Genomic DNA, 72,089 nt, shown 5'->3' with positions numbered 1-72,089 from the left:
CGTCATTCATAAAAATGCTGATGTCTAATCAGCATCTTGTTTCTTTTTTTTAACAGCATCCTGACAACCAGGCGATTAATCTGCTGTCAGAAAAAATGTGCATCATTTAACATTGCCTTGCGTTGCCATGCTGAGATATGCCGCTGACGGGCTGTTAATGTACCTGGGAACAATTCCTCCTTTATCGGAGCATCTATAACTCATCTATGAACTGATGAGCCCCTGATTACACAATGAAGGACAACTGTCGTATATAAGTATTGTGATTTTTGCCCCCTTGTGGGGGTAGTGTTTCACTGGCTTGATGCTTCAACTGAGGGGCTATATCCGGCTTGCTAAACTGACACCAGAACGGAAGCGGAAAAAACAAGCAGTTCCTCAACTCACCACCTGGGGGTGGCTCCAAAAGTGAGCTCATTTTTACCCCTCCCCCCATGATGAAATGTTTACTGAATGGTATGGTCTCCATCTTTAGATGTCACATCCATGACTACTGTACAGAGGTGAGTAGTAATGTACTACATGACTTCAAAATTATGTTGAACCACAGACTTATGTATAATTAGGGGTGTGGTTTTCTTGAGTGACAGCTGCATTGCAGTTTCTGGGGTCAAGAACGAGCTGATTTATGAGTTATGTCGCAGCTGGATCTGGGCTGGCCAGGAGTGAAGCTTAGTTAGGCTACTCTGGTTTAGCAATGGCACTCCTGAGCAGCCGGCCACAGCTGCCTCCACTGCTGGCTGAGGGTCTTATATATATATATATATATATACACACACATACATACAATTAAGATTTTGGTACATATATACACACACACACACACACACACACACACACACACACACACACACACACACACACACACACACACACACACACACACACACACACACACACACACACACACACACACACACACACACAAATTTTGCACAAAAATTAAGGACATTCGGAAATTCAGTACATTATTTCTTTGTTGTTACAATGCTTCTTGGCAATATTTCTTCTCTGCCAATGCCAAATAACTCTCTTTAGGTGTTAGTTTGGTGGATTGGATAATTGAACAGAGTAATTGGACAATTGAACAGATATTGGCCAATAGCCCCCTCCCCACCCCTCCTGCTGGTCACCATCCTGGTAACACTGCTGTGGGACGACATCCCATTCTTCAACCAGCATTCGTTAAAAGTCAGCCAGTGTGGTTGTGTTGGTGACTCTGGCATGAACAGCACACCCAAGCTGATCCCACAAGTGTTCAGTGGGGTTGAGGTCAGGAATGCTGGCCGTTCTTCATCCTTTCCACTCCAAGATTCTGGAGGTGGTCTCTGATAAACCCGCTCTGTGTGCGTATGTGTGGGCGGGGGGTCATCTTGGAGGCTAGAGTTTGGTCCCAGACTGTGGAGATATGGGATCACCACTGGTTGCAGAATCACAGCTCAATGTCTCTCTGCATTGAGATTACCTCCAATGATGACAAGCCTCATTTTTCCACTGAGGAAAAAAAAAGGGGGAGTCTGAGGCGTTCCCAGGCCAGCCGAGAGACATAGTCTTTCCAGCGTGTCCTGGCTCTTCCCCGGGGTCTCCTCCCGGTGGGACATGCCTGGAACACCTCCCTAGGGAGGCGTCCAGGAGGCATCCGGTACAGATGCCCAAGCCACCTCAATTGACTCCTCTCAATGTGAAGGAGCAGTGGCTCGACTCCGAGCTCCTCCCGGGTGACCGAACTCCTCACCCTATCTCTAAGGGAGCGTCCAGCCACCCTGCGGAGGAAACTCATCTCGGCCGCTTGTATCCGCGATCTCGTCCTTTTGGTCACTACCCAAAGTTCATGACCATAGGTGAGGGTAACTTCGCCTTTCGACTCAGCTCCTTCTTCACCACGACGGTCCGGTACATCGACCGCATAACTGCGGACGCTGCACCGATCCATCTGTCAATCTCCCGCTCCATTGTTCCCTCACTCGTGAACAAGACCCCGAGATACTTGAACTCCTCCACCTGAGGCAGGACTTCTCCACCCACCCGGAGAAGGCACGCCACCCTTTCCCGGTGGAGAACCATGGCCTCGGTTTTGGAGGTGCTGATTCTCATCCCTGCCGCGTCGCACTTGGCCTCAAACCGCCCCAGCACATGCTGAAGGTCCCGGTCCGATGAAGCCAACAGGACAACGTCATCTGCAAAAAGCAAAGACGAAATCCTGTGGTTCCCAAACCGGATCCCCTCCGGCCCCTGGCTGCGCCTAGAAATCCTGTCCATAAAAATTATGAACAGGACCGGTGACAAAGGGCAGCCCTGCCGGAGTCCAACATGCACTGGGAACAAGTCTGACTTACTGCCGGCAATGCGAACCAGACTCCTACTCCGATCATACAGAGACCGGACAGCCCTTAGTAGAGGGCCCCGGACTCCATACACACTGAACACCCCCCACAGAAGGGCACGAGGGACACGGTCAAATGCCTTCTCCAGATCCACAAAACACATGTAGACTGGTTGGGCAAATTCCCATGAACCTTCGAGCACCCTGCGGAGGGTGTAGAGCTGGTCCAGTGTTCCGCGACCGGGACGAAAACCGCATTGTTCCTCCTGAATCCGAGGTTCAACTATCGGCCGTAATCTCCTCTCTAGAACCCTGGCGTAGACTTTCCCGGGGAGGCTGAGAAGTGTGATCCCCCTATAGTTGGAACACATTCTCCGGTCCCCCTTTTTAAACAGAGGGACCACCACCCCGGTTTGCCACCCCAGCGGTACTGTCCCCTTCCTCCATGCAATGTCGCAAAGCCGTGTCAACCAAGACAGCCCTACGACATCGAGAGACTTGAGGTACTCAGGGCGAATCTCATCCACCCCCGGTGCCCTGCCACTGAGGAGCTTACGAACCACCTCGGTGACCTCGGCTTGGGTGATGGATGAGCACGCCTCCGAGCCCCAACTCTCTGCTTCCTCAGTGGAAGGCATGTCAGTCGGGTTGAGGAGATCCTTGAAGTATTCCTTCCACCGTCCGACGATGTCCCCAGTCGAGGTCAACAGCTCCCCACCAGCACCATAAACGGTGCCGGCAGAGTACTGCTTCCCCCTTCTGAGGTGCCGAACGGTCTGCCAGAATTTCCTCGAGGCCGACCGAAAGTCTTCCTCCATGGCCTCCCCGAACTCCTCCTCGTGTCTTAACAACATGCTTTGTGATTGCTTGCTGATTGACAGACGAGTAAATGAATCACAAACCAGCTTTTCCTCAACACTCCGCCTCCCAGTCATTGTGACTATCGTGATTGGTTGGTTGTTTCGGAGCCGGAAGTGCTGGAGTTTTTTCGGCTACGGAAAAATATATTTTTGTGTTATGCGTTAAAAATTTGAATTGCGTCAATACGGCAAGGAATTAACGCTGCCTTAACTCGTTAATTTGGCCACCATTAATATATATATATATATATATATATATATATATATATATATATATATATATATATACACACACACATGCACAAAATTCTAAAATAAGAGTGAGTCACATAAAAACTTCTAGGTACTCCAAGGTGGTACAATTCTTGGTGCTTAACTAAACTGTGTTACTGTACAGGTGTTTCATCATTCTCAGCTCGCTTCATCTCTCTTCTGGTTGCTGTTCCTCTGGAGAGTTCTTCTTCTCACATACACTTTGTTAAATGTGTGAAAGCAGTCTTCCTTGTTCGTTCTGTTTCTCCTGAGACCAGTTTGACATCTTTGGTCCACGGCTTTTTCCCGGTGATCTTCAGAAATGATGAATAACCTGCCAGGTGTTGGGAGGAACATTGCTCTCTTCTTGTCGTCTCTCCTTCAGGCTGCTGAGGAATGTTGGAAATATCTGTGACAACAATTGTTTTAAAAACGAACACAAATCAAGAAGGATGAAGGGTTTTCCAAATAAAGATGCACAAGAGAAGACATTTGTACATGAAAACAGATGATTTCTCAGCGTGCTGCAACGCGGCAGACCGACTCTCGGCAGACCGTCTCTCCTCTGCTGATGTCAGACAATCAGCACGGTTACCGTCATCGAGGTTCTGCTGGCTGATGAGAACGTGTGCAGGAGAGCTCCAGAAAGGAGCTGAAGAACACAGTCAGGGCAAAAGAAATTCATCAAACCCAGATGCATGGGTTTTCACTCTATAATTTTGCTCAACCTTTGCCCCAGAATTTACTTAAACCTTTTTATGGCTGGCCCTTCTTAAACCATCCAAAACTGCATTTATCTGGGTCTGGTTGTCGACTGAATCTCCTGCGGAAGCTCCGGACTACGCACAAGCTTTATGAGCTTTCTAAGAGAAACCTGCTCCTGACCAGGTTTACTCCACAGAGTCAGTTACCACGGTAACAGTCCGAGTATCAGTTACCGCAGTTGCTGAACCCTCTTGCTCGGGGGGATGTAACCTTGCTTTGTGAAACAGAAAAATTGGAGTTTTCCTAAACTCAGGTTCAACAAAGTTGGAGTTTGAACATAACCTGCTTTGTGAAACGGACCACAGACTTTTTGTGTTGATGACTTTCTCTTTTGTGGTATTCCGTTCCCCAATGTTGGCCCCTCAAAACTAGCTGCCCTCAGGGGACTAAACTTCCTCGGAAAGAGAGTAAAAACCTGGATTTGCTCTCAACCAGGAGTCAGTCATTGAGCCTGAAGGCTGCTGCTTCAAGTGACAGATTAAAGACTTGATTAAAAGATTAAACACTTCGTCTGATATTAGATTGACGTATCATTGTGTGTATGAATTTAAATTCCATCTCAGATCTTTTCTAATTGTTGAAGCTCTTTATTCATCTGAAGAGGATTCTGATTCCAAACACTGACCGCAGCTCTGTACACAGTACAGTTTTTAATCCCTCTCCAGGCTCCTAAATCCGACCTGTGCATCGTCTTCACCTGCTCCGCCTGAACACATCATCGACCTCGGATGCACAGAAGCCTCTGAATCACGTCTGCCTTACCTGTTCCCCCGCCGGGATTTTATTAGAAGTTTTAAGCCGAAAAGCCAACAAATCCATCTCTGTCTTGTTAAATTATTCATGCACAAATGACAAGCTGGAGACAAACAGTGCAGGAGAGACGCTTTGTTCATTGTTACATGAGGGAAGAAAATAGAGCTGCAGACTAAAAACTGTAAGAGGACAGTTTGTACCAGACTCCCGTAAATCCATCAGAGGCATGAAATAATGAAAAAAACAGCAGATAAAACATCTGAGAGCTTCTTTGCAGATGTTCAGTAAATATCTGCACACAGACACGTTTGAATGTGCCACTCTAATCATGCCCACTTCCTGAGGTCTGACATTAAAGGCTGCAGTGTAAAAACATTTCTATTTCATTCTGAAGATATAACTATTTATGTTCCAGGTATGCAATTATTTAGAAGAATTTAAGTTCACATTATAGGAAATATAAGAAATACTTTAAATGTTACAAAAAGGAAACTGAAAGAAACCCCATCAAAGGTAACACTTTTAAAAAAATTTAATTCAGAAATAATAAAACTGAAGTCTTTGCATTTTTCCACTGGTTCCAGCATGCAGCAGCAGCACTTTGCTTTCATGTAATAATTGCTCGGGGTTCATGTTCTGGGTCTCTGGAAAGATCTTAGACACAACTTGTGTTGTAATAGAAGCCATAAAAATAAAATTGAATTGAAAAGAACTACAACAGAAAAATCTATAACACTTATTTGGCTGATAATACTGAAATGGTCAGTTAAAAAAAACAAAAAACTTTTAGAATGTATATCGATTCACTGTTTACAGAGGCTACTGCCTTCATGCAGGTAGCGCAAGTTCGAATCCCGGCCTGTCGCCTTTCCTGGTTGCCTTCCCATCTCTTTCTCCATGCAAATTTCCTATCCACTACCGCAATTCTTTTTAAGAAGACACCGAAACACTTTTATATTTATAATTATTATTATTGTCACCCCTATGAAGTCACTACGCTTTATTCTGTGTTTAAAGAAAACTGTTATCATACAGAAACTAAGCCGGGTGTCCAGACTCAGGATCCCTCGATGATCTTTGACAACTTTTATTGCAGTGGAAGCTAAAACTAGAATAATAATACTCTCACTTTCTCACTTTCATGCTCCCTAATCAAATCCCCCAATTTCTGCAATCAACATACATTCATCTTTACCGAGAGTAAAATTAACTAATCTGAGGCCATTCAAGTGTTTCTAAGGAAATTTGGGATTCTTCATCTTCTGACCATACCGATGAAAAGTTGCAATGAGACGTCCCTGACTGACACAAGGAGACATTCTTCTTTGTGGTCCAGCTCGGACCGCTCTTGCAAGAACACGTAGGGCAGGGGTCGGCAAGTACGTTTGGCCTCGGGCCAATTTTTTTCGGAGCAACTGAATGGTGGGCCAGAACATCACATCAATCAGGCCAAACATGTTTTTTTTTCTACTAAAAAAAACTTTTTTCCCCTTATCTATAGGCTACTAGTATTATTATACTATTATATCTTGTACAAAAAAGTAATTTAAGAAAGTCATTAGTTTAAATAAAGTAACTTGAATTTGCTACAGACTGTTATTAGTGTGTTATTACTGCTTTAGCTACTCTGTGGCTGCGTTATGAAACCGCTTATAAGTAACTTGGTGATAATAATATTATTTTCTGCCAAGCTACTAACAAATGCAGTCCTTTAAAATACACAAAACGACATTAAACACATGAAAAACCCATGATATGAACAGTAGCACAGTAGTCAGTACGTGCACACGGAGCAGCAGCTCTCTGTCTGCTGAAGCGAGTGAGAGGGTATGCAAATGAGGCGGATTTTCCGACGTATTTTTACACATATAATGGACGTTCTACCATTTAAACGACCGACAGCAACACTCAAGGTAAGTTATCAGTTGTATTTTTCACAGTTTAAACCACAACAAATCACTTGACACATTCGTCTTACCATTTCAACAGCTCCAGGAGTTCCCCGGGAGTCTGTGCCTACGTCACTCCTGAATATTTGTGTGCACCTCTAATTAAGGCCCCCCTATGCTACAGGTGACAGGGAACTATACAGAATTGTGTGCGTCCGGAATCATGAAGATTCTACTTTTATTTTATTTTATTTTATCTTTTCTAAATAAAGGCTTTGAATTCTCTATGAAATTGTCGTTTTTGTGATAGTAAATAATAGGGCCAGTTATTATTGGAGACGGGCCAATTTTGGCCCGCGGGCCGCCAGTTGCCGACCACTGACATAGGGGATTCCCCTAACGAGTCCCACACCACACGCACACCTGTTCCTGACTAGGGGAAGCTGGAAAGGTCGCTGTCCTTACTACATTAATGACGACAGCAACGGTAAAGAAACTGAAGAGGACCAGGTCAGAACGAAACAAGGAATAGACACGGAGAGAACCAGCATAGAACGCGTAATGTTGGATGGGTTGTTACACACTGATGAAACCTTCAAGAAACTGACTCTGATCTCCCTGCTGGACTGGTATCTGGCTCGTTAGTTCTGCGGTTTCCTGTTTTGACGTGGCAATAAAGTTGTCCTCTTAGTAGTTTCGTCTTTATTTGACCAAACATGCCAACCACGGGCTTGGACTGATGTCCCCATGGGACATACTCAAGAAGACGTATTTCCAAGCTGCGTAGGGTGTAGTGTGCCAAGAACTTTGCTTTGTGCAAAGTTTTGTCAAATAAATCTGGTGATCCTCGTGCATTAGCAGCGCTGCTGTAGAGATACAGTATCCATCTACTTATACTTGTATTCTGTTTCCATTGTTTTAGGGTTATTTCATTAGTTGTGTGCAGAGGGCGTTTTTGTATTGTAACTTTAGCATAGCAAAAGACAAAAAAAAAATAATCAGAGGATGTTGTTGTGGAAGAAAGTATCCAATACCTCTGCATAAATACATTTTAACCACTAGCTGACGCCAGTATCTGAGTATAGCGGTTTTTACACAGAGGGCCCACAGCGGCAGCTGCCGCCGGCTTTCCCATTCATTGTGTATGTGCTGACGCAAGGGTGCAGGGTCTGCCGCCGAGCTCGGCGGCGCGCCGATTTTGCGCGGCGGCAAAGGGCCCAAGAGGGCGCAACAGGGTGCAGGCTACCGCTGCGAATTGAAATTTTTTTAATTCCACTGTGCGCCCTGTGACGACATCTCGGCGGTGTCCAATAGGAGAGAAGGTGCTGGAGGGTGAAAAAATAGATCAGAGACGATCAAGATGGAAGAAAGAATGATCTTGGCTGTGAGTCTGTGTGAGGAGCTGTGGAATACAAGACTGCAGGACTATCGGGACATCAATAAAAAGGGACAAAAGTGGAGAGAAATCTCCCAGAATTTGGACATACCTGGTGTGTTTAAAAGTGGTAGAAATGTGATATTATTTTGCTCTTTTAACAATAAAATGTTAGTTTAAAATAAAATATAGCATTTTCATGCCTCATATCAGGATCAATTGAATCATTTATCAATATATGGTAAAGACCATGTGTCAATACTTTTGTAAACTGAAGCACATACTTTACTCCATATCTAAAAATCTAGATGACTGACATGAGCTAAAAAACAACATAGTGCAGAAAGGTTTTTTAATAAAATATGTTTTTAACTATTTACAGTGTACAGTACAAGAACTTGAGGGACAGATATATGACGGAGAGGAAGGGAGGCCAGGCGTTCAGTTGCAAAAGGGTCTAAACTAAACTAAAACTAAACTAAGCAGTGATGAAGCCTGAAGTTGGTTGATCCTGCTGAGGCTCCAACTCTCCCCAACAGGCTGGAACTGCTCCCTGTTCAGTCTGAAGTAGACCTGGTCATCATGGAGCTGTAGCTCCCGAACGAGACTGTATTCCCCCAGATCCTGTCTTCTCATGAGGATTTCATGGATCCGACGAAGAACTAAAGCCAGGGCTTTTCTTTGAAGCAGGGACAGATACATTTTTCAAACCAAGCTGTAGCTACTGTACGTCCAAACGAGTGGGAAAACGGCGCCAGACCGGTAAAACTTTTTTCCGGTCGCTAAGCAACTTGCAACAAATATGTACGCGATGCGCGGATGTGCACCCTGCTCTGCGCCGACTCTGCGCCCACTCGTCGTCGACCATGCGCCCACCTTGCGCCAACTCTGCGCCGAGTCTGCGCCCACCCCGGCGGTGTGTGCGGCGCAAACCGCGTTCTATGTGAAAGACTGAAATCAAATAACACTCAAGAGTAAAGACTTGGCATCGGCTTGACTTATCTTTGCATGCAAAAGGGTCTAACGTACTGCACATCTCTGAGGGTTTGATGAAGAATGACACAGTTGTAAAATAACATACAAGTTCCCATAACCATCCTTGCAGCTGTGTAAGACAGCTGTGTAAAACAGCTAAACTCAACTCCATCACAGGTGTATGTTTATTTGTACAGATATGGTGCATTGTCTTCAGCACCGGTTGCTGCCGTAAACTCAAACCCTTCTTCTTCATCTCTGTGAGTTTCATAGGCTCTGCTTTCTCTGTCAGTGATACTGGCAGATCGTTCGATCAACTTCGTTTAGGCATATTCGTGTAGGCATAATCCCCAGAGCATAAAAATCACAATGATAATCTGACATATGAATGTAATGGAAAACGTATTTCTCAGAATCACAGCAACTAAAACAATAAGAGCAATTGGGTGCATGTGTAGGCTATTTTTAAATTGTTTATTGGTTTTAATCAGTTATTTGTTTAATTTGTGTTGTGTGGAAGTGTTTTGTATGCTATGGTATCTATCCGTTTGTTTTTTAGCACTGACTGATGGCACTTTTAATTTCATTGTTATATAACAATGACTAATAAAGATCTAACCTAATCTAACTGGTCCAACTAGAAGCTTATAAGGACAGAACGATTTTACTACTGTTATTTCCAGCGCCAACAGGCTACCTGTGAGACTGTTGAGGAGATGATTCATGCAACTGGTACGCAATACACAAACTGAATCAGAGAACCATCCATCCATCCATCCATCCATCCATCCATCCATCCATCCATCCATCCATCCATCCATCCATCCATCCATCCATCCATCAACTTGCACAAACCTGCCTCTCCCCAGCCACCTCCTCCTCCTCCTCCAAGAGATAGAGTCCCTGCAGTGTGTCCCGGGCTTGCCTTGGGGCATTCTTCCAGTTGGACATGCCAGATATAACTCCCAGGGAGGCGTAGAGGAGGCATCCCAATCAGATAAACCAAGTGTCTCCTCTGGATGTGGAGGAGCAGTGACTCCTGACAGAGTCCTGACACCCTCCCGGGGAAACTCATTTCAGCTGCTCGTATCCTTCTTTCGGTCACAGCTCATGACCAGAGGAGAGGATTGGAAACTCAAGACATGGCAGACTATTCATTTACTGTTGGAAGGCGTTTTTATGGTCCCCTTTATTGGCCCTCACAGCGTAGGTTTTGTTGTCTTAATTGCAATCCAAAAGGACGGAGCAAAGGTGAAATAAAAAATGATGACTCAAAATGGTTGGAATTTCTTTGGAATCACAAGCCCATGGGGTTTTTTTGTTTTGTTCGTTTTTTAAAGGGAAATAATGGATTGTTCATCGCCCCATTCAGCAACATTAATTTTAAAACCAGCAGGAAGCCGGTGGGGGACCAACACCACCCACCTGCAGGCACACGGAGATGCTGGTGCTCAGCATAAATGGATGCCACCTCATGGAATTCCTGCGAGCCATCATCACTCAGGGTACCAGTGCCTCAGTGTTCCTGTGTACAAGTGTTATTTATATTTTTTAAATCAAAAACGCTTCCAATTTTGTATTAAACAATGTCTAAATAATAATTTCCCTTATTATGAATATGAATTAGGTAAGTTTATTTCTTATTTTCTATCATTTTTGGTTTAAGGGGGTGGTACAAAGGTCTCGGAAATTCATGTATCAAATCTGATTCATCTGGCATTATAGGGTTAACAAACCTCTGGCGAGCAGCCGTTTTCTGCATTTCCAACGCGGGAAAAAATAACTTCTGACGTTTGAAGATAAATAGCTGCTGGTCGCACCCAGGGCTCACACACCCGGGTGATGTCGGTGTCGGCTAATCACGGATGTAACTGCTCAACTGGACTAAAACTGGCCTGCACACTCTGAGCACGCTCAACAGTTCCAACCCCGGGTTCAACCCGGAAGTGACGGAAAAAAGGAGAAGAGCAACACCACCAAGCTGAAAGCAGATACTAGTGCCACCTATAAAGAGTAGGGCTGGGCGATATATGGAGATTTTAACGCGATATGGTACGAGACAATATCGTTTATATCGATTTAAAAAAAAAAAAAACATTTTTTTTTTTACATTTTTTTTTTAATGATTTTGATATAGCTTATTTTGTGACAAATTGACTTGAATGTTTTATTTGAGATTTGCACAAATGTTTTGTTATTTGCACAACTGTCAACCTCAGTGGAAAAGTCTGCCTGCTACTGTCTACATTGTATTAATTGCACAGTGTATTTTAATTGAATTGTTATGCAGGAAAGGGATATTTGTTTTATTTTATTCAAGAAGCATTTTTATTCTATATATGCAGGCAGTTTATTTTTATTTCATTTGTTTCATACATTTTGATATTGTGCAGACCTCTGTTAATAAAGGAACCTGTGGGACATTTGGCACGACGCTTTGTATTAAAACTGTTTTTTAAGGGTTTGCCTCAGAAACAAATGAAGCTAACAGAGATGCTAACAGAGATGCTATGCTATAATGCTTTGGGGGAAACCCCAATTATGGCACAGAAAAAATATCGATATATATCGAGTATCGCCATTCAGCTAAAAAATATCGAGATATGACTTTTGGTCCATATCACCCAGTCTAATAAATAGCCATGCTGAAATACACACACACACACACAATACACTCATGAGTCCAACAATACAAAAGCACTTAAACGCACTCCGTGTCACAAAAGCTGGTGTGTGTCAAAGTCATGAGTGTGTGTGTTTGTGTATGCTGCAACTTTGATTTACATGCACGTGTGTGTGTGTGTGTGTGTGTGTGTGTGTGTGTGTGTGTGTGTGTGTGTGCGTGTGTGTGTGCGTGTGTGTGTGTTTGTGTATGCTGCAACTTTGATTTACATGCACACGTGTGTGTGTGTGTGTGTGTGTGTGTGTGTGTGTGTGTGTGTGTGTGTGTGTGTGTGTGTGTGTGTGTGTGTGTGTGTGTGTGTGTGTGTGTGTGTGTGTGTGTTGCCACCACAGAGACATCCTCAGTGGAACAGAAAACAAAGACAGAAACTCTTAATGAGCTCTGCTGCTACTGAGACCCGAACTAGGCCATCCAACATGTCACGTGCATGGATGTGTGTTGCGTGCGTGTGTTTGCTGTGCCGACGCCCACACAGCCAGAGAGCGAGACCAGCAGTGGGATGTGAACAATGCCTTGTGCAAAACCTCGTGTGTTGTGTTAGATTCATGCAAACAGCTGATCCATTGCTGCGCTCCGGCAGTATAACTAAAATCACCATCTGTAGTCCATTTAAATACAAAAAAAACTATAGTAAGAAACGGTTGTAAGTCATCGCCTAACAAATGGTGAGCTATTTAATTAAAGTCAAGTCACTTTTTTTTTTTTTATTTCTTTGCGGACGCTTCGAAGTCATGGATGAAACTCTGTTCTTTTGACCCATTCTTCTTGCAAACACGTGTCCAGACATGCAACAGCTGTCGTCACATGCTTGGTGTCTAACCTTGTCTGCGAGGTCTCCAGGTCCGGACTGCGTGCAGGCTGGTTCAGCAGACATGTCTTTGTAAGGTGTGCAGAATCTTGCTATAGAACGTCTTGCTGAAAAGTGCTTGGTCACCCCTCGGAGGATGTGACCTTGAGCTACCCTTGAATCTGCCTGTCCTCTCCTGCACCGATGCTGCCATCCCAGAAGCCTCCGAGCCCAGAGATGTCCATCCAGCCATGTGACAAAATGATTCTCATTTCCACTGAAAGGTTTTAAGTGTCATTAGCATATGTATGTCTGTATCGCAGAGTTGACAAAGGTTTCCATGGTAACCCTCATTCACATGGATCCATCAGCTTCAAACTTGCTCCTTTTCCTTTACACGCAAAAATTCCTCCAGATTCCTTGTAAGGATTAATTAATTTCCTCGCAGCAGAAGGAGAAATTATTTCAGTTTTTCTTGGAAGAATGGTGTTTTTATTATTTCATTGATTTTTCTCACATAGTTGAAATCCTCTGTCCACCTCCTCCAAGGCTCAAGCTTTCAGATACACCGAAACATCGTTACAATCACAAACCTGCTTGCAGTGTTGTTTCTTTACTTCCCTAAGTTGCCCCGTCTCAACCTTTTATTTGGAACGTGTTGCAGGACTCATTAACAAAGGAAAAAGAGTTAAGCAAATAAAATGCTACGTTGTGGGTCCACACTGTCTGCAAAAGGAGAACAAGTACATGTTTTTTAGGCTTTTTAGGGATTTTCTTTAGTTTCATCAAAGATGGGAGTGACGTCAGAGTCAGATCTGCAGAAGCAGACATCTGAGGAGGTTATCCAGCACAAATAAAGAAGGAATCAGGAACAATTCTCCGCCTTGCTGCAAAGCTTAAAAATGTCTCCAGCTGCAGATTTTAATGTCCAACAGGGAAACAGCTCAACCTTCTTTAAGCTGAATTAGTCGTCAGGACCCAAGGTGAAACCGTCTCAAACTGCTTTATCTTCACCTTCTTGTAAAACCCAGACTCTAAAAAAGAAACAGGCCACTGTGTAAAATGTTAATAAAAACAGAATGAATGCAGAATAATTCTTGTTAGGGTGGTTGTAACCGGGCGGAGTAGGATCTCATCTTCTTCAAACGGTCCATAAACATGCAGTCAGAGGTGCGAGCAGCAGAGGTGACAGCAAGCTGGTGGTCCCCCCGCTCTTTACTTTAGAGGACATGGCATCCTTGGTTTCCAAAAAAGAATTTCAAATTTCCACTTTTCTGACCATAGTCTAGTTTTCTGGAAGTACTTCTGAGCTCACGCAGTTATTTTAATCACAAAATAATTTTTGAATGCTGCCTGAGAGGCCCAGCAACAAAGGCAGGTATTGCCGGTAGTTGCAGGTATTGATATACCTGAGAGTAATGCTGGGTGGTATACCGGTTCATACCGGATACCGGTGTTTATTTTTCTTATGATATGAATTTTTCATATACCGTAATACCGGTGAGCATGTACAGTAGCGTACACAACGTTGGGAACGCCGCGCGGCGCGGCGGAACGTAGTGCCATTGGACACTGTTTGTGAGGGGACTGTTTAGCAGTAGTGATGAACTGATTGTTCGGCAACCGAAATTGTTCGGCCGAAAATGGCAAAAAAACACTTTCGGTGTTCAGTGGAATGAGTGGGAAAAAAACTAACAATTAATAACGCCGTTGTAATATAAGGAAATAGACTCCCGCTCCCGTAACAGATGCGCACCACAAACATAAATCGTTGGCCAACCAAAAAGTAACCACATAAGAATTTTACCTAACATTCACCAGGAGGTGGAACCAAAACAACATAATGCTGGGAAATTAAAAAATGTTCAGTTTTTTATGTTCAATAAATATTTTCTACCTTGTAATTTTGTAAAAGATCAGTCAGACAACACTTAAAGTCTTTAAGTGTTGTCTGACTGATTCTCTCACTTCATTAGAATCATAAGTGCTGCCACCTCATTGTAAACGGCATCATTTTGTGAGGCCATGCAAACCTGTATTTACACTAGTGTGGACATTAAAGTTTTTCTACAATATTTCCTCCTCGTGACAGTAAAATAGGCCATTCTAAGCCAATTTACTGCAGCAATTCCTTTCCAAATCATTAGAATATGTGGTTAACACCCAGTTGTGCATGAAAAAAAAAATACTGTGATATACCGTGAAACCGATATAATTTTGAAAAATACCGTGATATAAATTTTTGGTCATACTGCCCAGCACTAGGTATATAGGTATAGGTATAGGTATAGGTACTGAGGTATATCAATTGTTGCCATTGTCCTGTGCATCCAGTGATTTCTTCTCAATCTTAGTATCTTCTGATGATATGTACTGATCAAATATTTAAAATACATTCTGAGGTACATTATTCTGAAGACATTTTATCATTGAACCTCTGTCCATCTTTACTTCTGAGAGCCGCTACCACTTTTTCAACATTTGGTGCGCTCTTATATGTCGGATTGTGAATAAAATATGTGTTTATGAGTTCCGCAAATCATTGCATGCTGTTTATAGTTAATATTATGCCCAACTGGGGCTGTAAAACCTGATGTAGGAGGCTGTAAAACCTGATGGTGTCATGTGTGGTTATAAAACCTGTTCATGCAAGCCGGGGAAGCGCAGCTTGAGTGCACGGATATGAGGCCTCTGATTGGGTGACCTCTTGAGTAATTACTGGTTTACACGACATTTATATGTAAGTGCTACACAAAATCTGGAACCGTATGTGGAGAATTTCATTTTTATGAGTAAAAACTTTGTCTTTCTTTGCACAAAAACCAAGTGTGCACCCACGCAAGAATCGATACGACCTCTGCACATGAGAACTTGTGCCAAGACGCTGAAAATAAAAACTCCAGGAGCCACGCTGTGTTGGAGGCTTACCCTCGCTCAGGCCCATGTGGATGCTCCAGTAGTTCTGAAGGCACTGCAGCTCCTTCTTCATGCCTCTCTTGCAGCGGCAGTCATAGAGTGGCGAGTCCTGCAGCACCTCCAGCGCCCCTTGGCACTCCTTGGAGGCCAGCATGGCGCTGCGCTCCTTGTCCCCGCCGGACAGGCATTGGCGCATGATCCGGTAGCGTGAGCTGCACTGGCTGTTCTGGTTGCACAGTTCAGAGGCTCGGACGCAGTCCAGAGGCTCCCTCCAGCTGGGGGGATCCAGCTCCGGGTCACACACCAACACATCTGCAGAACAAAAGGAAAATGCAGCAGGAGGTCAGAACATGCACTCGCGCACACCTGCGGCCTCCACACCAGGGTCAGAGCTGGGAGGGACCACGCCGACAGCTTGTGATGTCATCACAGTTGAATATTGATTTTTATTAGCAAAAGAACAAAATGGTGCACAATCGGATCGGATCACGTCGTTTGCAGCAAAACACAGCAGCTGCAGCTCTCTCCCGATTCAGACACACAACACACATGTTTTTAAAAAGTCAATCCATGAAAGAAAACCATAAAAAATCAAAGGTTCGAAGGGAAAGCCCCCTTCACGGTTGTGGACAAGGCTCGGGTGAGGTGAAGGTTCTCTGTTCTGGGTTCACGAGCAGCTCTGCAGCAAAAACTGTCAGCTTTGCCCCAGGTTTGTTGCTCAAAAGCACCCCAGAAGGCAGCAATTGAAAGAGACACACATTTACCACATTTTCATGTGAATCAATATTCAATATTCTGAATTAGGGCTGGGGATCGATTCGATTCCGATTCTTAAGATTCAGAATCGATTATCACGATCCGATTCGATCCGATATTGATCTGGGTTACTGTTAATAAAACTGTTTTTTCAGCTGTTGCATGAATTATATGACTGTCTAGTTCTGCAACATATTAATACTAGTATTATATTGAGATTAAACAGCAAGTATTGCAGCTAATGATGCTGTAAGGACCAATCAGCTCCCAGAATGCTGATAGAACTGAAACAGAAACATCGTGGGTCAGAATTACCAAACAGATCCAGGGAGGAAACAGAGACGGAGGAAATCACTTTCATTTTTTTCCCCATTTATGAGAATTTGGTTTTTAACATTTATGCAAATGTAACCCCAAGACAGTATATAAAGCAAAGAAATATAGACAATGTATGCAATTATAACTGAAAACTTTAATGTTTCCATACCTTTAAACATATTTAAAGGCAAAAACATGGCACCAGTTATTCTCCTGTCCAACAAAATATTCCTTTTTTGGGCATAAACAAAAAAGTACCAAAAGTTGTAATGTAATGATGAAAAAAAAAATATATATATATTTTTTTTTTCTTTTTTTTTTTTTAAATCGATCTTTAGACATATGAATCGATTTTTAGGAATTAATATGAGAATCGATTTAAAATCGGAGAATCGATTTTTTTCAACACAGGCCTATTCTGAATCTATGCAGAAAATGAACAAACATAAAAGAACGTATCATACATCTTCCTGACAGAGTTATTTATTCTAATATACAACGACATGACAATTCTGTTTTGGCTTATTTTGCAGAATATTTATTAAATATTGTTTATGTTCATCTCTCTCTCTTTCACAGCAAAGATGCACGTGAATCGCCTGAAATCAACTGGTTGTCTGCGTTAATTTTTCCAGAAAAATGCAATCTGATCTACATGTAGGTCACAGCAAAAGACAAACGCGGCGTGCTTAAGCCGAAAACACAATTATCTTGATCTAACACAAACGTTACACATCCACGGTCGTGGCGGGCTGAGTAAGTGAAGCCTTGGAGATAACAGCTGGTTGAAGCTTATTCAGCGGCAGCAACATGCTGCTCAGTGCTCACGAGGAATTCTGGATCGTTTTTCTTTCCAGGTCTGCTTCAGCCCAGGCCCATTTAGGATTTCTGGTGAGAACGCCCATCTGGAGGTAGTTCTCAGCATCCCTACGCTGGGAGGGTATTGTGGGGAACTTTGGAAGTAATTTTCCTCTGTGGCAGTGCAGTGGTCCAGACCCTGAAGCCAAGCCAGCAGTCCAGCGGCCAACACCCTGAGGCAGTGATCTAGACCCTGAGGCCAGTCCAGCAGTCGAGGCGGTGGTCCAGCGGTCCAGACCCCGAGACAGTGGTCCAGACCCTGAGGCGGTGGTCCAGCCGCCCAGACCCTGAGGCAGAGTCCTGCACTGGGTCGGGTGGTTTTAAAAAAAAAAATAAATAAAAAAAAATAAAAAATCCCGGGTTCTGATCTGGGTTTAAAAAATAGCATGCTATTTTTAAATTTTTTTTAAAACCACCCGCAAATCAGCCGTTTTTGCGGGGACCCGCGGGTACCCGACCCAGTGCAGGACTCTGCCCTGAGGGGGTGGTCCAGCGATCCAGCGGCCCAGACCCTGAGGTGGTGGTCCAGTAGTCCAAACCCTGAGGCGGTGGTCCAACAGCCCAGCCCCTAAGGCAGCGGTCAAGCGGTCCAGATCCTGAGGCGGTGGTCCAGACCCTGAGGTGGTCGTCCAGTGGCCCAGACCCTGAGGCGGTGGTCCAGACCCTGAGTTGGTGGTCCAGTGGCCCAGACCCTGAGGCGGTGGTCCAGAAACTGAGGCGGAGATCCAGCGATCCAGCGGTCCAGACCGTGAGGCAGTGGTCCAGACCCTGAATCGATGGTCCAGCGGCCCAGACCCTGAGGTGGTGGTCCAGACCCTGATGCGGTGGTCCAGCGGCCTACAGAACTAAGCGATCTGTTTCTTGACGGTTTAACTTTAGACTGAAGGATGATCCGATGACTTTGTTTCCAACGTTCTGAACATGAGCTACTCTTCTCATGATGCATGGTGCATGTCAGTAAATGGTTCTTATGAGCAAGAGCAAACCTTAAGTGTTTAAATAGAGAAGTAGCTCTAAACCACACCGCCACACAAATCTCATCAACTGAATTCCAGATTTGCAGACGAGTGACTGCAGTTAGCTTTTGCTGAAGTGTTTAGTCTGTAGGTATCACCATCTTGCAGGACTGCAAATGCTTAATGAGTCTATTAGTTTATATTTAACAATGTATTTCATGTTGTATAAAGTAGGAAACTGTTCTTAGAGTTTGTCATTCCACTACTTACCTTCCCATGCTTATTCCTTTTCTCAATCCTCACATGTTCTTGTATCGTTTCTTCTTGCTCTGAAGTCTGGTTCACTGGGTCCAAATCTGAGTCACGGTCATCTCTCGTCTCTTGCGTTTCCTCCCATTTTTCAGACTTTTCTTTGAACCCCCCCTGCTCTCCTCCTCACTTTGTTTTCTGCCATATCCCCTTCGGTTCCTGCTTGATGATACTTTGGATTTCTGTCCCACTGGCAGTAACAACCAGATCAATAATTGTGCTTTTAGTTGCTTCCTTTGAAATTGTATCTGCTATATAATTTCCTTTGACAGCTACATGAGTTGGTTTCCATAAAAAAAAAAAAAAAAAAAAAAACATTTTTCTGAATGAGGTCATGAATTCTGTCAAATATCTGTTGTGTTTTCATAGGAACATTCGGTCTGCTGTCTGATAGAGCGGTGCGTAAATGGAATGATGATGAACTGGAGTCTGAACAGATAACGGATCATTCATGTTTCCTCCGCGCCGGACACCTGAGACGGCCTCACTGATCCTTGTCCCAGCTTTGATGAGACGCTCCTGTTTCATGGAGTAAACTCTTTGATGCATTTGTGTAACTCTGCAGCACATATTTCTGGGAGGGATGTGAATTGGAGATGTACTCTGAGCCTTTCGTCTTCCTTTCAAACAGCATAAAGTCTGCAAAGGCCTGAGGAAGACTCAGGCTTTCCTGCTCGCGGTTGCGCTGTTGGAATAATGTTGAAAGTGACAATGCTTTTGATGAATTCTCATCTTAGACATGACCAGAGGCTCAAAGCTCTCCTGTATGTTGTAGTATTTAACTGCTCAGGGTGTTGAGAAGACTTCCTGCTGGTGAGGTTTTAGTTTCCCTAAACATTTTCCAACTCTTTATGACAGTGGTCTCCAACCTTTTCTGAACCGCGAACCGGTTTAATGTCTGACAATATTTTCACGGCCCAATCTAAAGGTGTAGTTGATAAAAACTAAATAAAATGACAAGATCAGCATTAAAAACTGTCGTATTTTCTCTATAGTTATAATAATAATGAATAATAATAAAACGTAATTTTCGAAAAAATAAAATAAAATAATGGAAATTGTAAATTACCTTTAATATGAGTATTTCTATAAATGTGTTTTTATGTTTTTATGTCTCATTAAGGTTATCTAAAGCCAGGCTTTTATTTTATTTATTAAGGAGACCGATATTTAGTGCTTTTATTTTGAAGGTGTCTCGCCGATACCTTGTAAACATCCGGTGCTTCGGACTTTAACGGTAAAAGTTTAAGTGCAGTAGAAAGTTTGTCTGAAAGACTAAACTAGTGTTGGGAATGCTAAAGTGGTGCCCAACTGACACAAAAACCACCTTCTGATAAGGATTGGTTTTCTTTGCAAATGTTATGCCGTATTTATGTACATATTGAGTTTGGTTGTCATGGTTACTCATGTATTGTGGTTAGCGGTAGGCCTGATTTATGGTTCCGCGTTAAATCGACGGCGTAGCCTACGGCGTAGGTTGTGCGGCGACGCACACCATACGCCGTAGGCCCTGCGTAGGTGTAACGCGGAACCATAAATCAGCCTGTAGCTGTTATTACCGAGCGAGCAGCAGCTGCGTCGGTCTGTATTTAAGTTAAATGAAACTTATATGAATGTAGAAAGACTAACTCTATTTTATTGTATTCCTTTATAGCTCTTACGGTGTGTTTGCAGTGTATTTAATGTACATCCAAGGAATAAAACCATCGTGAAACATCAGTTTGAGAGTCATCCATCCACTACAGAAATGATTTTTTCTCCCTGTGCGGCCCGGTACCAGATGACCCACGGCCCGGTATCAGGCCGGGGCCCGGGGGTTGGGGACCACTGCTTTATGACATCATGGAAGCTGAATTTTAATTGTACAGTCAAATTCTCCGAAAGTAGCACATCTACAAGAACAAGAGCTTTACCACTGGCATGGTACACTGAGCTTTACCACGTTTGTTTGTCTCTTTTTCTATCCTGGTGGATCTGCTAGTACTTCTTACCAAACGTTTTTGCTTGTTATTCCCAAGATGCTTCCAAAGAAAGGTGTTTTTGGTTGTGAGGGAAACTTGGCCGACCATGGCTTGTTTTTTTCCCGGCCCAGATATGTAATGAACATATTCATCTTTTTCTCAAAACTTAACAGAGGACAATTTATGAACAAGTCCCAACACGCTGCTGGGCCTGCAGAAAATCAGAGCTGTCAAGTCTCACACTTTTATGCTCCATCTAAAACTGGCAACAACAAAAAAAACAGCAATCAATTTCAGAGATTATCGTGCCAAAGCCTCACTTACTGGAAAATGGTAAAAAGTATTTGGCAACAGCATCATTAGCTGATCCTGACAGCTTTTTACTACACTTCCCTCATCCACAACTATTAACATCCATTTACAGAAAGAGAGAAAGTCTTAGGCACCCCAGGCTTGTCATTTTATCAAAGTCCTAATGGCTTTCATAATTATTTTGCAGCCTCTGTTACACCGTGTCCTAACTGCATGCGAGCGTCCGACTATCGTGTCGCACTGTGTGGCATCGGATGTTCTCTGTCCACACTGAAAGCGTTATGGGCCCCCACGTTATTTTGATTGACAGCTGAAACTCGCCTTTTACTCACCGCACTACCCGCCCGTGCGCTCCTAAAGTGGCAGCACCTCGTGACGTGCTGATTGGCTGGAATCCGCGCAGCTCAGCGAGTTCAACGGACGAGACGAAGACTCCCATTGGTCAGTCTCTCGCTAAGCAGAGACTGGCTATCACATTAAGGTAAATGAAAAAGACACAAGCTTTAGATAATAAGTTGTGAAACTTCCAGTTCCCTGGTGATCTCCCTCCAGCAGCTGCCACTTTATTGAGGTTTTTGTAGTGAAATGAGGAGGAATCATAGAGATAACTTCTAATTTCAACTAACTGGATCAGCCATTCCTCATCCATGACCGTTTCCTACAGCGCTTTCAACCGGCTTTCAACGCGAGCGACAGGAAGAAAATAGGAGCAGGGCGTCCGACAAATGTTCAGCTCAAAACAGCGCGCCGCGTCGCGCTGCACAGCGCTGCACAGCGCTGCACAGCGCTGTGCAGCGCTGCATCGCTCCAATAGAAATTAATCCTGTAAGATTCAAATCCAGGATTGTTGTCTCTCTTAAACCTGAACAGAGTCCTACGTATCGTCCTGTCAACTGTCTGTATGGCGCAATCTCCTAAAAAAGAGTTCAGTCCCTGCTTGGTTCTAAGGTTGCTTCGACTTATCCAAGACTGAGTCACGGGCACAGCCGGCTGAGGAGAGAGGCCCAGACCTCCCTCTCAACAGCAACCTCCGAGGTGTTTCTAGGCCACCAAGGCTGTATGACCCACACCGTCTCCTTGGTCTGCCTCGATTCCTCCTCTCAGCTGGTGATGACTTAAACACCTCCAAGAGGTTTCCACCAAAACCAACTAATCTGGCTCCTCTGGATGTAGAGGAGCAGCATCTTCCTGATAAATCTGGCCAGTAATCAGCCATCTGATTAACAGGTCTACCACTTCTCTTTCTGTATCCCCCGTTTGTATGTTAACAGAGAGGCTAAAAATATGGACAAACATTAAAAATTTGACAAAAACAACAAGACTACCCGTGACTTTTGCACAGTGGGGTAAAACACACTAAATTGACACTGTTACAGCAGGTGAGTTGTCCCGCTGCGGTCCTTGTCATCAATGTTCGTCATGCTGTCCAAGTTCATGAATATGACGGATTTGAGGTGTTGAGGAAATTTACAGGAAATGTTGAAAATGCACCTTTGATAGCACGTTGATACGTTAAAAAATGCATTTCTCTGACCAGCAACCAGTAGATGGCAACATCCATGAGTCCTTAGCTCTGCCCATCGGCATTCTTCCAGGAGTTAAACCAATCAGAAAACAGTCACACACCTGAACCGTTTTAAACTCTGTTGCTTTCTGTCACTGTCCAACCAAAGCTCTTTCAGCTTTGCAGCTCTTGAATCTCCTTTGGGTTCGTTCTTCTTGATTCTACACGTCTGACAGCCGGCTGGATGCAGCTGCTTCCCATTGTAGCTGTTATTTGGTGAGAATTGAATATTTTTCTGTGGCTGTTTTTACTGATTAAAGACCTAAAGGTTAGCAAACGCCGGGAGCTGCTGGCAGCACACGCTGTGCAGTTGAAACATCCACAGTACGCCTGGACCCTGACTGCACTGATACCGCAGTCAGAAGCAACTTATGTCTGAAAGTGGCCTTCACCAGGCAATTAAACATCTGTCATTACTGCAGAGACTATAACACGTTGGAGCAATCCAATTAACTGGGCACCACAGGGACGAAATAATTAAAAGACTGCCGGCCGTAACGCGAGTGTTTAGCTGTCAACCGACCAGACAGAGCAACAGAGGTGTGCACATGCTGGCATGGAGGGGCAAAGTTTTATTGTCCACACTGTTGAAGCACTAGTTCCAAAGAAAACTTGTGAAATAAAACTGACATTCTACAAAGTGGATATAAAAGCAACATACAAAAAACACTTCAAATGCTGAACTGTGGACATTTTACCATTTTATGTTTGATATTGGAATTAGTTAATTTGATGGGAACAATCTGTCTCAAGGAATGTGAAATAGCCAACGAAGGGCTGGAAAAGTAAGTGAAACAGAATCCCTGGAGGTTTATTATTGTGTGAAGCATCTTCACACTACCAGCCACAGAGTTTTGCCCTGGTTCTGTTGTTGTTTCAAATTCATATCTAGAAGTGTCCAAATAGTTCAAAGAACACAACAACTCCCTAAAAAAGTGATTATATCAACAACAGAGTTGGAAATCAGTGGCTGCCACCTTCCAAATATGACCCACCATGGTGGGTAAAAATAATAATATTAATAATAATACTACCATGATTAGCTACGTTTCTGTAGTCTGTTTGGTTCACCTGGTTGTTTTATGTAAGACATGACTGGTTACCAGTAGAGATGCACCGATCGATCGGCAACCGATCAGCAGATACTGATTTTTGTGATCGGTGACCGGCCCTCAAAATCATGAGCAGTGCATCTCTAGTTACCAGGACAACTGCAGTCATAAACTGCAGTCGTCCATAAAGTTGGAATAATTCTGTTTTCTTTTTAGTAAAAGTCAGCGTCTGAGGAAGCAACCGCCATGAAGGCCGTTAGGAGTCAGAAGACGGTGCAATGCAGAAGATGGTGCAGAAACACCCACACAACCTGAAACACCAGAGAGCCACTTTAAGAGTACAAAGCCAAAACAGAATAGTTGTATTTCTGTTATTATTTAAAACATATAAAATGGTAAAAAGTAAACATTTCATTTGCCATTCGTGAAACCACACCGAAGCTTTCATCGGGACATATAGCTTTGAGACAAAGGAAAGACTTGCCCAGATATCAGTGGGTTAATTTTGTTTTCTAGTTGAAGATTCCTGCTGAAACATGCAACCCCTTTGGTCACGGGTTGTGTCTGAATAACAAGATTATGCTCCACAGTGTGAAATTGGGAGAACGCTGAAAATCTCTTCATTTGCAGTACAAATTATCAGCAAAACATTCGTAGAATCTGGTGAAATCTCTGAGTCCTAAGGGACGAGCCTGAAGATCAATAGTGGATGCGAACGATCATCATTCCCTCAGTACTAAAAAACAAACATGATTCTGTAATAACGTCGCTGCATGGACTCACAAATACAGCTGGTCGTATCTTGCACAGATGCAGGTTAAAGCTCTGTCGTACAAAGAAGAAGACATATTTTAACTATCCAGAAACACGGCTGTCTCTTCTAGACCAAAGCTCATTTAAAATTAGGGATGTACCGAATGATCGGCAACTGATCGGGATCGGCCGATAATGCCCCTATCAGTTTTGATCGGAGTTCTCAAAATAATAGTTCAAAGCAGGTCCATCCTGGCCGCGTGTCCGGCCCGGACCGGGTGGCCGGGGATTGCCTGGGTCGCGGTCCGCCGCCGCGGGATCCCTGGCTGCTTCTTCCCGCGCCGTGGGGGCCCCGCCCGCGGGCCCCCTCGGCCGCCGCCGGGGGGGGGGGCCTCGCAGGCGGTGGGTTGCCTCCCTCCTGCTTCTCCCCTCTGTGGGGTTGCCGGTGGCCTGGGTTCCGGGCTCTTCCGTGTCGGCCTCTGGTCTCGCGGGTGGCGGGTGGCGGGGTTGCTCCCCCACCTCCCCCACTATAGATACACTTCAGGTGGAGCTTTGTTTGGTTTATTACACACACACACACACACACACACACACACACACACACACACACACACACACACACACACACACACACACACACACACACACACACACACACACACACACACACATATAGTCACTTAGTCACAAGCATATACACACACACACACACACGCATGATCATATACATACACAAACACACACATAGACATACACACTGGCTTGTTCACCTGCATGCTGGCTCTCTAGTTTTTGGGTTTAGGTAGCGGTAGCGATAGCTTAGCTCAGACTGCGACGATCAGATCTCAAGATTTAGGTCGATTGCTGTTATTGTTTTGGTTGGCTCCGTGCCGGTTTCGTGCTTTGTTTGTGGTTTTTTGTTGCAGATTTCCAGTGCTTGACGTGTGTCTCTGTGTGTTCCTGCTTCCTGGATTGGCAGTGGATGTCGTCACCCCCCCCCCCCCCCCCAAAAAAAAAAAAAAAAAAAAAACACTGGGTTTGTATGTGTATATTTATGTATGTGTACGCATATGTGTGCGTATATATATGTATATATATTAAATATAGTAATAATGCACATATATATATACTTTTGGTTTCTACCGTCATGGTATCAATCATTAATATGTGTGCAGACAAGGTTAAAAAAAAAAAAACAAAAAAAAAAAAAACAACAGGTCCATCCGCTGACGTTTACAACAACAAACTGCCGCCCTCGCGTGCGTTCCCACATCTCAGATCCAGGTCTCCTAAGGGGGGTGGCGGACTCTACAAAGCATCAACACTGAAAATGGCGTCGCTGGTATGGGAGTTTTACAATGTCCGAAAAGGACAACAAATTTGCAGTTTGCAAGTTGTGTACAAAGGAGATACTCCAAGGAGGAATGTTACAAAAGAATTTCAACACCACAATGCTGATAAGACATTTGAAAGTTTCTCACATCAAGGAGTATATTGAGTTTTCAAAGTTGGCTGTCGATAAGGCAGAGACATAAAAAGGAGCGTGCAGCAACGGCACTAACTCAGCTGAACGTAACAGAGACAGATAAACGACAGCAACAACAGCTAGAAAAATAAAGAACTATATCATAAGGTAAGGGTTCATGTGCCTTGATCATCAGTTGCTTTTTGTTGTAGAAGACATCGGGTTTAAACGCGTCGTTAGCAGCTTGGATCCGCGGTACGTGCTGACGAGTCGTTATATTTCACTGATGAATGTCCGCCGGAGTTATACCAGACTATATACAGTCCAAAGCCTCACGCAGGACGACAGTCGTGTCAGTCAGCTTCACGAGTGACATTTGGAGCTCTAGTGTGAAGAGTTTTGCTTCACTCACAAGAGTTTCATCACACACGGCGGATGCTACCGCTAAAGCTTTCACAAAGCTTAATAATTCATAACTCATTTTTTATTTTAAGATTTAATTCCGTTTTCCACAGGAAAACTAAGGTTTATAGTTTACAACTTTTATCAACTCTAACAGAGTGAAATGTCTACTGTTGTCTGTGTTGGTGAACATGTGGTACATATTTATTACCACAAGAAAGTTTAAGCTAGTAAGGTAGTCTAAGTCGTCTGTAAGAGTCTCTAGAGTGGGGAAATATTCCTCATTCCCTTAGCCTGCAATAAAACAGTCAATTCATGATACTTTCTTATCTCCTAATTATGATACCTAATAATACAATGTCAGTGTTGTGTACATGAGACAACAATATTGATGAATTTATGGATTTCACACTGTGATCGGCAATATAGGGATCGGCAAATACTGCTTTTGGTGATCGGGCCTCAAAATCCTGATCGGACATCTCTGTTTAAAATTCCGCCTTGTCCTCTGTTAGGGTGAACATTCTTAACACTTCATGTCTTTTTAACTTTTCATGCCATCCATTGTCTTTGGTTTGTTATCTTGTTATTGCTCAGTAGATTTTATTTTTCAGGTCAAATATTATATTCATGTCTGAATATTATTCAAATTCTTTCTGCACTCATTAGTGTACCCGCCATCTTCATTTAATATCACAAATGTAGCCAATAAGTTCTTACTCTAGTTGCACTTGGTGCCCCAAGTATTTGGAAACAAAGTACATCTAAAGACCAGGATAGAAGCCTGGGGGTTGTAGTTTCTTCTCTTTTAAGAAAGGCTGGTGCCGGATTGGGCCATGGCAATGCGATGTGGTGGCAGCGGATTGGACGAAGGGACGAGCATCCAAGACCAGCCAACCACAGGAGCGGCATAGTCAGGGGTGCACACAAGCCGGGACTCGAGGGCCAGTCTACTGCACGTTTTAGATGTTTCCCTGCCTCAACACAACCCTGATAGACACGGCTGTGTCACCAACAGAGTTGTGTAAACCTTGATGACATGTTGATGACGACCAGTGATTAGAATCAGGTGTGTTGAAGACAGGGAAACATCTAAAACATGCAGTAGACTAGCCCTGGAGTCCCGGCTTGTGTGCACTCCTGGGCATAGTCTAAACAACGCCCTCTCTACCTATAGTATAGATGTTTACATGCTAGCCATGTGGTTGCTGTTTCTTCATTGCATCTGGGTACAGTTGGTGTTTATCACCTAAGGACTAGTCAGTGTAAGACCCATGAGCTCACGTATTCTGTACAATAAACACTCCTGTGGAATTTGGATCAGATCAGTTCCTCCTTCCAATGTTTGAAAACACAGTCAGACTTTCTTTGAAAAAGAACACCCAATAATTGAAATTTGTATTTCTTTTGGAAACCATGGATACTGTGTCCTCCCGACTGAAGAAGAACTGGTTATCTGCCCTTGGGTTAAATCCTGCATCTCTGAAGGTATGGAGCATTCGTGTTGATGGAAGAGAAAGCTTGTACAGGGAAACATAAATACTGAAAGGCAAAACATGTCTGGGGTCCAGGACCTATTAGTAATTACTGAATCTTTTTGCTATTTTTTTACTTTAATGTAGGTGGTGGTTGTCCGCGGTTGGCCCTCAATCATCTCTGCAGGTATCCTGCAATCGCTAACAAGGCCTGAGAGGCAAAACTCAGGACATATAAGAAATCAGATTTATTTCTCTCACTGCGGCTTTTTTTTATTCCACACATACTTCCAGCTTCAGGCCCAAAACCTTAAAACAGTTTTTGTTTGTTTTAAAACATGCAGCCCACAGCACCTACAAACACACACTGGGATGCAAAATTGTTCCAGAAATAAAAAAATAGCAGCAATTCTCCACCTCATTGCTTTTCTTTGCACTTCAGGCAAAAACCGAAAACCTAACCACACAACAATTGATTGACCCCTGTCGTTCTGCCAGCACCTTGAAACACTGAGGAGAACTCAACAGGCAGCAGGAACCTTAATTAACTGTGGAAGAAAAGGAAACATTCCCCTTTAAAGCAGCACAATGTTGCTTTCAGCTCTTGTTGAGTTTGGCAGCTCCTTTGGACAAAAACGGTAGTGCTTTATCAGTAGTGTGGAAGGGTTCCTACCATCCACCTCAAAGTTACATAGTGCCAGTGAAGGCGATACAGACCCCTCAGGCCATGACAGAGGTTCATTAAACCTGTTGGAAGTTGATGTACCATCACAATAACTCTGGAAATATTAGATTAAGGTGGAAAAGTTACATAGTGCTGCTTTAAGATGACTGACAATAATAAAAGGGTAGTTTCACGTTGCTTTGACTGCATTTCTCGCGTCTCATGTTAGCTGATCTGCTTTACTTCCTGATATCATTTCAAAGTCTATGTGTGAAGTTCACCTTTGACTTCCTTTGTTCTCATCTCTCCTGACTGCTCACACCTGTGTCTCATCAGCACCTGAATACATATTTAGTCTTTCCTCCTTCCTTTACCTGTCTGTTTTCCTGCTTCATGTTCACCCTTCTGTCCCTGGGGTACGTTTTGTTTCTTTTGAATAAAAGACAGTTTTTTTTGTTAAAGAAATGACATTTGTTTACTCCGCCCGCCTTTCAGTCTCCTGCATTTGAGTCCTTCGTAGCCCCACTTTAACAATAAAGCCCCAGCATTAGACAAGGCTATTATGCAAACAGGAAAGGCTTCCACAGCAACACTGTGCAGACAGGCCGAGGGTTGAAACTAAGGGATTTCCGTTTTTAATGCTTTGTTGCCTTCCCCCCGTTTACAGTAATCCATCGTTTTTTGCCGGGGTTTCGTTCCAAAAAGAACCGGTGACAGGTGAAATCCGTGAAGTAGTAACCTTTTTTTTTTTACAATTATTATACAAGGCTTCAAATTGCGGAGATCAGCACCGCCCCACCGCGACCCGAGTAATTGGATTTGACTGGGAGAAATGGTGCGGAACGTTTTGTCGACATTATGGCTTTTGGAGAAAATTTGCAAAATTTGGCAAGCTGTTTTACGGATATGTACATGTACAGTTCATATTAAACCGTAAGGTTATTGACACACACAAAGTGAAGAAGCGGGGAATGTATTTAGCCAATCAGAATGCAGAACACAATGCATAATGCAAATCCGTGAAGCAGCGAGACCGTGAAAGGTGAACCATGTTAAAGCGAGGGATTACTGTACCTCTGTCCATGCCTTTTAAAACTGACGATTCATGTTCTTAATTTTCAGATTATACGCAATTGGTTACACCTCATCATTAACAAGGAAGGAAATATCTACTTGGTGCAATAGGCTTGAGTAGAGTGAGCTGCAACAAGAGATGCTGTAAGTCAACTATTAACTGTCCAGCCAGTAACATGTAGCAAACATCCCATCTTCTAAATTTGCAGTTCCCCCAATGACCACGAGAACCATGATTCAAACCCCCTGTTCCTCCACTGTCTGGATCCAAAGCTGCAGTTCCTCTACTGACCACAAGGGTCTGGATCCAGACCTGCAGTTCCTCTACTGACCACTAGAGTCTGGATCCAGACCTGCAGTTCCTCTACTGACCACAAGGGTCTGGATCCAAAGCTGCAGTTCTTCTACTGACCACTAGGGTCTGGACCCAGACCTGCAGTTCTTCTACTGACCACTAGGGTCTGGACCCAGACCTGCAGTTCTTCTACTGACCACAAGGGTCTGGACCCAGACCAATGGTTCCTCTGCTGTCTTGATCCAGACCCTAGTGGTCAGTATAGTTATTCATATTTTAAAGCGCATACGTTATTCATTTTACGAACAGACCACTGTGCCTGGTTGTGGGTTGGTCTGAAAGAGTCGGAGGATAAGGCTTAGCTAAGCAGCAGAAAACTAAACACTGTTCTGTTCAAACAATCACAGCCTGGCAGTCCCCTGGGTCTTCATCACGCCTGGGTTCTAGCTCCTCCATCCCATCCACCCTCCAGGTAGGATGACTGACTTTGCCTGAACCTCCACTGTGGCGAAACCATAGGGGCCGCAGGGGTAGATCGTTTCTGATGTTGCCACTGAAACAACACATGAAACAGGGGAACCTCTGCCGAGAGCTCCAGAGCTCATCCGCTGTGCCCCAGCTGAAGCAGAGAAGCCCTGGGGGACTGAAGGTTTCCGTGATTGAGGGTCAGCTCAATGGTCTCCCTGGATTGGATTTCTATTCATACTCATTTAACTTTACTCAATTCAAAATGTTGTTTCAGTGATGATATGAGAAATTAGAGTGTATTGACCAATTTATAATAAAATAAAATGCCAAAATTGTAGTAATTGAACTAGGATTGGTGCACTACCGTGGGCTTCTGGGCCTGCTTGTTCCACCCGTTGGCAACATGGCACCAGGGAGGCACAATTCCGGAAAAACTGAGACGCTCAACATTTTTGGCTCACTTTTTTCACAATTTGAAATTATATAGCCCTCAGGAACTTAAAAAAAAAAATTCAGTTTGCCATTAAATAAATAAAGTACAAAAAACAGTGTGATTTCTTTAGGACAGATAGCACATGGCCCAGAATATTGTGACATCAGTCACTATGAAAGACAGTCAGACTCAAATACGGTTCCCTTGTCCATGAATAAATTCAATTCAAAAATACTTTATTTATCCCTGAAGGGAAATTAATTGATGCAGCAGTAATTTTATTTAAAGGTATAGTCTGTGATTGTATTCAAAAACATTTATTGTTATACTGGGTGAAATGGTCCTTCCACCCTGAGAGTAGCCAGTGAATCATGTGTTCAGAAAAAGGAAAGAAAAAAATCTGACCTCTCTGACAGCTTTAATCCTGTAAAAACTCTGGCCAATCTGTTTTTTGCGCACCGAATGGCACAGATTGGTCAGGACTTGGCAGGGGGGAAAGAACCAATCAGATGCCTTCATTTTAAGTCCCGCCCACGCCCCCCTCTGTCCCATGCGCGCACTCTGCTTCCAGCCCCCGTGTCCACTTCCCACGGGTCCTCCTCGGCTCAGATTCGGGCCCAAATTTCCCGCGCTGGGCTGCGGATGTGACGTCACATGACGCTGTTCTCCCCGTTCTCCCGTGCCGGCTTCACTGTTGGCTGCAGTACCCCCGACGGCCGTCGTGGTGAAGGGTGGCGCTAGAGAGTCTAATTTCTTAAAAGGAGCCTCATGCTCCTTTAAGTCTCAAACAGTCATTGTACAGGGTTATTCCACTCCACCGAATGACAAGTTTGGTTGGTTGATTCTCTTCTCTACAGAATTTCTCCTCTCTTATGTCGCACTCACTCACCACTACTCTCTCTTTCAAAAAAGAAACTCAACTGCTGGTGGGTTTGCTCCACCAATATATCGCGTGAAATAAGATGCCTTATCATAGGTTGAGGAAGGAGGCAACAACGATGCAGCATTGGGGGTGTTGCTGAGCGTCCAGGAAACTTACAGGAAAACAAGTGATTAAAAGAAAAGTGCTTCAAGTTTGTGTTTTTTCTTCAAGTCATTTTGTCTCCAACTTTAAATTTGTTGACTGAGGCTCTTTTTTCCTCCATTGTCAGTTTCAGGTAGACCATCTCCAAATCCAGTTTGACTGTCATTGCAGATTAACTGTGGCTTCACTTTGCAGACGCCTGAAAGAAAGCCACAGCTTGTTCATGCTTCAAGTACGTACAATTTGAAGGTAAAGAAGACATCTGAATATCTGACACTGCTACATTTCTGCATGGGGCAACAATGGATTCAACTCCACTATTGTATTAAAAGCCTGCAGTCGTTGCATGTGACAGTCAACAACTATAGGACAAAGGATACATCCTTGACGAGGCAGTCCATTCCTCCGGGAGCGTCTCTGAGGATTTTAGTGAAAATGCCCTCATGTTAATATTTGTAAAGAAAATAACGCAATCGCAGTGAAGGTTCGTGTGTTCAGGTTCCTGAGTTCAGGTTCGCGAGTTAGGTGAATCAAAGGAACGTTGCTGTTCCTGACCAAGTACCTGGAAACATTCTCTGTGCCTGTACTGAAACTGTTTTCTGTGTTTACTGACATTTACAACCTCTCCCTGTCACAGAACACCATCCCTCACTGTCCACCACCGTCAGTGGCCTGTCGACCCATCACCCTAACACCTAAATGTTTTGAGAGGCTGGTTTTAAAGCGCTTAAAGCAAGTGTGACATAAAAAAACCCAACCCCCAACACCAGGAAAACCAAGGAAGGGGTAGTGGACTCCAGGAGGCACAGAACCAACCCTCTCTGCGTAAAAGGTGATTTCAGTTCATTGATTGGTTATTTAAAAAAAAAAAAAATTTGAAGAAGACACGCCACTGCCAGTGCCTCGGACTGAGTCCACCCAGCCCACTTCTTCACACTCAGCCCCGGAGGAGGTTAGCCCTGCCGCTGGCTCGCCGGCACCAGCACTCTCTCAGTCAACCTGGGGTACCCCTCGATCTATCCGCAATTGATGAACAACCTCCACAGCCGAGTTTGGGTGTATTTCCAAGCACAGTCAAGAATGGAAAATCAAGATGCTTCTCATCAAAGTGCTATGGAGAGTTTTCTTGGTTGGAATACAGTTTAAACAAGGACGCGATTTTCTGTAAAATGTGCAGACATTTCCCCAGCGGAGCTGACGGCCCACTTGCGAGAGAGGGTTTTGTGGACTGGAAGCACCTGCGTCAGGCATGTGAAAAGCACCAGGCGAGCCCCACTCCGTTTCACTGGACCAATTTCAAAGCTACAGGGCCAACCAAACTGCAAGCAGGTGCAATGTGTTAAATCAAATCTGTCTGTTTGTCATGTTTTCTGCTTAAAAGTTTTTATAATACCACTTTTTCTGGGACAATATGGCCCACCCATTTTTGTCCTGGCCCACCCAAAACAATATTTCTGCCTACGCCACTGCTTTACAGTCAGCAAATCTGTCCACTGTCATGGTCCATAACATAAATGAGGTGAATGTTTAACTGTAATATCCACTACCCCCCTTCCCCCACACAGATTAAAAATGATGCAATAATATCACATCCTGCTGTGTTTATCGTTCTTTCAGTGGCGGTCCTGATACTTTTGTGACCAGGAAAGCTTTTGTCAGGTTTTAATAGATGTCAAAAAGAACAGTTTGTCTACAAATGACCTGAGCACCACTCTGATCAGGATGACACGCACCTCTCTGATCAGACACCATCCATCAAAGTGCACTACCACCTCTCAGATCAGAGAACAGGTGGAGTCCGGCGAGATGGATTTAGGATTTTATGCCCTGGAGCACTCAACACTCCTTATTGTTATTCATCATTACCCACCTAACAGAAATTAAATGATGTTGAAATCATCGTTACTCCTCACAAGCTGGACAGGGAAACAAGCGACAGTTGACAAAGACCACAACAACCTGCAGGATGGTCGATGGGATCAGGTTATAAGCCTTTGACCCCACAGATAGAAAAGGTTAAATGTCTTCATGAACCAATAAAAAAACAGTCCCGTGGCCTTCTACTGACACCTTGGAGAACTGGTTTTCAGTCCAGATTTAGACTAAGGTGTGCAGGTGCTCCCTGGGTTCACCTGTGCAGCAACAGGTGCAACTGTTTAATAAGAGGCAGTTTATGCTTATATTTTCTATATATTAAGCACTTTCCACACTTGTTAACGTCCACGTCATTATTTTCTGATCAGCTTTGCTGCTCACGTTGTCTTCGATCACAATCTATCAGCTCTTTGGTAGGTCAGCAGGGCAATGAGCGCCCTCTGCTGGACGAGCCGCTCAACGACCTGGAACGAAACACCCCGGAGTTCAGACACCTGCTCCCCGCACAGAGCCCTCTTTCACGAGACAAGTTGATTAAAAAAAAAAAGAAGAAGAAAATATGCGGCACAGTCACAGAATAAGATAATCCACTCAACACCGTGAAACTCGGGATTAGCTTCATCGCAACAGAAGATCAGGTCAAATCAGATAAGACTTTGTTTCTGCCGAAGAATTCCGGCTCGTATTATCACAGAAATACAAAGAAGTAAACCCAAAGCGCAGAGAAGCGCGCAGGTAAACACGGGAGAGGAAGGAAGAGTTTTCTAGGTTTGACTGGTCCCTGCGGGGACCCAGCGGTTCACCTGGACGGAACGTGTCCACGTGAGCACCGCGGTGCGCTCTGGCCCCGCGGTGCGCTCTGGCCCCGCGGTGCGCTCTGGCCCCTCTGGCCCCGCGGTGCGCTCTGGCCCCTGCGGTGCGCTCTGGCCCCTCTGGCCCCGCGGTGCGCTCTGGTGCGCTCTGGCCCCCGCGGTGCGCTCTGGGTGCGCTCTGGCCCCTCTGGCCCCGCGGGGCGCTCTGGCCCCCGCGGTGCGCTCTGGGTGCGCTCTGGCCCCTCTGGCCCCGTGGTGCGCTCTGGCCCCGCGGTGCGCTCTGGCCCCGCGGTGCGCTCTTGCGCTCTGGTGCCAGGACGGCGCGTACTCACCCAGCAGAAGCAGCAGAGAGAGGACGTTAATCAGGATCATGTCGCGCCCCGCTGGAATCCCACAGGTCATGATGGAGAATTGGAGGGGGGGACTGGGAGTGGGGTCGGTGTCACGCTCGCCCTCTCTTCTCTTCGTTTAGGTGTCTTTCACTGACTCCCCACCGACATGGTGGAGTCGAGCTGAGCCGCACCGAGCCGAACCCCGTCCTCGGTCAGACCCGCCTGGAAATACCGACACAGTCCGTCACGGACCGCATGCTCCAGTGAGGGGGCGCGTGTGTCGGAGTGACCGCGGGTGATCCACGGGAGCGGGACTCTCCACGGTGACAGTGTCAGCGGGGGGTCGGTGGGAGTGGGAGACGCGGTATCTGTGCGTGGACACTCAAAAAGACTCCGTCCACGCCGAAACCTGCCCGGTGCGTGTTGGCACGCGCGTCTCCTGGTGGATATCCCAATCGTCCGTCTTTTGCGAGTCACCCACGGGAACCCGGTGCGTGCGACCCCCGCAGGAAAATGTCCCTGATACTGCCACGATGTTCTCCCACACACGCACAGGTGCGCACTGGAGGCGCGTGCCAGTCCCCAAGGAGGATCTCTCTCTCTCTCTTTCTCTCTTTTTCTCTCTCTCTCTCTCTCTCTCTCTCTCTCTCTCTCTCTCTCTCTCTCTCTCAGCGGCCAAATACGTCCACGCGAGCGCACACTCCCACGCAATAATAGGCTTTATACTGCGGAGTACGTGCACACCACGCAAACTTGTGCAATGGGCAATACTAAGAGCCCCCTCCCTGCCTCCTGCAGGATGTGAGAGTTTCAGCCAGCTGCTGCTCATGACCTGTCGGCTGCTTCTCAGACGTATAAAAATGCCCAGTTTTCCCCAGATTTCTGCTCTCCAACCTTCAGGTGTGAATAGCAGTGACACCAAGGAGTTTGGTGTTGTCGTTTTTTTTACTGAACAGTAACAAAACCAGCTCACAGAGCAACAGAGAACAACCTGGAAGAGGAGAAGAAAATAATGATGGAAAAATGAAGGAAGAGAACAGCGAGTGGCAGAGCGAGATATCCAACAAGAGAGAATATTTGTGTCATAAAAGTAATTTAACCTCCACACCTATGGGAGAACCTCTGAGCCTGATAATAGAAAATATTTCTTTGTGTCACCATAACACAACACCAAGAAGGAAAGACATGTGCAATGAGCACAGAGAAGCAATTATTGCTTTATGTGAATATGGAATATTTCAAATGATTTAGAGTTCAATGTTCCCCATTCAGACAGATCATTCACAAGTGGAAAACATTGAATACAGTCGTCTCCCAGTAGTGGACTCCCAGCAAATTTATCTGAAGGTCAGACTGTGAAATGCTCTGAGAAATAGAAAATAAAAACAAAGCGCTATATTTCAGAGTCTACAGGCTTCGATGCGCATGTTAAAGTCCATGACAGCACAATTACAGGGAGACTGAACAAACAGTTTGTTTGGAAGAGTTCCAGGAGAAAACATCTGTCTGAGAAGAACACGGAGGCACGACTGAAGTTCACCAAACCGCCTCCGAACAAACCAGCAGGCTTCAGGAATCCTGGTGCGTGCACAAGCACGGCTTTCTCCCTGTAAGTCTTCCTAACACTTTCAGTTTAGTACTTTACCGTTTGCATTTAACTCTTGATTTTATTTTTACACCAATCGTCAACATGTCCTTGATGATTTAAATTGAGTTTATAAAGGAAGAAAGAGTCGTCATTCATGAACAGGCGCACCATTGTGAAAAAAAATGCTTGTGATGCAAATGGGACGTGGTGAGATCTAGACTGTCGCCCTCATCGCTGATGTGTGTGAGAAAAAAAACATAACAGAATCCCATCTGTTTGCTCTGAATCCAACGTTCTACTGGGAATAAAATATAGATGTGTGAGATGTGAATATCATTGCATTCTGTATTTATTTACATTTTATTTACTCTCTTATCATTCCATTAGTGTGTATGGCTCGGGCAGCTTCCACATCTGGAAAGGCTCCATCAATGCCGAGAAGCACACAAAGGTTTTAAGACCACATTTGCTCCCATCCAGACAACACCTCTTTCGGGGGAAGGCTTTGCATGTTTCAGCAAGATATTGCTGAGCAGCACACCGCATCCGCAACATCAACATGGCTTTGCAGGAGAAGAGTCCTGAGCTTCCTGCAATCCAGACCTTTCAACAACACAATATCTGGAGCTTCATGAAACCCAAAGTCCAGCGACGAAGATCCAGTTGAGCTGCTAGTCTTGCACCAGACAAGAGGGGGGCAACATTCCTCTCCTATATCTCCAGTACCTGCTCTTAGGGCTGGGCGATTTTGGACAAAAATAAAATCCCAATTTTTTTTCCTGTAAACCCGATTTTCGATTTTGATTTTGATTTTTTTGGTAAAACTACAAAAGACAATGGAATAAATTGTTTCAAATATTTTATCTTTATTTTGAAAGAAAAATAAACAAATTTCCCTATTGGGAATGAAGTGCAACTGAAAGATACTGTAAATCCTCCTTGAGTTTAGTAAAGTGACAACATTAACAATCTTCTTGACCAAACAAAGTAAAAAATCGATTTTCCGATTTTCCTTTTTTTAACATCGTCTTGATTAATAAATCCGATTTAGATTTAAAATCGATTAATCGCGCAACCCTAACCCTAACCCTACCTGCTCTCCTCACATCCTGGCTCAGATCCAGGCCTGTGCAGAAAAGACAAATCCAGTTTGCGCCCAAGGAAGCTCGTATTGGTCCAAATGGTACATGTGAGCACAGCATAGCCGCTGATGTTCGATTTGGCCTTTTCGCTTGTATGAGCCGTTGTATCAATGCGAATGTCTGGCTGATTCTGGGCTTTGCTCGGGATTGATTTCTTTTTTTTTTTCTCTCCGACTGAACAAAATGCTTCACCCTGAAGAGATGAAGACAGATAGACACTGTTTATCATCTGGAAAAGAGATATTTGTATTTACAGTCTGCACATGTTCCCATCTCTGAGGAAAGAATAAATATAGAGAAACACATCTCCCCAAACATAAGCGGTAATCCCTGATGCGCCAGTGGGAAATGGAAAAACTTTCCCTGCAGGGTTGACGGGCTGCCAATCAAAATTTCTTTTATAAGCGTGTGAGTGTTAATTCTGTAGGAAAAGAAGGTCGGTGAGCTCAAGGTCAAATCAGTGTCAGAAGAGGAGAACAGAGTGAGACTAATGAAAGAAAAAACACCGTCCGTTTTTTCCCCTCAACGTTAATATTGCTATAATAAAAAACAGGTGCATATACTCGAGGACAGGCAGTGGATCAAAACGTGCGCTGTAGAGTCTAGTGCAAAGGTCGGTACCTTTACTGCCTCCAGAGGATAAGAGAGGTTAAGCAGCAGCCATCAGCCCTGATGAACGGATCAGCAGCAGGTGCAAATGCAGATGCTTCTGCTGTTTGCTGGTCTTAACCATTCATGGGAGCTAATGTGACGCCAAGAGGGAAATATAAAAGCAATGGTCTTTTTTTTTTAAACAGTTATAAAACCATATAAAAGCAATTTATGGTTCCCTTTTCAACATTGGAAAAGATTATTCTCAAGTGGAAACCATTCAAAGTACTAGACCAGGGGTCGGCAACCCAAAATGTTTTAGAGCCGTATTGGACCAAAAACACAAAAAACAAATGTGTCTGGAGCCACAAAAAATGAAAAGTCTTGTATAAGCCTTAGAATGAAGGCAACACATGCTGCATGTTTCTATATTAGTTATAACTGGGGGACGATTTTTTTTTCATTATGCACTTCATTATGCAAAAAAGTCGAAATGTCGAGAAAAAAGTAAAAATTTCGGGAAAAAAGTTGAAATGTTGAGAAAAAAGTCGAAATGTCGAGAAAAAAGTCAAGATTTTGAGAAAAAAGTTGAAATGTCGAAATTAATGTTGAAGTACAATCTCGAGAAAAAAGTCAAAATGTTGAGGAAAAAGTCGAAATGGTGAGAAAAAAGTCAAAATTTCGAGAAAAAAGTCTAAATATCAAGATTGAAAAGGAAAGGAAGAAAAAAAGAAAAAAAAGGAAAAAAAGAAGAAAAAAGAAAAAAGGAAAAAAAGAAAAAAAAGAGAAAAAAGGAAAAAAAAGAAGAGAAAAGGGAAGAAAAAAGGTCAAACATTTTTAAAAAAGCTCCAGGGAGCCACCAGGGCGGCGCTAAAGAGCCGCATGCGGCTCTAGAGCCGCGGGTTGCCGACCCCTGTACTAGACAATAAACCCAGGAGTGAAAGTACCACCAGATGTTCCCCGGTGTCTAACCGTTGCAGGGCTCTGGGAAACACAACAAACCCAAACGCCCCATCGCAGACCCGGCTGGCCTCAGTGAGCATGTCAAAACAGTCCACGACAGCCCAGCGGTGTGGACGACAGAGTCATGCAGGGGAGGATTCCTGGAAGTTATTGGTGCCAAAGATTGGTCCCCGAGCATCTGAGTCACTGTCTCCCACATGACGTTGTCTTTTTTTATTCTTTTGTTGCTGCACAACAGGCAGATCATCTTTATAATGATCTTACACTCATGCCCACAAAGCTGTAGATTAGAACATGACTGTAGGTGTCACATTAATGACATGCATGTGAGCATATCATTAGTGATCCAGCCGGACTTACTCGCTGGTTGCTGTCAGACACTTAGGGGGAGATGAGAAGGAAGAATCAGTGAGTCGTCTTTGCCGGTTAGTCTGTGCAGTCGTGTGAAACCACGGAGGAGAAAATAGACAATAATTGGACTTTCTACTGAAATCTGACAAAAGGACTCATCGATAGGACGGTTTTTAGACCGTGTGAGAAGAGGGGAGAGCTGCAGTGTGCACTGAGAGCCGGGCAGATTTAACACTATTCACTCATTCGACTTGGTTGTTATTCCCAAAAAGTCTCAGGTGATAGAGGAGCGGATCAAATATTCACCTTTGAGAAGCTCCAGGATGACTTTAACGGTTGGTCAGGGCCGCCGCAAGGGGTGTATGTGCGACCGCACGGGGCCTTGCGCCCCAAGGGGCCATATGGGCGTTTTTTTTTGTTTTTGTTTTTTTCAATTTTTTTCAATTTTTTTTTTTTTTCCTTTTTTCCCTTATAAATATCAACAGTCACGTTCCATTACAGACCTAAATGTGTACTAGTCTGTGCATATCAATAAATATATGTGCAATGATGCGCGTGTCTGTTGTTCAATACAACTGATCAGACCAAGCGCAGACACAAGCTGCTCTGATCCAGACGGGGGGAGTTGGAACAAACTGTCACACAATGTTGAGAGAACGAGACAGATTCAGGAAATTTCCATCAGGGGATGAAAAAAGAAAAAAACTAAAGAAAATGGAAGAGTTTAATGCCTCTCTGAAAGGCTCGTTTGATAAATTTTTTACAAAAATCACCGATCCGACCGGGTCTCAAGCAGCCGTGGGGGCCCGCGTCGAGGCAAGCCAAATGATGATGAGGCAGGGGAAGGTATCCAGTATTTTGATCATTGGAGAGTTAAAATTGCGCATATAGACACCCGATCTGACCCGAAAAACCCCAAAATTTTGCGCGAGGGCCCCCCCCGGCCATTCCGCACAGGGCCTCGCAAATCTCCCAGACGGCTCTGCGGTTGGTCATATGGGTTGTTGACCGGCGTGCTCTTTAGCCGAGACAAGATGGGAAAACTATGAAATTACATTTTTACAATTAATTCAAAAAGGGATCTAAACTCTTGCCACGTGTTTAAAAACTAAAACCACTGTAAGTGAACCTCAAAAGTATATTAAAACTTGAAGTAATGTGTTCTTTATGTCAGCCTTTTAGTCAAAGCTTCGACTCATTAATAGTTTTCTCGGCATCTGTCAGGTTCATGAGTCAGCGCTTCGCGTCAAACTTGTACAAGAACAAGATGAAAACGCGTGACGCAATAAAAGCCATCCCTGCTGCTTTTCCATATTTATTTTTAGCTTTTTTTTTAATTGCAGATAATGTAGCAATTAGATAGTCTGACAGATGTCAGCAGGTCCACCTCGACTCAAGGCTCACGTCTAATTAGCTCCCTATTCCACAAATGGAGTATAATGGTGAAAGTTGAAAGCTGCTTTCTCTGCTCTTGAACCATTGAAAGAGTTGATTTCACAAAGAGTATAACAGCATGACCTTAAAACAGAGCGAATGACCATCAAATACCGATGGAGTGTACACCCTTCTCCCCTTTTACTTGAAGTGAGCGTTTTGTGCTTTCTTGTTCTGATGTGATATGGAGACAAAGGTGCCTCCCTTCGGTTCAAGCGGGGTGAGGCTGAAGGAGAAACAGAAATCTGCAGTGAGTTACTTCAGCGGTTCCAAAAAAAATTGAGGAGCTGCATAAAATTAGAATAAAAAAACAAAATGACTTTGAAAATGACAATAACTTTCAAGTCATATTTCATTCACAATGGACAACTATAAACATTTGAAATGTTGAAAGTGTTGAAAGACCAAAACCCTCGTCACAAAAACTGCAATCAGCCTCCCGAACACGGTCAGAACCAGCATTTACTCTCACACTCACACACACACACACACACACACACACACACACACACACACACGCACACGCACACGCACACACACACACACACACAGACAGAGCCCTTATTTGCTAACTTTACATTAAAATATCTGCTTAGCTGCAGATTTCAAATACTGTATATTTTGTTGTTGGCATCTTCATATGTGTTTTATGTTGATGAACAGACACATGGGGGCTTGGTCACTGGTTATGATAAGGTGGATTGTACTTTTTGTTATATATCAATTGAACATTGATTATTTTAATTAGTAAAGAACACAGTATATTTTAAATGTACACTGACATGAATGTGTTTATTATCTCACTGCAGTGTCCGTGTGTTTGACAGTGTCACGGTGCTGACCACAGACGGGGACTGGCCGTCCTGCCCGTGAGCAAAGAAAAGTACTGTTCAGGGATTTTTGGCTATTTGTAGAAATCTGTCAGCATGTTCATGATGTTAAGCACTGAATAGGATCAATATGTGAGAGTGGTCCTCGCCACTTCATGCTTGTCTTCTTGGCAGGGCAGAGGAGGCAAAAGAGCAATGTGGCAAATGACCTGCTTCAAAACTACTGGAGCGAACCGTGACAACGAGGAGGGGTGGCGGGTAAGGAATATGAGCAATACTGATAATCTAGACCAGGGGTCGGCAACCCAAAATGTTGAAAGAGCCATATTGGACCAAAAACACAAAAAAAACCAAATATGTCTGGAGCCGCAAAAAATGAAAAGCCTTAAGCCTGAATTATGGTTCCGCGTTAAATCGACGGAGAGCCTACGGCGTAGGGTTTGTGGCGACGCGCACCGTACGTGGCTCTACATGGCTCTGCGTTGATGTAACGCGGAACCATAAATCAGCCTTTAGAATGAAGACAAAACTTCCTGCATGTATCTATATTAGTTATAACTGGGGAAGATTTTTTTTTTCATTATGCACTTCGAGAAAAAAGTCAAAATGTCGATTAAAAAGTCGAAATGTCGAGAAAAAGGTCGAAATGTCGAGATTAAAAAAGGAAAGGAAAAAATTAGGAAAAAAGGGAAAAAAAAAGAAAAACAGAAAGAGAAAAAAGGAAAAAAAAGAAAAAAAGAAAAAAAAGAGATAAAAGGAAAAAAAGGAAAAAAAAAGTCAAACATTTTTTTAAAAGCTCCAGGGAGCCACTACGGTGGCGCTAAAGAGCCGCATGCGGCTCTAGAGTCGTGGGTTGCCGACCCCTGATCTAGACTATGTGTTATAGAAATACTTTCTTATAGAAATATAGAATTGTTTCAGTTGATTGCCAATTTCTGTGAATTTGAGCGATGTAGTTTTGGATTAATGATGCTGTTAAAATCCCCTGCAGTAATTATGTTGGTTGAATCGGTTAATGATGAAAAAAGGAACGAGCATTGTTATTTGGGACAGAAATGTTGATCAAAGTCAATATATTGTGATTGATGGAAGCATTGATGATAATTCATCTTTCATTGGAGTCCGTTTTCGTTGAAATGTGAACAAAAGTAATAATTTTATTGACCAATATTGAGACTTCTTTCTGTCTGCTACTGTATGCTGATCAGATGTGTTTAAATGATTTTAGTTTAACTTAAAGCAGATATCTGCCATGAGTTCTGTTAATTGATTAATTATTTTAAGTCTTTTTTGCTCAGTTCTGAAGCCGTACACGTTCCATGAGACCATTTTAAGTGATTGCAATACTTACAATAACAAAAACACAGACAGGAAATAGAACTAGTCCAACGCATTTTATTGTTTTGTCTTTGTTGCTTCATGATTGGGTAAAGAGCTTAACCATGTATTTCTCGAGGGAATTGATTGTTAACTCAGTAGTTTGTTCACTTCATCCCCTCCAGAGATCTGTAATGAGGGCGGTGTCATCACACTTCTTGAAATCACTGTCTAAGAAGAAAGTTGGTCCCATCATCCACAGGTTTTTCCATGCTAGAGGAAGTCATATGTGAACATAATTCCCAAACACTTTTCTTCCTAGCCCAAACCTCAGAATGCCGGTTGATAAATAGAATATCTTTTTCTATATGGTTATAAAGTCAAAAAGGTCTAGAGTGCCATTCAAAGTGATCTATTGGTAGTTTAAGTCGACCCAAAAGAGCTATTTATTTTTAAAGTCGACCCAAAAGAGCTATTTATTTTTAAAGACATTAGGAGCCATGCTATGTCTGCTACTTCAGCAGCCCAGAAAAGACTGAGTGAAGAGTGAACCAACTTGCTTGAAGTTGAGGAGTATTCAGTATGTTCAGGTTTCCAATCTGTGGTGTTAAGATTTCGACATTCAAACGTGTGCAGCTTTATATTCTTTCTCATGTACAAATGGAGGTATACCACAGGGCTTGTTACAAGGACCTTTGCTTTTCTATGTGAACAAGCTCCCTGTTGCTTGGATCTCATGAATGTAGGTAAATGTCTGTTTGTAAGAAGATGAGTCTCATCTATGGTCTAATACCATTCAGAGGAGCTGAATTATCAGCTCTAAACAAACCTAGAGATGCTCTGCAATCAGCCAACTGTGTAAAATATACAAATTTGGAAAGCTAGAACATTTTTTACTGTGGAGCTCAGCCAAAAGAAAATCCACAAATTCTGACCGATGATGGAGCGCTGACTGATGGTGGTTTGGTGATTGTCTGGTTAGCTTAAAGCAGCTGTTAACATGAACTATGAATCTTCATGATTTATATTCACACACATTTTCATGCAATCCATAAATAATGACAGAAAACTCCCTGCTGTTAGTACTACGCTCTGAAAAAAAATGATAGCAGCATTATTTTTTCACACAGCTTTATTTGCATCCATCCATCCCCATCCACCCATATATCCGTTTATAGGCTAACTGGGGTCAATCCCAGCTCTATTCAGGTGAAAGGTAGGGGCATTACCTGGACAGGTCACAATCCAGGGGCCTCATTTATCAACCGTGTGTAGAAAAGGTTCTAAATTCTGTCGTAGGAATGAAATTTAGAATGTGTGTAAGTACAAAAAAATCTGAATTTATCAAACGTGCGGACACCGGTCGTATGCACATCAGTGATGATGAATCCCACCTGTTCTTAACTGTCGTGCTCGTGCAGGGTGAGGGTCATTTGCATTGCATTGCACCTCCAATTGACCATATATGGAGCAACAACATCTCCTGCTAGGAGGTTGTTTTTTATTGAACAAAATTCTGTAGGGTGTACAATAAAGGGCACATGAAACGAAACAATCAATTATCTACAGATATTCAAATTTTGGGGGGGTTGAGAGCAAAAAAAAAGAAGATACATTTACCGACAAACTATGGGAAGTGTATTAATAAAAATGAAGAAACAAAGACAAGCTTTTGGCAATATCGTTTTTTTCACACATCAGTTTTAGAGACGCTAAGTACAGCTTACATTGGAGGGTTTGCTTTTATTCCATTTGCATTTATGTATGTGATATTTACCTAGTAAAATAATTATGTTGACCATGTTTGATATATTTATTGGAAGATTATCCATATAAATTAAGATTTGGTTGGAGTCAAAAGCTCCTGCTTGGAGGTGCAAACACTAACAGAGCTGTTCTTCAGAATAAATGAGTCGTGCGTTCAGACCACCGGGCAACGACGGGCAACAGAGACATAGTTGCATTGCAGATTATTTGTGCATGGATTGAATGAAATCCTTTCATGTTCACGTAACTGAATTTATTATGTGATGGTGCTTTTATTGCGATGTGGGTGCAATCTATAGCTCCAATTATGTTTGGGAATCCGGCGATGGCGTGAAATCCTCGTTTAATTTCGACTTATTGGTGATGTGTTTATGGAAACTGGGTGTAAATTAGGGCCAGAGAAATTATTGCATCCAACACTGCCGGCATGATTCTGCTTAGTGTCGGCTGCGAAATGCCGCATATGTCAAAATGTTCCGGTGGCAAAAAATCCCAGGGTGGACAGGAGCTGGATGTGACTGGGGTGGCTTTGGTGCGTTTTGTCTCCCACTCCAACATAGGTTGTAAATCACGGTATAGATCCATCAGAATGTTTTTGGGGAAGCGGTACCTGCTCTCACTGAACAGATCAGCACGCTCTTTGAAAACGCGCTCCCTCGGAGCACACGGTTCTCCAAATCCTCCAACAGTGCAAGATAAGCCATGGTACTTGTATTTTCTTTTCAGGTCGTCCTGCCACAGCTGTCTTTTATAGCTGTCACACCAATTATTCAAAGTGTCTGCTAAATTACTAATGGAGAATTTTTATTAATTGGAGGAAACGGGGAACATGTGTGAAGTCTGAGATCGCTGAACACTGTGACTCTTTTAATGGCTTCTATTTGTAGTTTCACTGTTCTACCACTAAGTTTTGTGTTTACGCATGGTCGGAGTTGTACTTAAATTTACACACGTTCCTATGCACAAGTACAGGTTGATAAACGCCATACTTTGCGTGGGAATGTTCTTACGCACACATTACGCACACAACTGTGCGTACGCACGGTTGATAAATGAGGCCCCAGGAAGGCTACGTATAGACAAACAACCACACACACTTACACTCACTCTTATGGGCAATTTAGAGTCATCAATTAACCTAGTATACTCTACATGTTTTTGGACAGCGCTGACCGCCAAGTCACCGTGCTGCCCCTTGGGCTTTATTTTCTTCTTAGAAGTCTCTAAAACCGACTGCTGCAATCTGAGCCTAAATCTATCTTACACAAGCTGAAAGGTTGGATTTGCTCCACTGTAGGTGCAGAAATTCAATTCAATTCAATTCAATTTTATTTATATAGCATCTTATACAACAAAAGTTGTCTCTAGACGCTTTCCAGAGATCCAGAACATAAACATAAACATAAACATAAACATAAACCCCCGAGCAATTATTACATAAACAGTGGCAAGAAAAACTCCCCTTTAGGAGGGAAGAAACCTTGAGCAGGACCAGGCTCATAAGGGGCAGGCGCAGGCAGGTGGAAGCAGCAGCTGGATGACCGGGGGTGGGGACCGCAGGCCAGCATGCACCTCCCGAAGCTCCGGCCCAATCAGCAAGCCCCAGGTTAGGTGCAGGGTCGGGGAAAGGTTGAGAAGGGGCAAATCGAAATTATTCCCTTCATATGCGTGTCCTTTTTTCACCCGGTCAAAAGTTGCAAGTCCGTGGTAAGAGTACACTTTACTATGTTGCGTAATTGCATGTGGCAACATAAAGCAGGACATCAGGAGCCAGAAGGCCCTTCCTCCTTCAAATAAACTGGATTTTCTGACCAATTTGGATAGTGTTCATCCAACCAACAGAATCCAACAACGGGCAGGATGCAACAACCTCGTTAAGTCAAATTTTCCTCCACAGATCAAAGGAGCTGCAGCGGGAACTCAGGCAATAAAAACAGAAATCATTTAGATGGAAGACAAACTCCTTCTATCCCAGCATCAGTCTGCCTTTCTGTTCATAAGCAACATTGAAGGAGACGCAGAGCCTTCTGTCGTGGTTTTATTGACCCTCAGGTGATGTGGATCAAAAACATGAAGTCTATACTTGTAATTATACTCTGTAGCTTGGAGGGAGGAATTACAGCAATTCACTGACTTCCTATTACACGAAAACTTTCTTCCTGTCACCAAAAACAAATTTTATTCTGGAAAAAGTGAGATGTGTCACACAACCATGTCAAGATATCCCCCTTCCTACATATGAGGAACAAAAGGCAGTGAATGGAGGGGGGAGTCCTACGGACAGGAAAGTGATGCATGCTTTTGACCATAAATGTTACGTAAAGACTGCAATGTAACAGCAACTTGTTCAGGGTGTACCCTGCCTTTCACCTAGGATATGATCCAGGATATGATCCAGCAGACCCCAGTGACCCGTAATAGGGTAATCGATGGATATTATATTACGATAACTGCCACTTTGAAATAATGAAACCAAAAATGCAGCAACATATACTGTAAACCCTTGGAAATTAAGAGTTTTTGAGTTAAAATGCTAGGAAATATTATCTAAACTAATCTAAGTCAGATAACAGACACTTATCATTTCTCGTATCTTTACTAAACACACATTAAAAATTCACACTGCATGTGGAAAAAAATATTGAACCTTTTGCCAGGAATGACAGCCCTCAGGATCTCTGAATTTAAACTGCACAACTTTCGTGAGGGATTCTGGACAACTCTTTCCAGAACTGCTTCAGCTGGAGTGAAAAGCTCTCCTCAGCTCATTCCTCAGCATCTCTATGGGGTTCAGGTCTGGACTGACTAAGCTGGAAGAAGTTATCTGCCATCCATCCGCCATCAATGACTTAGGCCCAATCTCAATACTCCCCCTACTTTTCTTCACTCGCCCTTCTTTTCTCCACTCGCCCTTCTTTTCTTCCCTAACCCCTAAAAAAGAAGGGGGAGATTTTAGGGCACTTGAGATCTAGGGCACTTGGCCCAGGTGCCTGTCCCAATTCTCAATACTCCCCTTCGTTTTCATCCCTAACCTGATCAGGAAGCAGAGAGCCAAAAGCTGTTTTAATTTCAGCTGTAGCGCTGTTAATATGGCACTTTATTAAGTTTTAATATTTTTTCAGGTATAAAGGTAACCTTAAGATCCGCAACCGGGGCTCAGTTTATCCAAATAGCGCCTGTTAAGAAATTTGACCCGATGTTTTCGGAGATGAGAAGAGCCGCCGCCCCCGGGGAGCAGCCTCAGCTCACAGCCCGAGAAGAGACGTGTCCGCCGGGTCAAGCTGCTCCGTCAGCCCCGGGAGAGAACTCTCTCCCGGGACGCAGCTCTGTTGAGAATTACGCTGGCTGAAATAAATCATTCAGGAAGATGTTGGTTTAATAGATGAAATCTAACAGTTGTAGCTACGCCTGTTAAGAAATTTGCTCCGAAATTTAGAGATTTCTGTCTGCCGGCTCCGGAGTTTGGGTCCGCGTTAAATCGACGCAGAGCTACGGCGTAGGGTACGTAACCTACGCCGTAGGCTCTGCGTTGGTGTAACGCGGAACCATAAATCCCTTTATTCTGGCGTGATCTTCTGCAACTTTATCTGAAAGTGTGTAAATTACCCAGATAACAGCTGGATTACTTTGTGGTTTTTGAAGACTATTATATCAGAAACATCCAAAACAAATCTGACGAGTCACAGGATTATTTCTCTGTATTTCTCTGAGACGAGTCTGCCTGTTTGCCTTCGGTCGGCGAGTCAAATCCATGCAGAGCCTACGGCAAAAGCATTCTGGGAAATTTTCATACCCCCTCGCTCGCCAAGTCAGCATCTGAAATCCCTCGATCCGTAGGGGCTATTCTCAGCCCCTAGCCCTCGTTATGCCCCCTCCCCCTAGGTGAAAAGAGGAATTGGGACACCACTACCTTCACGGGAACGCGCAAAAGTTAGGGTTAGTGAAGAAAACGAGGGCGAGGGGGAGTATTGGGACACAGCCTTAATCTCCAAAATACAGTTTAAGAGAATGTGAACTGGTTCTATGTCATTAGGAGACACAGCGATGTAAAGTTGTGTATCATCAGCATAGCAGTGAAAACCAACGCAATGTCTCCTGATGACATCCCCAAGTGGCAACATGTATACATTAAAAAGTAATGGGCCTAAAATTGATCCTTGGGGAACCCTATAATTTACTTTATGAAATCTTCAAGAATCGTCAGTGAGATAGGAGTAAAACCATTCTAAAACAGTGCCAGAGCCACCCACCAGACTTCTAAGTCTATTTACACCCCCTCCCGTACCCTCCGCTCAACCTCTGCTGGACTTCTTTCCACTCCCACCTCACACCTTAGCAGCATGGGTGCCCGAGCTTTCAGTTGTACGGCACCCAGACTCTGGAACTCCCTCCCCCCATACATAAGACAAATAGACTCCATCACCACATTCAAAACGCAACTCAAGACTCACCTGTTTAAACTTGCCCATTCACTTTGACCGGTCACCACACACTACCTCCCACCATACTGTTATCTGTACTGTTGCTCCTTGATTGTCTATTTGTATGTATTGTGTATGTGTGTATGTATTATAATTTCTACTGTATTACTATTATATTTCCTGTATTGTATTGTTTGTTTTTATTCTGTAAGGTGACCTTGGGTGACATGAAAGGCGCCGTTAAATAAAATGAATTATTATTATTATTATTATTTAATCAAATTAGGTGATCTACTGTATCAAAAGCTGCACTTAGATCCAGTAGCAGCAGGACTGGAAGCTTCTGTGAGCCCACGTTGCATCTGAGATCAACATTTTTTTGGGATAAATGGCTGGATCTAATAGCATTGATCTTATTTCTGAAGAGGTCTGCAAAGTCCTTACATGCAGCATCTGATGCTAGTATGGAGGACTTGTTGAAATCTGTGTTTGTTAAAAGATGTATTGTTTTAAGGTTTGAAAAATGCCACACAAACATATACATACACACACACACACGCACACATGATCATATACATACACGCACACACACACACATAGACATACACACTGGCTTGTTCACCTGCATGCTCGCTCTGTAGTTTTTGGGGTTAGTTAGTGGTAGCTTAGCTCAGACTGTGATTTGGGTTGATTGCTGCTTGTGTTTTGGTCGGCTCCGTGTCGGTTTTGTTGGTTTTGTGTTTTGTTTGTGGTTTTTGTTGCAGATTTCCAGTGCTTGACGTGTGCCTCCGTGTGTTCCTGCTTCCTGGATTGGCAGTGGATGTCACCCCCCCACCCCCAACCCCCACACCTGACAAGCACACCTGGGTACCTGGTTATATGGATATGTCTGACCATGGATGTTACCACAATTAATGTATCCGGGTGACGTCTGCTTCGAGTCAAAACCGGCCGACGAAGCGTGTCGGGTCCTTGTTGGGTCCATGTCGGGTCCTTGTTGGATCCATGTCGGGTCCTTGTTGGGTCCTTGTCGGGTCCTTGTTGGGTCCATGTCGGGTCCTTGTTGGGTCCATGTCGCGTCCTTGTTGGGTCCATGTCGGGTCCTTGTTGGGTCCATGTCGGGTCCTTGTTGGGTCCATGTCGGGTCCTTGTTGGGTCCATGTCGGGTCCTTGTTGGGTCTATGTCGGGTCCTTGTTGGGTCCATGTCGGGTGCTTGTTGGGTCCATGTCGGGTCCTTGTTGGGTCCATGTCGGGTCCTTGTTGGGTCCATGTCGGGTCATTGTTGGGTCTATGTCGGGTCCTTGTTGGGTCCATGTCGGGTCCTTGGTCCAGGTGCAACAGGATGCTTGGCGTAGGTTCCATCAGCAGCGGCAACAAGAGGTGAGGTGGTGGTCTTCTTAACTGAGACACCAGCAGCAGTGACTGCAGGCATACACACTGTGGTCCGAGTCCTAACTAAGAAATATACTAAATGTGTATTTCTCAGTTACATTTTTCTGCAGTGACAACACTTTCTCTTTTTAGAGTAATATGGGTTAACTTACTTTCTTCCAGCACACTATGTTCGATAAAGATACAAAATGTTAATTGTATCTTGTCAGCGTGAGGAAATTTTGTTCATTTATTTTTAATTACTTACTTAATTACTATATACTACAGTATCTTCAAATCTCCCTCTGTGAGTCGATGTGGATCCCAGTTCTGCCGTTCTGGGTGAGTGGACGTCTTGCTGGACGTGCTACATCACTCCAAAGCCCAGCAGGCTTTGCAGTTTATTGCCCTTACAAGTGTTAAAAGGGGGCAGGATTGAGGTCACGTGCGGACAGTAAGGACAGTGAATTGGTCCGCAGGCCCTGCTGACGCGAAGCACGTCCCACTGGTGGTTAAATAGCAGTGGCTTCCCGAACCTCGTCCTCGTTTCTTCCAGCTTTCCAAGCTCTTCCATGGAGATCTCCATGAGCTACAGATGGTACATGCTCGTCAACACGGAGACAAGGAGAGCGAGGAAAAGAGCCGCACTTTACCAGGACCCCTGCGGAGTGTAACCATCCAGCTGGTCTGCTTCCCAAATCTCTCGCTCTCTGACCTTTTTCATCGCAAGGGAAACGTCTACTGTCCTTAAGTCTTGTACGGACTACACCTCATCTCCGATCAGCGTGACCAGCATCAGCCGAGGAGCTGCGCTCGTGAAAGCCCACTCGCCCACCTGCGTTACAACGGAAAGACCCGTAAATGTTCCGATGCTTCAACCAGCGGGACAGGGACCCGTACGCAACGAGACAAACTGCCCAGACTAGGACGACCAGAAAAAGGGGCACAGTCCAGCATCATCTGTCTCCGAGAGACAGAGAGAGAGAGGAAAAGGGAGCCGCTCACAGCTGAACCACCACTGAGTGTAAAATCAGCAAGATGTGGACCGGCACCAGAACCAGGAGTTCCAAAAATCCCCGGACACCGTTGACTACCTACCGGCCAGTAATAGGCTTGTGTCTGGGTAGAGTTAGTTTAAAGCGCTTAGTGTTGATTCTGTTTGCTGTTGTTTTGTTTTGTTTATTATTGTGTAACGCCAATGACGGTCTCTCATGCAGACCGACAGTCGTTACGTTTGTGCATTATATTGTTACAAGCCCGTGTAAGGGGACCCGTATAACGTGTTCCCTCACTACCAAAGCGGTTTGTGCCCCTGTTTCCCTGTCAAAAGCTTAGAGCAGCTGCTGTGGATTTAGCTCCGCCCACTGGCTCCTGAGTGGGAAACACCAGAACGATAAAGGTACCGGTGGTGAAAGATCACGCCAGAGTTTCCTCCCCTCCTTACTAACCCACACGGACAAGCAGGGCCGCCACAAGGGGTGTATGTGCGACCGGACGGGGCCTTGCGCCCCAAGGGGCCATATGGGCGTTTTTTTTTTGTTTTTGTTTTTTTCAATTTTTTTCAATTTTTTTTTTTCCTTTTTTCCCTTATAAATATCAACAGTCACATTCCATTACAGACCTAAATGTGTACTAGTCTGTGCATATCAATAAATATATGTGCAATGATGCGCGTGTCTGTTGTTCAATACAACTGATCAGACCAAGCGCAGACACAAGCTGCTCTGATCCAGACGGTGGAGTTGGAAAAAACTGTCACACAATGTGGAGAGAACGAGACAGATTCAGGAAATTTCCATCAGGGGATGAAAAAAGAAAAAAAACTAAAGAAAATGGAAGAGTTTAATGCCTCTCTGAAAGGCTTGTTTGATAAATTTGTTACAAAAATCACAGATCCGACCGGGTCTCAAGCAGCCGTGGGGCCCCGCATCGAGGCAAGAGATGATGATGAGGTAGGGGAAGGTATCCAGTATTTTGCTAATTGGAGAGTTAACATTGCGCATATAGACACCCGATCTGACCCGAAAAACCCAAAATTGTTCGCGAAGGCCCCCTGTGCAAAAGGCTCAGGGAGCTGGGCTCCTGCACCCCACTCTCCCTATCCCCTTGCGTGTGGCCTGCTCCCTCTCTCCTACCTGTGCTCGCCCTTTGCCCTCAACATGTCTGGGCATGTCTGCTCTCTTCACCCCACCTCTGCTGCATTTCAGGAGAAGTAGCAGACAGACTGAGACACTAACTTTGAGCATACATTAAGCATCTAGTAGAGTTAGTTTTCCCTGTTTGTGTGCGTTCATGACTACAAGTAAGTGTTTAGTTGTTTGTATTTAGGATATTTAGTGACTGTTAGTGCTTGTATGTTACTGTTTTAAGTCTAGCAGTTATGTATGTGATAATTTACCATTAGTCTGTATAGAATGATTGTTTCCTTTACCTGTCCCCTTTATTTAGCTTTAATCGTTGTTCTTGCCATAAATCACTAGTTAGTTTGGCCTGTTTGAGTTGTTTACCAGTAGAGTCTATTTAGATTATAATGTTATTTCCTTTATCCCTTCATTTAGACCACACACACACCGATGCAAAGTCCAGTTGCCTGTTCTGTACCTGTAGCCGCAAATAAACCGTCTAAAGGTTTTCCCTGCCTCCCGTGTCCTGACTAGACACCCCATATCGTTGGCTACTTTTCCTGAGCCACCAAGAGCTTCATTACAATTTATGGTCCTTCGAGCCGGATCGAGTCAACGATATGGCAACCAGTAAAGAGGAAACCAGTCCCAAGGCTTCACCATCTGTGCGCCCCAAACGCACAACACAGCGCCCAAGATACCTAGACGACTATCGTGTGGAATATACAGGCCGGCATGGAACAGAGCAGATGCACAGGCATGAAGAGGAGAGAAGGCAGCTCAGTCCAGCTAGAAGCACTTCATCCACCTCCTCTACCCAGAATGTGCATGAAGCCATTGTCCAGCAGGCTTTGGAGACAGCACGTCAACAGAGTGAGACCGCCAAAAGGCAAACCGAGCTTTTGGAGACCATTCTGCAGCAACGTACCCCCATGCCCTCAGCCCATTCATCAAGGAGGTCATCACGGCATCAGACACCTCTCCGCCAACCCCACCCAGACAGAAGAGGTGAACCACAGTTTTCCACTGCACGTGCCCCTCACCATTACCAGACTGAGGACCAGTTAAACGTAGCTGCAGAACTGACTCATGTTGTGATCGAATTCAATCACCCCGGGTTCTTTAATTGAGCTGGAAAAGGTAAATAAAAAGACACAAGACTGGGATAGAATTAAAGTAGGCCTCATGAGGGAGATCGGCAGAGCAGCGCTCCTGCAGCCTGCTTGGTCAATCGTCCCGCCAGATCTGCCGGTCTCTCTCTTGAGAAAGTTTTATTACACTTGAGAAAGGGGGTGGCTTGGGGCCCCCCTTAGTTTATTGCTGGGGGCCTCTCTTATCTCGTGCCTGTTACAGCATGGTACTCTCAGTGAAAGTCAGAGATGCACCTTAGTTTCACATACAGAAACATTTAGTTAATCAGCACATGCAGTTTACATATTCAGTTTGATTTTAAACTATTCTTTATATAATCAATCATAACAATCCCCCTTTTGATCTCTAATCAGAGATCACCCTATGTATCTTCTTTCTTCTTTATTGTTCCTCTTCAGGGTCAGAGGTCGACTATTCTGATCACCCGGTGGACCCTGCTCAGGGGATTATTCTGCCCCTTTCTTGAGAGCTAAGGTCTTTTTATGTCCGCTCCTGCACCAGATCCAGCCGGATCTGGGGTCCTAATCTTCGTGGGGGTGTCCGGTGTTTCCCACTGCGATCGTTGACACCACGTGTCACCTTTCCTGTGGAGTCGGATGACGTGGGAGGTCCGTTCTGGGTCCTGTCCACCTCGGCTCCGACCACTGTCTCTTGATGACTCACAGGGGAACCCATTCTGTCTGTGAGGTCCGTGTCTGTCCGTCCGTCTCCGACCTGTTTGGAGTAAGCAGATACCAAACTTTGCAGTTCGGAGAAGTGAGCTTTCTGACCAAATTGTTATTCGTCAGTCTCCTTCAAGTAGGGCGCATTCTGCGGCCCTAGAAAAAATCGTCCAGTCTGTAGTTCGTACGGGTCAGTCCGTGGCCCGCGTCCACCCATGTCATTTTGGTCTGTGCACAGATTTTTGCCTATTTAGTCTTCATATTCGCATGTCCCATCCAGCGTTTCCCAAACGCCTTCCTGATGTCACCCACTCCACAATACTCAACTCCAGATGATTCAATACATTATCCTACAATTTCCTACAGATAGGTGTGGAGCAATAATTGCTTATTTATGAACATTACTGATTTCTTTCCCTTTGGGCACTGTATGTACACCCACGTCAACAATCCAGACATGCAAATTACTCTGTTAAATCCTTTACGCGTTGAGGGGGTACTTAGTATTGTCCACACGATTAACATTTCCTTTATAGAAAAGTGACATTTCTACGTAACAAAAAGTAAAAACCATTCACTCTCATGAAACTATGGCATATTTGCCCCAAAATACTGGTTGATGATCAAATGAATTATTACAATAACTGAAAAACATATTCCTTCTTGTTAAGCTCCTCCGTAGTTCACTATTGAATGTTACATAAAGACATATCTTCGTACAGAATAAAGTTGAAAATTATCTGCCTCCGGGGCTAAACACTGACATGTTTTCCTGGAATGTTCAATGAAACAACCTTTCTTGTATCACATAACAACAGCCATGTGATTCAAAATCTCCTTAACCATGTGCTTTCTAAGGTGGATATTTGGATCAAAAAATGAACAAAACCTCTCTTAATATTGATAAACAAATTATATATCATTCAGTTTCAATAAAGAACAAAAGAATATGGAAAATCTGGCCTTTCAGATCAAAATAAAAGATAAAGAAATCAAGAAAGTAAACTCTACAAAGTTCCTTGGAGTCCTCATTGATGACTGTCTAAACTCTAATCGTCATATAGATCACTTTTGCAAAACTAAATATCTAAGAATCTAAAAATGTCAGTCTGCTTTTCAAAGCGAGACACCTGCTTCCACGCTCTGCTCTTCTTATTCTTTATCAACCTTTGTTTGGACAACATCTAAATTCCTGTACTATTATTTACTGTAATACTTATCCCAGCTATCTAAAAAATTTGACCTTTTACAAAAAAGAAAAGAAAAATTACTCGTGCCATTCCTGGACTAAATTTAATTCATCTAATCGCCATCTGTTTGCCATTCTGGTATTCTTTACCTTAAAGAATATAACTACTCCCATAATGCTTGTACAATATATCAGGTTGTCTCAGGTTTAACTCAACTCATCCCAATCTCCGTTTCCCATCTCAAGGCCACTTACTATTTATATTTCTTATTAAGAGCTGTCTTTACCATGTCTACCTCTATACTGTTACACCTTTCACTTTTTTAGTCGTATATATTTTAATACGTGCCACACTTTTATCTACCGTACATTTGTTATTTACTGTTGCTACTTTCAAATCCGAATGGAAAGCGAAATAACCGGAGTCAAATTCCTTGGGCAATGTTCAAACTTGACTAATAAATCTGATTCTGATTCTAATTCCTACTTTCCTTCTAGCATCTACTGTTACCCATATTTCGTCTTCCTCGTTTACTATCGCATATGCTAATTGTAACCCCTTCGTTCCAGTATCTAAAACAGTATCCGTCTAAAAACAAATTAATCGCTTTGTCAAATGGTGTTTTCACTAAGTCTTCCCTGACTTTATCGTCACGAACGATTCTTTGCATGCACTTGTGTGGTTTTCCCCCTGTGCTATCCGTCGTGTGTGTACAAAATATTTGATGCTTCATTTTCTTAATTTCTTTTTGATTAATTTCTTTTTGATTGATTTCTTTAACTGCTACATGCTGTATACATGTATGGTCGTGTTTACACGTCACATAATTACCAACCTTACTCCCCCTTTTCTGAAACAAGATCACTTGTTGGTGATCTTGTTACAGAAAAATCTAAATCCTAACGCCTAGTTGTTTCACCATGTCGTACAACTATTGGGTGGTGATTATAATTTTGCTTTGGAGGCATTAAATCCTAGCCTGATGGCCTAGAGGCAAAACCAATGATACATGAGGGCAAGCCTTTTAATAATTTCATACCACCTTAGTCGTGTCATAATGTGAGTGCAAGGCATCATGTTACCATTAGGTGTATCGTAAAATAATGTGATATGTAAAGGATTGGGGGAACAAGCGTAAGGACACCAGGTGTCGACTCAAGGGCGCCACTGTTGATAGACCGTATATCGGGCCAGGAGTAACCGATGTTTCTGGTTCAAACAAAGTCCAACATACTGTACTGCTGCAGCCAGACCTGGCTGAGGAGATAACATGCAATGTCCACTCAGATGGTTGATTGACTCCGTGTCCCCCGTCCAGAAAGGTCAGCGTCAAACCATCGGGACCACACTGAATCATCACCCCCAACATGATCAGTTGGTCTGTCCCCATCAGGTCACAGGGAGCTCAGGGCTTACGCCTCACCCTCATCCTGAGGGGGCGTGTGAATGGTAAAGTCTGTTTTTTCTCCAAAGCAGCCAGTCCCTTGGTGTCTCTTTGTGGTGCGTGTCTCTCCTGGGTCTCTATGGCAACCCCCTCGCCAAATCCCCCGGGCCCCTCCTTGTCCACCCATCCCTCTATGGTATGTGGTAGTGGAGGTTGGGTGCTCAAGGTGGTTCATAAAATTTGTGTGTGTTTAATGCTGATTTACTAACAGTATCTCTTGGGCTGACCTCACCCCACTGACCCTGCGCCTGGCGCTGAAAGTTTCCCCTCTTTTTTTTTTTCTGTTTTTGTTTCACCCAACATGTTTACGACATGGTCTGGTCTGTCCCGTACCCCTACATTCCTTCGTTATCTTTTCTGACCCTCTTGTCTTATCCTAGTGGCTTTTCAGTTTTCACTCCTTTAAATTCCCTAGTAAACTTTTTTTGCGTCCTTAGGCTTCTTTCTCGTTCATATTAATCCAAATTTATTTAAAAAGTCCTTGATTCACTAATGGAGAACTAACTAATGCTTGTCAATAGAAAATAATCTTATAAAATCTACCAAACTATACTAAAAGATATAATAAGACCTAACCGCAGGTTATTTATAAAAAGTTATTACATGAAAATAAACACAATATAAAAGGAAACTTGAGTTATCCTGAACAACCTACCGGTAATTAAACAAGGATAATGGTGTGAATCAGAACATAAAGCAAACTATTATAGACAAGCCCTACTCATATTTATTTTTCCTCCCTCAACAACAGTTACAGTAAACAGAAAGTGACAAACCCTGTTCAAAAATGTAAAAGTAAATTATCCACTGACTGTCCTAATATTAATAACCGTAGTATAGTCCTAAATAACATTGTAAAACCACTAACCCATATCTGTAATTTATCATTTCAATCTGGTCCTTTTCCTAAATAAAATAGAAATTGCAAAAGCACTTCCACTTCCCAAAAAATGAGAGTAACCTCAACTATACAAATTACAGACAGAATTACATCATCCCACTATCACAGGTTCCAAAATCTGTATTCATCAACTCCTTTATATCAACTAAGACGTTTATATTATTATGTCCTCACTTGAAAGTTAAGGAATGTGAGCCGCCCCTAACCAATTCACCACATTTCACTAAGGGGGAGCGCTCCAGTACACAGACAAACGTTCTTGACCTAAACAAACAAACTCCCAAAAAGTCCTCTCTCGAAGTTCATATATGCTTTATCAAATAAAAAAGTCTTCTTTATTAGACACAGAATGCATCATTTAAAGAAGCTCATTGTTAATGTTATCTTAAAAAATGTCAACAGAGAAGCTGAAGCTCATGTATTTTTAACAGATAAAAAGTCTCCTTTATAGACACAGAATGTATCATTTAAAGAAGCTCATTGTTCATATTATTTTAACCAAGTCAACAGAGAGAGGCTCATATGAATTTAAACCTTTTACTTCTTAACATTTTATCTTATAATATCCAAATATATTCTAAAATTTGTCACCTATTCAACCCCTAAATAAGATTATTATCAGCATAATCTCTAGCTTTTTTAAAGCATTACTTGGTTATCTGTGCTGCCGAAAGACCCAAACAGCCCCTCCTCCTTCCATTGGAGCAACAGTCTGCATCTCTGCTTCTCTGCATCTCCAAGCACCATAAAATCTGCTAACGATCAAAGCAGATCATGATCTGACTGAGGACTTTAACGACCATGGCATCTGAACCTGCAACTTCCAAAATCTCTCTTTTACCTTTTTCCCCATTTTAAAACCAACTACGAAGTCAATTAAATCATACTTTTCTTTCTCTTAAAATGACAGAATATATTTCAACTGTTCACAAAATGTCATGAACATAACGTACAATGCACAAAGGCACACACACACATTATCTCTCACACACACACACTTACACCCTATCTCTGTCTCTCACTCTCTCTCTCTCCCTCTGTCTCTCACACACACATCTACACATACACACCAGCACACACGTAAATGCAGGCGCTTCACCCACAAGCGCAGCCCCTCCTTTCTCATAGCCAGGCCAGCAGCCACTGCTTAATTTTTTACATATATTCCACAATATTACCATCTCTATTTATTCTATTTTTCATGTCAACATAGATGTTACAGTATCTTCACGAAGCCAAATTCCCTCAACATTTAAAGTTTCTCGGGCATTTTAAAACATCTCTACAGTTTCCAAAATCCTATTCCATCCTCCATGCATACCATCAACTTTTCTTTTCAAGTTTCTTTGGCAGCTTCTTAGAATTTGGGTGGTCTCAATCCCGGGACTCTAACCCAGCAAATCCGTAGTGCCCGTCGGTACTACGGTGGGGCAGCCATGCCCGAGACTTTCAAAAATGCCAAATGGCCTAAAACCATGACAATTTTGGGGCCTCTAACCCTTAATAAATACCGTATTCCTCTTAATTTCTATATATTTCCTCTTTATTTCTATTCCAGCTCTAGCAGTTGTCATTCCTTAAATTTAGCAGTTATTAAATTCAGCCGTTATCATTCCTTAAATTTAGCAGTTCTTAAATTCAGCAGCTGGGTGTTTACTTAAGACTTTGGACACGGTCTTGATTTGAGTATATCCAATGCAGATAAACGGTCTGCTTACCCTGAATTTGTCGCGCGGGCCGTGTCCTCGCCTTTTTCCGCAACCAGCTGTTTTTTTTTTTTTTCATAATTACCTCTTTACTGTTTCTCAATCCCGGACGACGCCCCCAAATTGTTGTGATCGAATTCAATCACCCCGGGTTCTTTAATTGAGCTGGAAAAGGTAAATAAAAAGACACAAGACTGGGATAGAATTAAAGTAGGCCTCATGAGGGAGATCGGCAGAGCAGCGCTCCTGCAGCCTGCTTGGTCAATCGTCCCGCCAGATCTGCCGGTCTCTCTCTTGAGAAAGTTTTATTACACTTGAGAAAGGGGGTGGCTTGGGGCCCCCCTTAGTTTATTGCTGGGGGCCTCTCTTATCTCGTGCCTGTTACAGCATGGTACTCTCAGTGAAAGTCAGAGATGCACCTTAGTTTCACATACAGAAACATTTAGTTAATCAGCACATGCAGTTTACATATTCAGTTTGATTTTAAACTATTCTTTATATAATCAATCATAACACTCACCGGCTAGGAGAGTTGAAGCTCCAGGAGCAACAGTGGGCATTACCCCCGCCTCTTAGTCGATCCACTCACCCTCCTCAGCACACGCTTGACCCACACCATAACCTTAGGGGGGTCAAGCAGGAGAGTGAACATGATCTAGCGTCATATCGTCAGCCCAGCCATCCCGATGGGCCACCTCAAGGTCCCCAGCAGACAGTGGGCTGGTCAAGAACTGATTCACTAGCTAGCTCACTGTCGGCCTACCCTATCCCAGATGGCACCGACGACGCCGCCTTACCTACCAAGAACGAACCAAGTAAGGAGTCTCAGCTAAGGTACCCACCTCCAGCTCAAACCGCTCCTCTGCCTTACCTCCGACCAGTTGCTCCGCCAGTGCTACAGCCTGGATACCCTTCTCCAGCGCGTGTGACGTCCTCACCCGCATACCAGCCTGCACAGCATCCTGCTACTCATCAGCCTCCTTACATGGCCCATCCCCCCTACCATTACCAGTGGAACCCCTATCCTTATATCCCCACAGCGTATCAGCAGGCACCTCCCAATGTGGAAGGCCCAACCTTTCCAGACTTCAACAAGGAAGATCGGGCTCAATACGTAGAGCTGCGACTTTCACTCAGCACCCTCCTGCATCCTTCACAGTCTGAACATTATAAGTATGCCATCCTGTTGAAGCACGTTAAGGTGCCACAGGCCCACCGCCTGGTGTTAGCTTACGCAGAGTCGAGTATGCCTTACTCTGAAGCCCTGAAGGCTCTGGATGAGCGCTACGGACGCCCATATCAGTTTGCACTGAGGGAGATAGAGGACATGGAACGTCTACCACCCATCAGAGACGATAAGGCTCTCAACGAGTTTTCCATCAGAGTGCAGTCCCTGGTTGGGATGCTGAAGACTCTCCGAGGCAAAGGCCATGAGGAACTTCACTGCGGTTCAAACGTGAAACGCCTCCTCAGCAGGCTCCCCAAGCACCAGCAAGAGAGGTTCCGTCGTCAACAGTACAGAAAGGACCCGGATAATATGAAGCTGTCACTTGCTGACTTCTCGGAGTGGCTGAAGGCAGAGGTCAGATGCCTGGATATTGAGCCATGCATTCAAGATAACAGCGAGAAGGACAGGAAGGACTCCAAACAGTACATGTCCAAGGGAAAGGTGACTACAGTCATGCATGGGACAGACAGCTCCAAAGACCTTCTTCCTGACGAGCCCAGCAGAGCAGCGCCTCCTGTACCTCCCCAAGGTAAGGGTAAAATTTACTGCCCTTACTGTGATTCAGAACATTACCTCAGCCAATGTGAGCGCTTCGCTAAGCTGACCAAAGGGGAGATAGTGGACTGGATCAAAGCCAAGAGAAGGTGCTGGAGATGCGGTCGTTCTCACCTAGCTTCTGCCTGTGACCTGTAAGCCGTGTCGACTTTGTAAGTCCAAACACCTGTCCGTTCTGCACGAGGTCAACCAGAGGAGTGAGAATGAGCCAACCCTCACATCGACAGCCGAGACTCACTACCTGGATCAGCCAAATGGATACAGCCAAGTGCTTCTCAAAATCGTCCGAGTTAACCTGCACTACAAGGACAGAGTGTTCGACACGTATGCAGTATTGGACGACGGTTCGGAGAGGACCATCCTGCTTTCCTCAGCGGCACGACGCCTGGGAATACAAGGTCAAGCAGAAGACCTGACTCTCCGTACCATCCGCCAGGATATCAAGACACTATCAGGTTCAAGAGTCTCCTTCACCATCTCACCAACGTCCCAACCAAGTAAGAGGTTCCCCATACAAGGTGCCTTCACAGGTGACCACCTTGGCCTGTCTCAGTACAGCTACCCAGTTTCACAGCTCCAGAAGAAGTATCGTCACCTACGAGGCTTGGCGATCCCCCCCATCAACGGAGCTCAGCCAACCCTCTTGATTGGGTCGGATCACGCCGATCTAATCATCCCAACTGAGCCAGTGCGCCTGGGCCCCCCTGGTGGCCCGGTGGCCATCAAGACTAATCTAGGCTGGACACTCCAAGGTCCAGCAAAGTACTTGCAGCAACAGCTTCCAATCCCACAGTGCTTGTTCACCATTTCCTCACCTTCTGCTGAGCTGTTTCCTCAAATGGACCGGTTGCAACAGTTGGATACACTACCTTTCAAGAGTGAGAGGTTAGTGACCAGATCCAGACAGGACAAGCACGCAGTGGACCTGTTGGAGGCAGAGACCACCGGTGTAACTGAAATCCAAGAGCTGACGGACCTCCAATCATGGAGGTACTTGGAGTCACGGAATAACCCGGCAGATCCCATCACCAGAGGAATGACGCTGACAGATCTGGCCAAGCCGAATCAGTTCAGTCATGGGCCTGCCTTCCTTCAACAACCACACAACAGTTGGCCGTCCTCACCTGCTGTTGTGGAGGTTCCGGACGAGACAGAGATGAAGAAGACTGTGTTCTGTGGTCTCACATCAACTACCCCTGCTCCAGACATTCCAGCTGTCAAAGACCACTCCACCTTCGAAGAGCTCCTTGAGGCAACAAGTAGGTCACTGCACGGGGCGGCCTCGCCGTCCAGTGTTCCTAGTGCTGATGACTACGCAGAAGCAGAACTCCGGATCCTACAGAGAGCGCAATCCGATAGTTTCCCAGAAGAAATCCAGTGCCTCCAGAAGGGGAAAGCTGTTCCATCCAATAGTCGGCTCCTGGCACTTGCGCCGGAGTATGATGCTTCTAAAGGTCTCATCTGTGTGGGTGGAAGGTTGTGCCGTTCTACCAGCCTGGAGGAAGACACTGTACACCCTATCGTGCTTGAACCCAAGCACCCTGTCACCAAGCTAATCATACAGCAGTATGACAACAGGACACTCCATTCCGGAGCCGAAAGGGTCTTCGCAGAACTGCGACGCAAGTTCTGGATCCTCCGAGGTCGCGAGGCTGTGCGCCGCCATCAGAGATCCTGCCCAGAATGCCAGAAGTGGAGAGCGAAACCGACTATTCCCAAGATGGCCGACCTACCTCCTTGTCGCCTCCGCCTCATGAAGCCTCCATTCTACTCGACAGGGGTGGATTGCTTTGGCCCGTTTCAGGTCAAGCGAGGTCGGGGTACAGAAAAGAGATGGGGTATAGTTTACAAGTGCATGACCACCAGGGGTGTCCATGTAGACGTACTGCAGAACATGGATACAGACTCCTTCCTTCTGTCTCTCATACGGTTTGTGGCCCGACGAGGAACACCCTTCCATCTCCTCTCCGACCAAGGGACGAACTTTCGTGGAGGAGAGTCCGAGCTCAGAGCAAGTTTCCAGGCAATGAGCGAAGAATTGCAGAGCCAGCTGGCTAAGCATCAGATCCGCTTCCAGTTCAACCCACCAAACGCACCTCACTTTGGCGGGACCTGGGAGCGGGAAGTCCGATCCATCAAGGCTGCACTCTACGTTACCCTGGGAGCACAGACGGTGACTGAAGAAGTCTTGAGGACTGTCCTGATCGAAGTCGAAGGTATCCTCAATTCTAAGCCGCTGGGCTACGTTTCAACTGATGTAGCCGATGTGGATCCAGTAACCCCCAACTACCTCCTCATGGGGCGGCCCGATTCTTCACTCCCTCTGGTGGTGTACCCCCAATCCGAAATCCTAAGTCGGAAAAGGTGGTGGCACAGTCAGGTGTTAGCCGACCAGTTCTGGACCCATTTCCTGCGGAACTATTTACCTTCCTTGCAGTTGAGACAGAAGTGGGCGCGGGACACAGAGAACCTCACCGTCGGTACGGTGTTGATGGTGATAGACCAGCGGCTACCTCGAGCCATGTGGCCCATAGGACGGGTCACCAAGATCATCAGGAGTGCTGATGGGAAGGTTCGGACCGCTGAGGTGAAGGTTAACGAGAGGACCTACACCAGGCCAGTGGCCAAGCTCATCGAGTTACCAGCCCTACCAGAGGACGTCCCGACAGCAGCCCCCACGGACAGCTGAGCCTTTCAGGAAACTAATTCACACAGTGAATTAGGGGGCGGCTGTGCAAAAGGCTCAGGGAGCTGGGCTCCTGCACCCCACTCTCCCTCTCCCCTTGCGTGTGGCCTGCTCCCTCTCTCCTACCTGTGCTCGCCCTTTGCCCTCAACATGTCTGGGCATGTCTGCTCTCTTCACCCCACCTCTGCTGCATTTCAGGAGAAGTAGCAGACAGACTGAGACACTAACTTTGAGCATACATTAAGCATCTAGTAGAGTTAGTTTTCCCTGTTTGTGTGCGTTCATGACTACAAGTAAGTGTTTAGTTGTTTGTATTTAGGATATTTAGTGACTGTTAGTGCTTGTATGTTACTGTTTTAAGTCTAGCAGTTATGTATGTGATAATTTACCATTAGTCTGTATAGAATGATTGTTTCCTTTACCTGTCCCCTTTATTTAGCTTTAATCGTTGTTCTTGCCATAAATCACTAGTTAGTTTGGCCTGTTTGAGTTGTTTACCAGTAGAGTCTATTTAGATTATAATGTTATTTCCTTTATCCCTTCATTTAGACCACACACACACCGATGCAAAGTCCAGTTGCCTGTTCTGTACCTGTAGCCGCAAATAAACCGTCTAAAGGTTTTCCCTGCCTCCCGTGTCCTGACTAGACACCCCATATCGTTGGCTACTTTTCCTGAGCCACCAAGAGCTTCATTACACCCCCCCCGGCCATTTCGCACAGGGCCTCGCAAATCTCCCAGACGGCTCTGCGGACAAGTATCCCGGCCATCAGGCCTCCGATACTTTCAGTTCCCACCGGGTGAAGAAACCTTCCTCCGCAGTTTGAAAAGCGCGCGTCCGCTATCTCTCTTTGAGGTCTTACGTGATGTGACGTTGTTCTGACACACACACACACACACACACACACACACACACACACACACACACACACACACACACACACACACACACACACACGTAGATGATCTGAAGTTTGGGTTTAATGTTTAGTTAGTTGTTTATGTGTAGTTTAGCCATCAGAATTTACCCCAAGTGTTGTTTAACTATCTTTCAACACTTGTGTAAATACATTCTGATTAATTTGAATGTGAGAAGTTGTTTGCAGTGGCGTCAATTCAGTGGAAGCTAAGGTATGGCAAGGTTACGAGTCACAGAACTTAACTAGAGTATCAATCAACACGCCCAGTAAATACTCATCACAGAAGTCTGCTATGTACAGTAGTTTATCTGTGTGGTCAAGAAAATTGGAACTTTTTCAAATGCAGTCTCACTCACTGCAAAAACTCAAAATCTTACCAGGAATATTTGTCTTATTTCTAGTTATAATGTCTAATTTTTAGTCAAAAAATCTCATTACACTTAAAACAAGAGTCATCACCAGAAAAATAACTTGTTATTTGACCATTTTCACCTGTTTCAAGTAAATTTTCACTTGAAATAAGTAGAAAAATCTGCCACAAGATTTATCTTCTCACTACAAGCAAAGAAATCTTATTCCACTGGCAGATTTTCCACTTATTTTAAGTGAAAATCTACTTGAAACAGGTGAAAATGGTTGTTTTTCAGTCTTGTCTTAAATGTAATGAGATTTTTTTTGACAAAAAATTTGACATTTTAACTAGAAATAAGACAAATATTCTTGTTAAGATTTTGAGTTTTTGCAGTGTATAATACCTAGTGAAGTCGATCATGTTGTTCTGATTTGCATTTGTAGTTATTCTATATGTATTAAGTAATAGAATAATCAATACTAATCGACACAAAGTAATCCCATAAATGTATTTAAAAAACAAACATTTACATTTTCCCTTGAAGCCAAGGTGTGGCGGCTGCCGTACCCAATTGACGCCCCTGGTTGTTTGTGTTAATTATATACATATTTATCACAGCTGCTGGTTGCAAAGGTCTGAGCTCGGACTCTTTCCTTCACTGTTATTCTGTAACCCCCCCCCCCCCTGGATACAGGCTGGCACGAATGAAATAACAGTTACCTTGAGACTGATTTTGCTGTTCATTTATTTTTTTCCTGATAAGTCAGGTGGTGCCCCGTTTTGATTGATCAATTTTGATCATTAATTTTGATAACTAATCTTCTTTATTGATTATTAATAATTATCAAAGGACAATGATTAATAACTCTTTAATGACTGAACCAGCACCCCCTTTGTGGCACAACAACACCTCTTAATTGACCAGAACACAGGGGAGATATTTAGTGTCTTATGTGGATTCTTGTGAAGGGGCTGGGAGCCATTACCAGGGAAGCAGATATCCCTGCTTCCCTGGTAACCACAACCGGTCATAGACGTTTCCCAGAATAACTGCATGTGTGTCAATCAGTATGAATCCCCCATCTGATCACCATCAACTCTTTGCATCTGACGCCTATAAAGCCACCAGCTGGCGGCACATCCCGGGCTCATTAGGATTCTGTGAAGCGGCTGAAGTTTTCTGCACATCCTGCCTGGATCTGCTGGAAATGGCAGCCAGAAGCGGAGCGTCGACTGAAGCCAAATTTCAAACACCAACACTGGAGGAGCTTTTGCAGCCGCTGTGTTTGACTGCAACACAGTCACCCTCACATCACAAGACACAAGATGCGTTTGAGATAACAGCTCCTACGCTGCTCTGGGTTTATTTCTAAACAGACCAGAAGGAGACTGAAGAACAAAAAACTGAATATAATTAAATATAACTGGGGAAGAAAACATTCACACAAGAGAAAAAAAACTGGCGGAAACTTATACAGTTTGATTAAAAAAAAGAAGAGGAAGAAATGCTTCTGTGTCATTGATTAAAGTAAAAACCAGATGCAGTCTGCCAGGGAGTCAATTTGACATAAAATTCTCAGGATTAGTTTTCCATGATTTCCCTCTCATCACTCCCCCCCTTACATGCCCTCCACTCGTCTGCGCTCTCACCCCCCTTGCTCTCGTTTAAACTTTGCCTCCCTGATTGCTCGTCATCGTCTTTCAATCACAGCTACTTCTCTGTTTCCCAAACCTTATCTTCCCGCGACGCTCACCTCTTTTACCTTGGTGTCCTTGCGCTAATTCAATTACAGTAGCCACTAGAAAAGGCAATTATAATTAACACTGATTAATGATGAGAAGTCAGAGGATACATCAGCGATCGAGTGATTGGACAACATTAGTGGAGGGCAATTACGGTGAATCACGGCAACTTGGAGGAGGAATCAGGCGTCAACGTGCCGGGAGTGAAGGCCAGAGGTTTAAATTCAGGTAAACACTGATTCAAATCAGCCCATAATCACTCCACTGGGAGTGTGTGCCAAGGTGAATCCATCTCAACCCAAGTCACTTTTATTTGAATGACACCTTTGGTAACAACAACATGACATTACAACCGGTGACGTAAAGAACAGATCAATATAAATGTTATAAATGTTAAAAGTTAAACAACTTCTACTTCTTCAAATCAGAAAAGGTGGAGATAGCAATTGTCAGGAGGTCAGGGTAGGTTAGGGTTACGGCTTCAGAAACCCAAGATGCATCCACACTGATGAAACGCTATCACACTTGGCTGACGTTAGGCACATTTCCATCACACTTTAATTGCTAATCCAAAGCGGCAATTCTGAAACTGTGACAAAGGCAGTGCTGCGGGAGGCTGTCTCGCCGGCATTTTTCCTCTTTATGAGCGTAACTCTTGTTCTTCCCCCCTATCTCCTTAACTCTCCGTATGTCGTCCTGCAAGACGTCTTTACAACTCAAAAAGGAAGAAGATCTCAACTTCAAACAAGATGGACAAAAACATTTTTAGACTTTGTTGCGATGACCGCTACCGCTGTTAAGAAAACAGTCAGCAGAGGACGGAGGCCGCCTATGATCATGCAAATGATTCCTCAGAGGCAAAGCGCTGATATAATGCACTAATGCATAATGATTAAGTAGTGCTGTAGCCCTTATACATTGTATTAATGAGGCCAAAAAAATCTGGTAACCAGATCTGGATGACTTTAGATGTGATGTTTTGACAATGGACAACTCTGACTCATTTTCAGGTAGCGAGGTAGAAGTGGACTTTCCACTGATGGAATCAGAGTATTCTGCCTCTCTTCTCCACTTTCTACCAGTGTGAGATGAGTTTTTCATCTGTTCCCTGAGCATTAGGGAATCCAGAGAACAAATAATAAGCCTGCAGTCTCACTTTTGAAAGATGTGCAATGCACTGATGTGCATGCTGGTACTTTTCCAAGCTGGTATTGTTGTGAAAAAACTATTAACACCTCTGTATTATATGTTATAAACACTGGGTGACTATCCAGGCTGAAGCTGAGAGCACTGAATTATCATGAATAAAGACGCAAGACATGGTCCAAGTTCAGCGGATTTATTACATCATTTGCATGCAAGCGTGCAAAACGTATGCCAGGAGTCTCGATGCACAAGTGACACAAGTTTTAGGATGCATAGTACTTTGATCACTGCAGAATGATGAAGACTAAACACTAAAGATTCTCATAACTGCTGTGTGTGACAGCACAGCTAAAACTATCTCAGACAAAATATGAATCTGCACCCAGTTAAGGCTAATATTTCCATCACAATTATCATCCATCGTTTTAAAATAACTTCACCTTGACCCCAGCTGCAAATATTAGAAAGAAAAGGCTGTGTCGAGCCACTCCCCACATCAGAGTTTGTTCTTGCTGCATGTTAATGTGTGCAAGCTTTGTACAAACCAGAAACCAAAGACACAAAGGAGATCATAAAAGAGTGGCGTGAAACACACAAAAGGCTTTTTGTAGTTTCTCTTGAACGACCTGCTGAGGACAACAGGCTCATCGCAGTTGCTAGAAAGAGGTCTTTACAACTAACGGGATATTATTTTTTGAGAAATACCAGCACTTATTGATTTTTCTTATGCATTTTGTGCGCTTACGAGGAATATCGTACTGATTGTCAATAAAATAGAAAGATAGTAATTAAATAAGTGATTGAAATGTGCACAAAACTACAATAACATAGATACCATGCAAGGATATTCTCTGATATATAAACTGAAGTAACTGCATATTGAGTTTTGTTTAGTTTTATAACAGTTTTTTGGTAAATAAGATATTTTTGTGATGTCAGCGTCCTGATACGTCTGCCTGAAGGCCGCTGTAGCAAGTCTCGCTGCTACGGGGGTCACAGACAGGACAGCGGATACAGGGATCGGTGCAGAAATGTTTTTATTTGCCACGTTTTAATTCTCTTTTTAGAGGTAACTCGTGCACCAGCACTTCCAGCAGGGCTTCGCTCGCGCTCTGCTCTGCTTCCGTCCTCCTCCGTCTCCAGGGCCCGCACACTTACTGAAATACACAGTGATTAGACACACCTGTGCACCATCAGCTGTTCCAGCCGCGTCACCTGTGCGCCACTCCCCCGCACTCCCTCTCTCCCCTGCAGACCCCGCCCCAATCCTGCACCCTGCCACAGCCGCATTTTAAACACATCCTGTCCAACATGGGCTGGACATCCCAGAATGCTCTGAGCTTTCCTGAGGCGGTGGGAACCGTAGCGTTCCTCTTGGAAGCAGTAAGGACAGCTGAAACGGAGCAGTGTTGACAGCCGTGTGGAGCGCCCTCAACTCTGCATCTCTGTGCAGCTAGCAAACAACACACACACGCAGGAAGTCAGGACATGTTCTGACAGCAGAAACAGATAAAGAGTAGCTGTGTTTGGCTGAGCTTCCTGAGTACAAAGTCTTTTCTGCCCCTTCTTTAACACTTCACAGATTCGACCTGCGGCCACGTGTCCAAGCTGATTCTTGTAGGTTTCAACAGCTCATAAAGACCTGATCACATCTACGCAGCATGGAAGAAACGACTCATCTGTCCAGGCACATCTGTATCTTTATACCGGATGTCATTTTCACTTGTATGCGGCTTTGGTTACTTTAAGAGGTGCAATTACATCTGACAACATGGGCATCTAATGGGGAGGTCTCTGCTGCTTTAATATCCTTCTATGTGCCCCCATCCAGCCCAAATCAAATCTTCCTTGAACTCATGGTAAAATGTAATCAAGTTAAATCAAATTTTAATTTGAAATATATGCGTCCTTTTAATGCAGTAGGTTAATTTGATTGCATTAAAGGTGCAGCTCAGGCCCGTGAGACTTGTTTACACAGCAAAATGTGACAGAAGTCATTATTGACACGTAGATGCAGGGAGACCTTGGGAAGAAGCCAGCTAATGAATGTATGAAACTTGCATGTTCCTTGTTTTTCTTGTGTTTTTTCACTCATGGTTTTTGTTTGCCTACTTTATAAAGTGTTTCCACCTCTACCTGACTCAAAGCTGTGGATTTCTGGAATATTTCTGCAATTGGGTCAGATTTGTAGTTAAATCCATCGCACACATTCAACAGATTATTAATTACCAATAAGAGCAGCTATTCATTGTCCTCTAACTGCTGTTGTTTTTTTGAGTTATGCCTTTTTATTCTAATTCCCAGCCCTGTGTTTTTATTATGGAACTCCAGAGACACGATTTTCTCAGCTCATCTGAAGCCAGATGTTTATGAACGTGGATCTTTGTGCAGCGTGTCTTTCAGGAGCAACTTCTCCTGCTGATCCTCCTGTCTTTAGTACTAAAGTTCCAAAACAAAAACATTTCCAAAACATACAAAATAAAAAGAAATAAGCTAATTGCATGTTCTCCCAGTGCTTGCGTGGGTTTTTCTCCGGCTTCATCCGACGGTCCAAAAACATGTATATTACGTTGAATGATGACTCTAAAGGCCTGTTTCCACTGAGCAGTTTGTTTCCATTATAAAATAGTCCCATTAAACAGAGCCATACCGTACCATTTTTGGGCCCCCATTGTTTGTAGATCCATAGAAAAATGGCCTAATACGGCAAGAGCGGAGCTACTGGCGTCACCCGATACAATCTGTTGATTGGCAGAGAGTAAACGTCCCTCCCCACGACAAAAGCAAAGGTGCACCCAACGCTTGTAAACACTCTTCCCACTATGCCTGCAATCTTCTCCCAAACAACGTAGCATGGATTGTACGTACGAAGTACCAAAACAAAAATGAGCCGCTGTATGATATCCATCGTTGCTGTTGGTAATGTATCCATGGTAGCTACGCTTTTGTCGTCGCACTAAAATGATGCCATGTTGGTCGTTTGGTACACCCTGCATGTGCCGTGGTGGTCCGACTTGCAGAGGAAACGCTTACCTCAATTGACTGGACCATTCTAAACCGTACTGGACTGTACCAGACCGCACCGAACTGCTCAGTAAAAACTGGGTTTAAATTTCCCAGAAGTGCGTGAGAGCATGTTTGGTTCTTGGTCTATGACTGTGGCCTCGTGATGGACTGCTGACCTGTCCAGGTGCACCCCTGCTTTTCTTTTGTAATGAGCTGGGACAGACTCTAGCAGACCCCTGGGAACCTGCATAGGATTCAGCTGGTATAGAAAATGGATGGATGACAAATATTACCTCTATTTTGAATTTGATGGAGAGATTTGTCTCAAAAACAGAGTTGGGACATGGACAACAAAGGACTGAAAGAGTGAGTGGTACTAAAATGACATACCTGGAGGAACATGTACAACTAATAATGTTAATAATCAACAGTTCAGTGACACGATTGGACCTAGAATGACCATCACAGAGAGGCAGAGACGGACAAAGTTTCACTGCCTAATATCATCCAAAGATTAAGAGAACCTGGAAAATCTCTGCACCATCACTGCGTGATACACGTACGGGGTTCTGTAATGGGAATGATTGCATTCCCAGGAACAGGTATGTCATCCACAAATGCAGGTGTACACATGTAAACATGATCCAGAAACATTGATTTCCCCTCTGGAGCTGAGTTCACTTAAACTGGACCGAGGCACAAATGGAAAACTGTCCTGAAGAGCGAGAAGAGGGGATATCGAGCTTGTCATCATTTGAAAACC

General features: G+C 44.0%; 1 protein-coding gene across 1 annotated transcript; it reads right to left on the bottom strand.

The window, feature by feature from the left end:
• Positions 1 to 13,616: 13,616 nt before the first annotated feature.
• LOC133454478 (GDNF family receptor alpha-2-like) lies at positions 13,617 to 35,274 on the bottom strand. The gene is made up of 3 exons (XM_061733207.1): positions 34,737 to 35,274; positions 15,591 to 15,890; positions 13,617 to 13,696 (listed from the first exon to the last, which is right to left on the bottom strand). The coding sequence occupies exons 1-3, from the start codon at positions 34,804 to 34,806 to the stop codon at positions 13,617 to 13,619; spliced, it is 450 nt and encodes a 149-aa protein (XP_061589191.1). The 5' UTR covers positions 34,807 to 35,274.
• Positions 35,275 to 72,089: the final 36,815 nt, after the last annotated feature.

Source organism: Cololabis saira, chromosome 11, assembly GCF_033807715.1.
Source record: "Cololabis saira isolate AMF1-May2022 chromosome 11, fColSai1.1, whole genome shotgun sequence".
Taxonomy (NCBI): Eukaryota; Metazoa; Chordata; class Actinopteri; order Beloniformes; family Belonidae; genus Cololabis; species Cololabis saira.
Note: the sequence above shows the minus strand (reverse complement) of the source record. Positions and strands in the feature narration are given on the sequence as shown.

Bases quoted from the DNA above. Each gene is read 5' to 3' on its own strand.
- LOC133454478 (XM_061733207.1), bottom strand. From the start codon at position 34,806: ATGACCTGTGGGATTCCAGCGGGGCGCGACATGATCCTGATTAACGTC. The intron at 15,891-34,736 runs GTGAGTACGCGC...TTTGTTCTGCAG, and splicing joins CTCTCTGCTGCTTCTGCTGG to ATGTGTTGGTGTGTGACCCG. The intron at 13,697-15,590 runs GTAAGCCTCCAA...TTTCTTTTTTAG, and splicing joins CCACATGGGCCTGAGCGAGG to AGTCTGGGTTTTACAAGAAG.